General features: G+C 44.5%; 8 non-coding genes across 8 annotated transcripts; all 8 read left to right on the top strand.

The window, feature by feature from the left end:
• The first annotated feature begins 11,633 nt into the window (after positions 1-11,633).
• Positions 11,634-11,705, top strand: trnaq-cug (transfer RNA glutamine (anticodon CUG)). The gene has a single exon. It is a non-coding gene; the product is annotated as a tRNA-Gln (tRNA).
• A 5,815-nt stretch (positions 11,706-17,520) lies between these two features.
• trnaq-cug (transfer RNA glutamine (anticodon CUG)) lies at positions 17,521-17,592 on the top strand. The gene has a single exon. It is a non-coding gene; the product is annotated as a tRNA-Gln (tRNA).
• A 5,802-nt stretch (positions 17,593-23,394) lies between these two features.
• Positions 23,395-23,466, top strand: trnaq-cug (transfer RNA glutamine (anticodon CUG)). Its single transcript has one exon. It is a non-coding gene; the product is annotated as a tRNA-Gln (tRNA).
• A 5,652-nt stretch (positions 23,467-29,118) lies between these two features.
• On the top strand, positions 29,119-29,190 carry trnaq-cug (transfer RNA glutamine (anticodon CUG)). Its single transcript has one exon. It is a non-coding gene; the product is annotated as a tRNA-Gln (tRNA).
• Positions 29,191-44,771: 15,581 nt separating this feature from the next.
• Positions 44,772-44,843, top strand: trnaq-cug (transfer RNA glutamine (anticodon CUG)). Its single transcript has one exon. It is a non-coding gene; the product is annotated as a tRNA-Gln (tRNA).
• A 5,811-nt stretch (positions 44,844-50,654) lies between these two features.
• On the top strand, positions 50,655-50,726 carry trnaq-cug (transfer RNA glutamine (anticodon CUG)). Its single transcript has one exon. It is a non-coding gene; the product is annotated as a tRNA-Gln (tRNA).
• Positions 50,727-56,157: 5,431 nt separating this feature from the next.
• trnaq-cug (transfer RNA glutamine (anticodon CUG)) lies at positions 56,158-56,229 on the top strand. The gene has a single exon. It is a non-coding gene; the product is annotated as a tRNA-Gln (tRNA).
• A 5,815-nt stretch (positions 56,230-62,044) lies between these two features.
• Positions 62,045-62,116, top strand: trnaq-cug (transfer RNA glutamine (anticodon CUG)). The gene has a single exon. It is a non-coding gene; the product is annotated as a tRNA-Gln (tRNA).
• Positions 62,117-71,811: the final 9,695 nt, after the last annotated feature.

Below are 71,811 nucleotides of genomic sequence, written 5' to 3' on the forward strand. Positions count from 1 at the left end.
GTCTGTAAAGTTCTTTATTTAATAAAGTCCTTTAAAAGAATTCTTCGTACGGCTCAATCTCCTTCTCCCAGTTTAACTCTTCTGTTGCCGGCAAAGACTTGGTTGGTTTCTGGTTCCGGTTCTGGCAACAGAGCTACAGGTTGAGCTGTGGCAGCGAGTTACTGGTTCAGGTGAGAGAGAGAGAGAGAAAGACCGTCCGCTGTTCCTTATAGTCTGTCAGATCAATAGGTGATTGGTTCCTGAGTTCTTGAGATTGGATTTCGGTTTCAGCCCCCAGTGTCCTATTGGAGGGGGGCTTGATTTATGACTGATGTCAATCCATGCCATCTTTTGGAAATGCCGGTTGGCCCGGGTTCGTAGCTCTATGTCGGGATTTCGGCTCTCGTCCACTTCAAAGAGTTTTTATCACCTACAGGCCCCTTTCTCCAGACATCTCATAGCAGAATTCCAAACTATTTGGCCTCTTCTTGGTGCCATCCTCCCCAAAACTGTCACTTTGATGCAAACCAGTTCCAAGCTGATGAGCTAAGGAAATCTGATAACTTTGGGGGGGGAGAGGTCTTCTTTAGATCAGTGCTTCAGCTCAGAGCCCAAATGCTCTTATCAGGGACTCTGTTCCCAACATAACGCTACATGAGTAATCGGGCTCTAAATAGCCCCAGGCGTTTCTCCTGCAGTTCTTCCTTCTTTCCACTGCTAGCACTGCCTTTGTGAAGGCGGATGGGGCTTGTGAGAAGTCAACAGCGTGTCTACCGAAAAGGGTGTCTGACTCCTGGTTTTGGATCCGGAAGGGTTGATAACAAACTGAAACGGTTACAATATGATACTGCTTAAATTAACTGTGGATATAGATTGTGATCGTGCTCGGCTAAGGTGTGCTTTCAGTCCGCACACAAAACATTTCAGTCGTCTAATCAAATCGAATAAAACAGCGAGGATAGCATGTTCGATCCGTGTGCTATTGTTTTTCAACAAGTGTAATGCCCTTTGTAACGTTTAACCGATTCGTTGAATAGAGCTTGTTATAGGATATTGTGAACTGAACCTATTTTGCTGTGAATTTATATTGAGTGCGAATAGTTTATTGTGTCTGGTCGCGGTCTGTCTGCACTAAATAAATGATTTGTATCAAGTCATTTTTTAGTTTGTCTGTCTACTTTTTTACCTTGCGACTAAAGGCCACTCCTTGCACTTCACACATTTGCCCTTTTAATTACTCCCTTACTGACATACTTTAACATGCAATGTGCGTGTGATAATAGTTTTAGCAGCCTGTTGCCATTCAGGTGAGATGATACCTAGATACCTAGATACCTATACCACTGGTTTTCTCCGATCTATATAGAAGAGGATGTCTTTTATTGTAACAACCAGACATTTGATTCTGCACTGTCACTCACTCACTCATCTATCTATCTATCTATCTATCTATCGACTATTGACTATCGACATTTGCTGTCTGCCGCTGTGATTGTTGGGAGTGAGTGTGGAGGTGCAGGTGTGCATGTTTGCTGCTGCCAGGTTTGTTTGTGGTTTTTCTCCTCTACTTTTTTCGTTCTTTCTTTCTTTCTTTCTGAATGTGTCTTTGACAGTTTTGTAAGAGGTTTTTCTGAAGAGTTTCCCCATGCTGAGCTGACTCCTGCAGTCAGTGAAGTGATCGGGATGTCTGGGGCTGGGTCGGGGAGGGGGGGAATCAGAGTTTTTTATTCGAGACTTTAACACGTCGGCATGGCGTTAAAGTGACCTCTGATGAGTTTTTGCCCCTGGAGGAGTGTGTTCTGGCGATCGGGCAAGTTGTCGGTTGTGAAAATATAAAGTCGGCAGCTCGTATGAGCGGGTCTGTTGTGCTGTTTCTGAGCAGCATTGAGTTGGTCTCGCGTATCGTTGAGACTGGTATAGTGATCGGTGGTGTTTTGATCAATGTCACCCCACTAGCAGCTCCGGCCAGGAGAGTTACTTTGTCTAATGTCCCTCGTTTTCTGTCAAACGACCTATTAGAGAGGGAACTGGCGAGACATGGGTGGATAATGTCGGGTTTGAAACGTATACCGCTGGGGTGTAAGTCACAGCAGTTGAAACATGTTGTTTCGTTCAGAAGGCAGGTATTCATGATTTTGAATGACATAAATGGGGATCTGAACATTGTGCTTAAGTTCAAGGTTGATGGCAATGATTATGTTGTCTTTGTCACATCTGATTCTATGAAGTGCTTCAACTGCGGTAATGAAGGCCACACTGTTAGGCATTGCCCCGAGAAGGATCAGGATGAGGGTGCTGGTCCCAGTCGACGGGGGGGTCAGCCCAAGCAGGCCAGGTCGGGGAGTGGTGAGCAGCCCGGCCGCCCTACTAGCGGAGCAGCCGAAGTGGCAGAGGAGGCGAGAAGAGGGGCTGCGGGGGAGGCTGTTGAAGAGAGTGAGGGTCTGGAGGTCCAGGTACAGGAGAGTGTGGGCGCTGAGAGGACTTCCGACCGCGGCGGTACCGTGCCGACTGTGGAGGTCCCAGGTGTTAGCGGTGTGTCAGCTAATGTTTGTGGAGCATCAGACAGTACGGATGACAGCCGTTTAACTGGACTGGATGGCAGTATACAGCAGCAGGATGGGGCATCAGGTAGTGGAGTGGGGGTGAGCAGCGAGAGGGCTGGTGACCAGACTGAAAAGATGGAGACTGTGAAGACAACACTGAGCAGTGTGTGGGACACGGGAATGGAAGTGGGGACGGATCCTGGTCAGGACAGCAGGGTTTTTAAAGTGCCTGGGAAGAAACGCATTCGCAAATCTGAGGACGGTGCTTCTGCTAAAAAACGGAGTCCAGCTCCTGAGCCTTGATGAGTCAGTGTGCTCCCAGGAGATGCTCAAAGGAGCCTGCCTAAAACAGTGTGCTACCTAGAGATCCTGAAGTCACCCCCGCAACTCAAATCACCTGTGTTGCTCCCAGAAACAAAAGAGGAAAAACTGGAAAAACCAGTATACCAGTCAAGCAACTTAAGCTCAAGAAGGGAGGCAGCTTGACCAAGCCAGTTTAAGCTGACAAGTTACTGTGACTGCCTATATTGTTTTTCATTTGTTTGTTTTTTATGACATTGGAGTTACAAGGTTCTGCACTGAACACAAATCTACTAAGAAGTGTCTCCTTAAAACTCAACCATAAAAGTAAAATAATAATAAAATAAAAAACTTCAGAAGGAATTATTTTCAACTGAGAGTTTGCTTGTACACTGTTACTTAACAAAAATATATTACACTGCACACAAATTATTTCTGACCAATCCAACATGGCCAAACGATATAAACAATGCACTTTTCTTGAACAACCCTGAACACAACTTTATACAGCAGGTCACACATCCTATGCATCATTATTTTCAGAGAAGATGCGTTTTGGAGGAATAGAAAATAAAATCTAAACAATAACAAAAGGCTTCCAGCAAATGTGTTGCTTGGCCCCATAATAAGTATTTGAACTGTTTCAAAGTGAAAGCTTCAGACCATTTTGATGCGGTTTGCAAGTTAACAAGTTCTGCTGTCCAAACATGACACTATCCGTAAGTTAGCCACTCAAAGTGACTTAATCATACCCTGCAGAACATCCTTCGAAATTAAGCTTTTTCTATGATAGCCTGCAGTGGTTTTCAACCCTGATCCCGAAGGGCCTCCTCTGACTCCAGCAAGTCTGCAACAGCAGCCACACATTCCTCAGCCCAGTTAAAATGAGGCTCATTTTCACAAGTTAAACATTGTAGCGTAAGGTACACTTATAAATTTCAAGTAAAGAAGTGAATTTATAGTGTCACCTTATCACGAATCCTGGAATCTTGTAGAACTCAATTTCTGTAATAATTGGACGCAGACACCAATTCCAAAGATATAAATTGTCAAATTTATTCAAAACAAAGACTAAATGTAGCACTACACTAATTATACAAAAGGGAAGAACTAATTAAAATTCAACTCTAGATCAACAAATCACTTCCGTGACCAAATCAAAGACCATGGGATTTCATATGATAACACAAATCGATTAACAAAAAAGGTTATAAACACATTGACTACAATACCGGTTAGTAAGACGAAGGTGAGTCTCTCGTTAGTATTATTAGTCAGACATTAAATAACTACGCAGGTTAGAATTTATGTCAGGTAACTTCTCGTTATATATATATCAGTCTCATTTACGTTTAGGTGCCGAGAAAGATCCTATCATTACTTGTTACCACACTTTCCCTTAACTGATTATTATTCAATGATTTAGGATAGGCAGGGCCACCAATAATCTAATGTCTATTAACTTGTGTCAATTTCAGACTAAACAGTTAAACAGGAATGAGAAGATATTTCTCGACGTTGACAGATTTTATTTCTAAAATTATCAACAAAACAGTTTAATGCAACACACATTTATATTTAAGAAAACTAAATGATATTACACATTCTAGAGTTATGAATCACAGATTAACATTTCTAATTGATTTCTCAAATGTCATGAATCATGAACTCCAAACTGTTAAACTTATCTGAACTTCGTCGCAGAGAGGCCTCTCTGGCTTCGGGCTCAGATAACAGCACACGGCACGAGGTCCGTGTGGTTTGGAACAAAGGCAGTCCGGTTCGGCTTTGTCCAAGAACTTCCACTCAGTCGATGCACCTGGAAATTGGGGTTTCTCGAAAGTAGTGTCGTTTCCAAACAGATTTTCCACTGGTTTGAAGGCTCCAAGTTTGTGCACAAAATCTTCTTTGAGGAAAGCAGGGCCCTGTTTGTTCCAAGGGTCAAGTTTCTTAAGACTCAAATAGCTATTTAAATGACTGACACTTTCGTATACAGTCGACTTAGTCAATTGTCCAGCTGTATTCACTCCACTGATCAGGTGGGCACAGGCGGGCAGCGCAGTCTGTAAAGTTCTTTATTTAATAAAGTCCTTTAAAAGAATTCTTCGTACGGCTCAATCTCCTTCTCCCAGTTTAACTCTTCTGTTGCCGGCAATGACTTGGTTGGTTTCTGGTTCCGGTTCTGGCAACAGAGCTACAGGTGGAGCTGTGGCAGCGAGTTACTGGTTCAGGTGAGAGAGAGAGAGAGAAAGACCGTCCGCTGTTCCTTATAGTCTGTCAGATCAATAGGTGATTGGTTCCTGAGTTCTTGAGATTGGATTTCGGTTTCAGCCCCCAGTGTCCTATTGGAGGGGGGCTTGATTTATGACTGATGTCAATCCATGCCATCTTTTGGAAATGCCGGTTGGCCCGGGTTCGTAGCTCTATGTCGGGATTTCGGCTCTCGTCCACTTCAAAGAGTTTTTATCACCTACAGGCCCCTTTCTCCAGACATCTCATAGCAGAATTCCAAACTATTTGGCCTCTTCTTGGTGCCATCCTCCCCAAAACTGTCACTTTGATGCAAACCAGTTCCAAGCTGATGAGCTAAGGAAATCTGATAACTTTGGGGGGGGAGAGGTCTTCTTTAGATCAGTGCTTCAGCTCAGAGCCCAAATGCTCTTATCAGGGACTCTGTTCCCAACATAACGCTACATGAGTAATCGGGCTCTAAATAGCCCCAGGCGTTTCTCCTGCAGTTCTTCCTTCTTTCCACTGCTAGCACTGCCTTTGTGAAGGCGGATGGGGCTTGTGAGAAGTCAACAGCGTGTCTACCGAAAAGGGTGTCTGACTCCTGGTTTTGGATCCGGAAGGGTTGATAACAAACTGAAACGGTTACAATATGATACTGCTTAAATTAACTGTGGATATAGATTGTGATCGTGCTCGGCTAAGGTGTGCTTTCAGTCCGCACACAAAACATTTCAGTCGTCTAATCAAATCGAATAAAACAGCGAGGATAGCATGTTCGATCCGTGTGCTATTGTTTTTCAACAAGTGTAATGCCCTTTGTAACGTTTAACCGATTCGTTGAATAGAGCTTGTTATAGGATATTGTGAACTGAACCTATTTTGCTGTGAATTTATATTGAGTGCGAATAGTTTATTGTGTCTGGTCGCGGTCTGTCTGCACTAAATAAATGATTTGTATCAAGTCATTTTTTAGTTTGTCTGTCTACTTTTTTACCTTGCGACTAAAGGCCACTCCTTGCACTTCACACATTTGCCCTTTTAATTACTCCCTTACTGACATACTTTAACATGCAATGTGCGTGTGATAATAGTTTTAGCAGCCTGTTGCCATTCAGGTGAGATGATACCTAGATACCTAGATACCTATACCACTGGTTTTCTCCGATCTATATAGAAGAGGATGTCTTTTATTGTAACAACCAGACATTTGATTCTGCACTGTCACTCACTCACTCATCTATCTATCTATCTATCTATCTATCGACTATTGACTATCGACATTTGCTGTCTGCCGCTGTGATTGTTGGGAGTGAGTGTGGAGGTGCAGGTGTGCATGTTTGCTGCTGCCAGGTTTGTTTGTGGTTTTTCTCCTCTACTTTTTTCGTTCTTTCTTTCTTTCTTTCTGAATGTGTCTTTGACAGTTTTGTAAGAGGTTTTTCTGAAGAGTTTCCCCATGCTGAGCTGACTCCTGCAGTCAGCGAAGTGATCGGGATGTCTGGGGCTGGGTCGGGGAGGGGGGGAATCAGAGTTTTTTATTCGAGACTTTAACACGTCGGCATGGCGTTAAAGTGACCTCTGATGAGTTTTTGCCCCTGGAGGAGTGTGTTCTGGCGATCAGGCAAGTTGTCGGTTGTGAAAATATAAAGTCGGCAGCTCGTATGAGCGGGTCTGTTGTGCTGTTTCTGAGCAGCATTGAGTTGGTCTCGCGTATCGTTGAGACTGGTATAGTGATCGGTGGTGTTTTGATCAATGTCACCCCACTAGCAGCTCCGGCCAGGAGAGTTACTTTGTCTAATGTCCCTCGTTTTCTGTCAAACGACCTATTAGAGAGGGAACTGGCGAGACATGGGTGGATAATGTCGGGTTTGAAACGTATACCGCTGGGGTGTAAGTCACAGCAGTTGAAACATGTTGTTTCGTTCAGAAGGCAGGTATTCATGATTTTGAATGACATAAATGGGGATCTGAACATTGTGCTTAAGTTCAAGGTTGATGGCAATGATTATGTTGTCTTTGTCACATCTGATTCTATGAAGTGCTTCAACTGCGGTAATGAAGGCCACACTGTTAGGCATTGCCCCGAGAAGGATCAGGATGAGGGTGCTGGTCCCAGTCAACGGGGGGGTCAGCCCAAGCAGGCCAGGTCGGGGAGTGGTGAGCAGCCCGGCCGCCCTACTAGCGGAGCAGCCGAAGTGGCAGAGGAGGCGAGAAGAGGGGCTGCGGGGGAGGCTGTTGAAGAGAGTGAGGGTCTGGAGGTCCAGGTACAGGAGAGTGTGGGCGCTGAGAGGACTTCCGACCGCGGCGGTACCGTGCCGACTGTGGAGGTCCCAGGTGTTAGCGGTGTGTCAGCTAATGTTTGTGGAGCATCAGACAGTACGGATGACAGCCGTTTAACTGGACTGGATGGCAGTATACAGCAGCAGGATGGGGCATCAGGTAGTGGAGTGGGGGTGAGCAGCGAGAGGGCTGGTGACCAGACTGAAAAGATGGAGACTGTGAAGACAACACTGAGCAGTGTGTGGGACACGGGAATGGAAGTGGGGACGGATCCTGGTCAGGACAGCAGGGTTTTTAAAGTGCCTGGGAAGAAACGCATTCGCAAATCTGAGGACGGTGCTTCTGCTAAAAAACGGAGTCCAGCTCCTGAGCCTTGATGAGTCAGTGTGCTCCCAGGAGATGCTCAAAGGAGCCTGCCTAAAACAGTGTGCTACCTAGAGATCCTGAAGTCACCCCCGCAACTCAAAAGCACCTGTGTTGCTCCCAGAAACAAAAGAGGAAAAACTGGAAAAACCAGTATACCAGTCAAGCAACTTAAGCTCAAGAAGGGAGGCAGCTTGACCAAGCCAGTTTAAGCTGACAAGTTACTGTGACTGCCTATATTGTTTTTCATTTGTTTGTTTTTTATGACATTGGAGTTACAAGGTTCTGCACTGAACACAAATCTACTAAGAAGTGTCTCCTTAAAACTCAACCATAAAAGTAAAATAATAATAAAATAAAAAACTTCAGAAGGAATTATTTTCAACTGAGAGTTTGCTTGTACACTGTTACTTAACAAAAATATATTACACTGCACACAAATTATTTCTGACCAATCCAACATGGCCAAACGATATAAACAATGCACTTTTCTTGAACAACCCTGAACACAACTTTATACAGCAGGTCACACATCCTATGCATCATTATTTTCAGAGAAGATGCGTTTTGGAGGAATAGAAAATAAAATCTAAACAATAACAAAAGGCTTCCAGCAAATGTGTTGCTTGGCCCCATAATAAGTATTTGAACTGTTTCAAAGTGAAAGCTTCAGACCATTTTGATGTGGTTTGCAAGTTAACAAGTTCTGCTGTCCAAACATGACACTATCCGTAAGTTAGCCACTCAAAGTGACTTAATCATACCCTGAAGAACATCCTTCGAAATTAAGCTTTTTCTATGATAGCCTGCAGTGGTTTTCAACCCTGATCCCGAAGGGCCTCCTCTGACTCCAGCAAGTCTGCAACAGCAGCCACACATTCCTCAGCCCAGTTAAAATGAGGCTCATTTTCACAAGTTAAACATTGTAGCGTAAGGTACACTTATAAATTTCAAGTAAAGAAGTGAATTTATAGTGTCACCTTATCACGAATCCTGGAATCTTGTAGAACTCAATTTCTGTAATAATTGGACGCACACACCAATTCCAAAGATATAAATTGTCAAATTTATTCAAAACAAAGACTAAATGTAGCACTACACTAATTATACAAAAGGGAAGAACTAATTAAAATTCAACTCTAGATCAACAAATCACTTCCGTGACCAAATCAAAGACCATGGGATTTCATATGATAACACAAATCGATTAACAAAAAAGGTTATAAACACATTGACTACAATACCGGTTAGTAAGACGAAGGTGAGTCTCTCGTTAGTATTATTAGTCAGACATTAAATAACTACGCAGGTTAGAATTTATGTCAGGTAACTTCTCGTTATATATATATCAGTCTCATTTACGTTTAGGTGCCGAGAAAGATCCTATCATTACTTGTTACCACACTTTCCCTTAACTGATTATTATTCAATGATTTAGGATAGGCAGGGCCACCAATAATCTAATGTCTATTAACTTGTGTCAATTTCAGACTAAACAGTTAAACAGGAATGAGAAGATATTTCTCGACGTTGACAGATTTTATTTCTAAAATTATCAACAAAACAGTTTAATGCAACACACATTAATATTTAAGAAAACTAAATGATATTACACATTCTAGAGTTATGAATCACAGATTAACATTTCTAATTGATTTCTCAAATGTCATGAATCATGAACTCCAAACTGTTAAACTTATCTGAACTTCATCGCAGAGAGGCCTCTCTGGCTTCGGGCTCAGATAACAGCACACGGCACGAGGTCCGTGTGGTTTGGAACAAAGGCAGTCCGGTTCGGCTTTGTCCAAGAACTTCCACTCAGTCGATGCACCTGGAAATTGGGGTTTCTCGAAAGTAGTGTCGTTTCCAAACAGATTTTCCACTGGTTTGAAGGCTCCAAGGTTGTGCACAAAATCTTCTTTGAGGAAAGCAGGGCCCTGTTTGTTCCAAGGGTCAAGTTTCTTAAGACTCAAATAGCTATTTAAATGACTGACACTTTCGTATACAGTCGACTTAGTCAATTGTCCAGCTGTATTCACTCCACTGATCAGGTGGGCACAGGCGGGCAGCGCAGTCTGTAAAGTTCTTTATTTAATAAAGTCCTTTAAAAGAATTCTTCGTACGGCTCAATCTCCTTCTCCCAGTTTAACTCTTCTGTTGCCGGCAAAGACTTGGTTGGTTTCTGGTTCCGGTTCTGGCAACAGAGCTACAGGTTGAGCTGTGGCAGCGAGTTACTGGTTCAGGTGAGAGAGAGAGAGAGAAAGACCGTCCGCTGTTCCTTATAGTCTGTCAGATCAATAGGTGATTGGTTCCTGAGTTCTTGAGATTGGATTTCGGTTTCAGCCCCCAGTGTCCTATTGGAGGGGGGCTTGATTTATGACTGATGTCAATCCATGCCATCTTTTGGAAATGCCGGTTGGCCCGGGTTCGTAGCTCTATGTCGGGATTTCGGCTCTCGTCCACTTCAAAGAGTTTTTATCACCTACAGGCCCCTTTCTCCAGACATCTCATAGCAGAATTCCAAACTATTTGGCCTCTTCTTGGTGCCATCCTCCCCAAAACTGTCACTTTGATGCAAACCAGTTCCAAGCTGATGAGCTAAGGAAATCTGATAACTTTGGGGGGGGAGAGGTCTTCTTTAGATCAGTGCTTCAGCTCAGAGCCCAAATGCTCTTATCAGGGACTCTGTTCCCAACATAACGCTACATGAGTAATCGGGCTCTAAATAGCCCCAGGCGTTTCTCCTGCAGTTCTTCCTTCTTTCCACTGCTAGCACTGCCTTTGTGAAGGCGGATGGGGCTTGTGAGAAGTCAACAGCGTGTCTACCGAAAAGGGTGTCTGACTCCTGGTTTTGGATCCGGAAGGGTTGATAACAAACTGAAACGGTTACAATATGATACTGCTTAAATTAACTGTGGATATAGATTGTGATCGTGCTCGGCTAAGGTGTGCTTTCAGTCCGCACACAAAACATTTCAGTCGTCTAATCAAATCGAATAAAACAGCGAGGATAGCATGTTCGATCCGTGTGCTATTGTTTTTCAACAAGTGTAATGCCCTTTGTAACGTTTAACCGATTCGTTGAATAGAGCTTGTTATAGGATATTGTGAACTGAACCTATTTTGCTGTGAATTTATATTGAGTGCGAATAGTTTATTGTGTCTGGTCGCGGTCTGTCTGCACTAAATAAATGATTTGTATCAAGTCATTTTTTAGTTTGTCTGTCTACTTTTTTACCTTGCGACTAAAGGCCACTCCTTGCACTTCACACATTTGCCCTTTTAATTACTCCCTTACTGACATACTTTAACATGCAATGTGCGTGTGATAATAGTTTTAGCAGCCTGTTGCCATTCAGGTGAGACGATACCTAGAAAATCCGTTCTCAGGAGAATTGTGTTTCTTTGCTGATCACGTTCTATGTCGCTTTTTACACAGTTCTTACAAGTGGCACATTGGGGATGAGGAGCAGTGCATGCTGACCCGCATAGCTGTGGACTTCTGCATGGCATGGGGTCACAGGTCATTCCAAGTATTTCAAGACACGAGCAAATGTGTGGACACATTGCGTAGGTTGTGTTGGCCCAACCCTCACAGATTGTGCCAAGTCAAGTAGAGATGCATGTTGTCCTTTTCTAAAGTGACACGTCGTCAACAGCAAAAACATCTCTCAGAGTTCCAGGAATTCCTTGATTGCATTGCTTGCCTTTCCTCAGGAAGACAACACTTGCCAGGCTGGATATTTGCCAAAGGAAGCCAAGAGGACAGGACACCACACCTAGATGCAACTGCATATCTCATTGTCACCAGGAAGGCCCGCCGCAAGTGACCCACCACAGACAGCACTCTGGGCGCAACTTGGCTCACTCGGGACCTGGCCGTGCGACAGAGCGAGACGTGTGCGTAGAGCAGAGACCTTTAGCACAAGCATCAAGCTTGGTTCCATGGTGTAATGGTTAGCACTCTGGACTCTGAATCCAGCGATCCGAGTTCAAGTCTCGGTGGGACCTGGGCCCCATGGCTGGGGCAGCGGCGGCAAAGCGGTGGTCTCCCTGGGTGAGGGCCTGTGTCTGCGATCAGGGCCGTTTACGTTCTTCTTGGGAGGCTTGGAGACGAAGTGGCGAGACCTCCGGGTTGGCGTGCTGCGTTCACCTTCCTGAAACACCGAGGCCTGGGGCCCCCTGGTGGCGACTGCGTGGCTTTAACGGAGAAGGTGCCTGTGTTGAACCCTTCTTGGAAATAATGGTTTTCCCCGATCTATATAGAAGAGGATGGCTATTATTGTAACAACCAGACATTTGTGTCTGCACTGTCACTCACTCATCTATCTATCTCTATCTCTACAGTGGTAGAGGTCTCGCCTGCCACTCGGGATTCCTTTGCTTGATTCGCGGCCACTGGTTTTCTCCGATCTATATAGAAGAGGATGTCTTTTATTGTAACAACCAGACATTTGATTCTGCACTGTCACTCACTCACTCATCTATCTATCTATCTATCTATCTATCGACTATTGACTATCGACATTTGCTGTCTGCCGCTGTGATTGTTGGGAGTGAGTGTGGAGGTGCAGGTGTGCATGTTTGCTGCTGCCAGGTTTGTTTGTGGTTTTTCTCCTCTACTTTTTTCGTTCTTTCTTTCTTTCTTTCTGAATGTGTCTTTGACAGTTTTGTAAGAGGTTTTTCTGAAGAGTTTCCCCATGCTGAGCTGACTCCTGCAGTCAGCGAAGCGATCGGGATGTCTGGGGCTGGGTCGGGGAGGGGGGGAATCAGAGTTTTTTATTCGAGACTTTAACACGTCGGCATGGCGTTAAAGTGACCTCTGATGAGTTTTTGCCCCTGGAGGAGTGTGTTCTGGCGATCGGGCAAGTTGTCGGTTGTGAAAATATAAAGTCGGCAGCTCGTATGAGCGGGTCTGTTGTGCTGTTTCTGAGCAGCATTGAGTTGGTCTCGCGTATCGTTGAGACTGGTATAGTGATCGGTGGTGTTTTGATCAATGTCACCCCACTAGCAGCTCCGGCCAGGAGAGTTACTTTGTCTAATGTCCCTCGTTTTCTGTCAAACGACCTATTAGAGAGGGAACTGGCGAGACATGGGTGGATAATGTCGGGTTTGAAACGTATACCGCTGGGGTGTAAGTCACAGCAGTTGAAACATGTTGTTTCGTTCAGAAGGCAGGTATTCATGATTTTGAATGACATAAATGGGGATCTGAACATTGTGCTTAAGTTCAAGGTTGATGGCAATGATTATGTTGTCTTTGTCACATCTGATTCTATGAAGTGCTTCAACTGCGGTAATGAAGGCCACACTGTTAGGCATTGCCCCGAGAAGGATCAGGATGAGGGTGCTGGTCCCAGTCGACGGGGGGGTCAGCCCAAGCAGGCCAGGTCGGGGAGTGGTGAGCAGCCCGGCCGCCCTACTAGCGGAGCAGCCGAAGTGGCAGAGGAGGCGAGAAGAGGGGCTGCGGGGGAGGCTGTTGAAGAGAGTGAGGGTCTGGAGGTCCAGGTACAGGAGAGTGTGGGCGCTGAGAGGACTTCCGACCGCGGCGGTACCGTGCCGACTGTGGAGGTCCCAGGTGTTAGCGGTGTGTCAGCTAATGTTTGTGGAGCATCAGACAGTACGGATGACAGCCGTTTAACTGGACTGGATGGCAGTATACAGCAGCAGGACGGGGCATCAGGTAGTGGAGTGGGGGTGAGCAGCGAGAGGGCTGGTGACCAGACTGAAAAGATGGAGACTGTGAAGACAACACTGAGCAGTGTGTGGGACACGGGAATGGAAGTGGGGACGGATCCTGGTCAGGACAGCAGGGTTTTTAAAGTGCCTGGGAAGAAACGCATTCGCAAATCTGAGGACGGTGCTTCTGCTAAAAAACGGAGTCCAGCTCCTGAGCCTTGATGAGTCAGTGTGCTCCCAGGAGATGCTCAAAGGAGCCTGCCTAAAACAGTGTGCTACCTAGAGATCCTGAAGTCACCCCCGCAACTCAAAAGCACCTGTGTTGCTCCCAGAAACAAAAGAGGAAAAACTGGAAAAACCAGTATACCAGTCAAGCAACTTAAGCTCAAGAAGGGAGGCAGCTTGACCAAGCCAGTTTAAGCTGACAAGTTACTGTGACTGCCTATATTGTTTTTCATTTGTTTGTTTTTTATGACATTGGAGTTACAAGGTTCTGCACTGAACACAAATCTACTAAGAAGTGTCTCCTTAAAACTCAACCATAAAAGTAAAATAATAATAAAATAAAAAACTTCAGAAGGAATTATTTTCAACTGAGAGTTTGCTTGTACACTGTTACTTAACAAAAATATATTACACTGCACACAAATTATTTCTGACCAATCCAACATGGCCAAACGATATAAACAATGCACTTTTCTTGAACAACCCTGAACACAACTTTATACAGCAGGTCACACATCCTATGCATCATTATTTTCAGAGAAGATGCGTTTTGGAGGAATAGAAAATAAAATCTAAACAATAACAAAAGGCTTCCAGCAAATGTGTTGCTTGGCCCCATAATAAGTATTTGAACTGTTTCAAAGTGAAAGCTTCAGACCATTTTGATGCGGTTTGCAAGTTAACAAGTTCTGCTGTCCAAACATGACACTATCCGTAAGTTAGCCACTCAAAGTGACTTAATCATACCCTGCAGAACATCCTTCGAAATTAAGCTTTTTCTATGATAGCCTGCAGTGGTTTTCAACCCTGATCCCGAAGGGCCTCCTCTGACTCCAGCAAGTCTGCAACAGCAGCCACACATTCCTCAGCCCAGTTAAAATGAGGCTCATTTTCACAAGTTAAACATTGTAGCGTAAGGTACACTTATAAATTTCAAGTAAAGAAGTGAATTTATAGTGTCACCATATCACGAATCCTGGAATCTTGTAGAACTCAATTTCTGTAATAATTGGACGCAGACACCAATTCCAAAGATATAAATTGTCAAATTTATTCAAAACAAAGACTAAATGTAGCACTACACTAATTATACAAAAGGGAAGAACTAATTAAAATTCAACTCTAGATCAACAAATCACTTCCGTGACCAAATCAAAGACCATGGGATTTCATATGATAACACAAATCGATTAACAAAAAAGGTTATAAACACATTGACTACAATACCGGTTAGTAAGACGAAGGTGAGTCTCTCGTTAGTATTATTAGTCAGACATTAAATAACTACGCAGGTTAGTATTTATGTCAGGTAACTTCTCGTTATATATATATCAGTCTCATTTACGTTTAGGTGCCGAGAAAGATCCTATCATTACTTGTTACCACACTTTCCCTTAACTGATTATTATTCAATGATTTAGGATAGGCAGGGCCACCAATAATCTAATGTCTATTAACTTGTGTCAATTTCAGACTAAACAGTTAAACAGGAATGAGAAGATATTTCTCGACGTTGACAGATTTTATTTCTAAAATTATCAACAAAACAGTTTAATGCAACACACATTTATATTTAAGAAAACTAAATGATATTACACATTCTAGAGTTATGAATCACAGATTAACATTTCTAATTGATTTCTCAAATGTCATGAATCATGAACTCCAAACTGTTAAACTTATCTGAACTTCGTCGCAGAGAGGCCTCTCTGGCTTCGGGCTCAGATAACAGCACACGGCACGAGGTCCGTGTGGTTTGGAACAAAGGCAGTCCGGTTCGGCTTTGTCCAAGAACTTCCACTCAGTCGATGCACCTGGAAATTGGGGTTTCTCGAAAGTAGTGTCGTTTCCAAACAGATTTTCCACTGGTTTGAAGGCTCCAAGGTTGTGCACAAAATCTTCTTTGAGGAAAGCAGGGCCCTGTTTGTTCCAAGGGTCAAGTTTCTTAAGACTCAAATAGCTATTTAAATGACTGACACTTTCGTATACAGTCGACTTAGTCAATTGTCCAGCTGTATTCACTCCACTGATCAGGTGGGCACAGGCGGGCAGCGCAGTCTGTAAAGTTCTTTATTTAATAAAGTCCTTTAAAAGAATTCTTCGTACGGCTCAATCTCCTTCTCCCAGTTTAACTCTTCTGTTGCCGGCAAAGACTTGGTTGGTTTCTGGTTCCGGTTCTGGCAACAGAGCTACAGGTTGAGCTGTGGCAGCGAGTTACTGGTTCAGGTGAGAGAGAGAGAGAGAAAGACCGTCCGCTGTTCCTTATAGTCTGTCAGATCAATAGGTGATTGGTTCCTGAGTTCTTGAGATTGGATTTCGGTTTCAGCCCCCAGTGTCCTATTGGAGGGGGGCTTGATTTATGACTGATGTCAATCCATGCCATCTTTTGGAAATGCCGGTTGGCCCGGGTTCGTAGCTCTATGTCGGGATTTCGGCTCTCGTCCACTTCAAAGAGTTTTTATCACCTACAGGCCCCTTTCTCCAGACATCTCATAGCAGAATTCCAAACTATTTGGCCTCTTCTTGGTGCCATCCTCCCCAAAACTGTCACTTTGATGCAAACCAGTTCCAAGCTGATGAGCTAAGGAAATCTGATAACTTTGGGGGGGGAGAGGTCTTCTTTAGATCAGTGCTTCAGCTCAGAGCCCAAATGCTCTTATCAGGGACTCTGTTCCCAACATAACGCTACATGAGTAATCGGGCTCTAAATAGCCCCAGGCGTTTCTCCTGCAGTTCTTCCTTCTTTCCACTGCTAGCACTGCCTTTGTGAAGGCGGATGGGGCTTGTGAGAAGTCAACAGCGTGTCTACCGAAAAGGGTGTCTGACTCCTGGTTTTGGATCCGGAAGGGTTGATAACAAACTGAAACGGTTACAATATGATACTGCTTAAATTAACTGTGGATATAGATTGTGATCGTGCTCGGCTAAGGTGTGCTTTCAGTCCGCACACAAAACATTTCAGTCGTCTAATCAAATCGAATAAAACAGCGAGGATAGCATGTTCGATCCGTGTGCTATTGTTTTTCAACAAGTGTAATGCCCTTTGTAACGTTTAACCGATTCGTTGAATAGAGCTTGTTATAGGATATTGTGAACTGAACCTATTTTGCTGTGAATTTATATTGAGTGCGAATAGTTTATTGTGTCTGGTCGCGGTCTGTCTGCACTAAATAAATGATTTGTATCAAGTCATTTTTTAGTTTGTCTGTCTACTTTTTTACCTTGCGACTAAAGGCCACTCCTTGCACTTCACACATTTGCCCTTTTAATTACTCCCTTACTGACATACTTTAACATGCAATGTGCGTGTGATAATAGTTTTAGCAGCCTGTTGCCATTCAGGTGAGACGATACCTAGAAAATCCGTTCTCAGGAGAATTGTGTTTCTTTGCTGATCACGTTCTATGTCGCTTTTTACACAGTTCTTACAAGTGGCACATTGGGGATGAGGAGCAGTGCATGCTGACCCGCATAGCTGTGGACTTCTGCATGGCATGGGGTCACAGGTCATTCCAAGTATTTCAAGACACGAGCAAATGTGTGGACACATTGCGTAGGTTGTGTTGGCCCAACCCTCACAGATTGTGCCAAGTCAAGTAGAGATGCATGTTGTCCTGTTCTAAAGTGACACGTCGTCAACAGCAAAAACATCTCTCAGAGTTCCAGGAATTCCTTGATTGCATTGCTTGCCTTTCCTCAGGAAGACAACACTTGCCAGGCTGGATATTTGCCAAAGGAAGCCAAGAGGACAGGACACCACACCTAGATGCAACTGCATATCTCATTGTCACCAGGAAGGCCCACCGCAAGTGACCCACCACAGACAGCACTCTGGGCGCAACTTGGCTCACTCGGGACCTGGCCGTGCGACAGAGCGAGACGTGTGCGTAGAGCAGAGACCTTTAGCACAAGCATCAAGCTTGGTTCCATGGTGTAATGGTTAGCACTCTGGACTCTGAATCCAGCGATCCGAGTTCAAGTCTCGGTGGGACCTGGGGCAGCGGCGGCAAAGCGGTGGTCTCCCTGGGTGAGGGCCTGTGTCTGCGATCAGGGCCGTTTACGTTCTTCTTGGGAGGCTTGGAGACGAAGTGGCGAGACCTCCGGGTTGGCGTGCTGCGTTCACCTTCCTGAAACACCGAGGCCTGGGGCCCCCTGGTGGCGACTGTGTGGCTTTAACGGAGAAGGTGCCTGTGTTGAACCCTTCTTGGAAATAATGGTTTTCCCCGATCTATATAGAAGAGGATGGCTATTATTGTAACAACCAGACATTTGTGTCTGCACTGTCACTCACTCATCTATCTATCTCTATCTCTACAGTGGTAGAGGTCTCGCCTGCCACTCGGGATTCCTTTGCTTGATTCGCGGCCACTGGTTTTCTCCGATCTATATAGAAGAGGATGTCTTTTATTGTAACAACCAGACATTTGATTCTGCACTGTCACTCACTCACTCATCTATCTATCTATCTATCTATCTATCGACTATTGACTATCGACATTTGCTGTCTGCCGCTGTGATTGTTGGGAGTGAGTGTGGAGGTGCAGGTGTGCATGTTTGCTGCTGCCAGGTTTGTTTGTGGTTTTTCTCCTCTACTTTTTTCGTTCTTTCTTTCTTTCTTTCTGAATGTGTCTTTGACAGTTTTGTAAGAGGTTTTTCTGAAGAGTTTCCCCATGCTGAGCTGACTCCTGCAGTCAGCGAAGTGATCGGGATGTCTGGGGCTGGGTCGGGGAGGGGGGGAATCAGAGTTTTTTATTCGAGACTTTAACACGTCGGCATGGCGTTAAAGTGACCTCTGATGAGTTTTTGCCCCTGGAGGAGTGTGTTCTGGCGATCGGGCAAGTTGTCGGTTGTGAAAATATAAAGTCGGCAGCTCGTATGAGCGGGTCTGTTGTGCTGTTTCTGAGCAGCATTGAGTTGGTCTCGCGTATCGTTGAGACTGGTATAGTGATCGGTGGTGTTTTGATCAATGTCACCCCACTAGCAGCTCCGGCCAGGAGAGTTACTTTGTCTAATGTCACTCGTTTTCTGTCAAACGACCTATTAGAGAGGGAACTGGCGAGACATGGGTGGATAATGTCGGGTTTGAAACGTATACCGCTGGGGTGTAAGTCACAGCAGTTGAAACATGTTGTTTCGTTCAGAAGGCAGGTATTCATGATTTTGAATGACATAAATGGGGATCTGAACATTGTGCTTAAGTTCAAGGTTGATGGCAATGATTATGTTGTCTTTGTCACATCTGATTCTATGAAGTGCTTCAACTGCGGTAATGAAGGCCACACTGTTAGGCATTGCCCCGAGAAGGATCAGGATGAGGGTGCTGGTCCCAGTCGACGGGGGGGTCAGCCCAAGCAGGCCAGGTCGGGGAGTGGTGAGCAGCCCGGCCGCCCTACTAGCGGAGCAGCCGAAGTGGCAGAGGAGGCGAGAAGAGGGGCTGCGGGGGAGGCTGTTGAAGAGAGTGAGGGTCTGGAGGTCCAGGTACAGGAGAGTGTGGGCGCTGAGAGGACTTCCGACCGCGGCGGTACCGTGCCGACTGTGGAGGTCCCAGGTGTTAGCGGTGTGTCAGCTAATGTTTGTGGAGCATCAGACAGTACGGATGACAGCCGTTTAACTGGACTGGATGGCAGTATACAGCAGCAGGACGGGGCATCAGGTAGTGGAGTGGGGGTGAGCAGCGAGAGGGCTGGTGACCAGACTGAAAAGATGGAGACTGTGAAGACAACACTGAGCAGTGTGTGGGACACGGGAATGGAAGTGGGGACGGATCCTGGTCAGGACAGCAGGGTTTTTAAAGTGCCTGGGAAGAAACGCATTCGCAAATCTGAGGACGGTGCTTCTGCTAAAAAACGGAGTCCAGCTCCTGAGCCTTGATGAGTCAGTGTGCTCCCAGGAGATGCTCAAAGGAGCCTGCCTAAAACAGTGTGCTACCTAGAGATCCTGAAGTCACCCCCGCAACTCAAAAGCACCTGTGTTGCTCCCAGAAACAAAAGAGGAAAAACTGGAAAAACCAGTATACCAGTCAAGCAACTTAAGCTCAAGAAGGGAGGCAGCTTGACCAAGCCAGTTTAAGCTGACAAGTTACTGTGACTGCCTATATTGTTTTTCATTTGTTTGTTTTTTATGACATTGGAGTTACAAGGTTCTGCACTGAACACAAATCTACTAAGAAGTGTCTCCTTAAAACTCAACCATAAAAGTAAAATAATAATAAAATAAAAAACTTCAGAAGGAATTATTTTCAACTGAGAGTTTGCTTGTACACTGTTACTTAACAAAAATATATTACACTGCACACAAATTATTTCTGACCAATCCAACATGGCCAAACGATATAAACAATGCACTTTTCTTGAACAACCCTGAACACAACTTTATACAGCAGGTCACACATCCTATGCATCATTATTTTCAGAGAAGATGCGTTTTGGAGGAATAGAAAATAAAATCTAAACAATAACAAAAGGCTTCCAGCAAATGTGTTGCTTGGCCCCATAATAAGTATTTGAACTGTTTCAAAGTGAAAGCTTCAGACCATTTTGATGCGGTTTGCAAGTTAACAAGTTCTGCTGTCCAAACATGACACTATCCGTAAGTTAGCCACTCAAAGTGACTTAATCATACCCTGCAGAACATCCTTCGAAATTAAGCTTTTTCTATGATAGCCTGCAGTGGTTTTCAACCCTGATCCCGAAGGGCCTCCTCTGACTCCAGCAAGTCTGCAACAGCAGCCACACATTCCTCAGCCCAGTTAAAATGAGGCTCATTTTCACAAGTTAAACATTGTAGCGTAAGGTACACTTATAAATTTCAAGTAAAGAAGTGAATTTATAGTGTCACCATATCACGAATCCTGGAATCTTGTAGAACTCAATTTCTGTAATAATTGGACGCAGACACCAATTCCAAAGATATAAATTGTCAAATTTATTCAAAACAAAGACTAAATGTAGCACTACACTAATTATACAAAAGGGAAGAACTAATTAAAATTCAACTCTAGATCAACAAATCACTTCCGTGACCAAATCAAAGACCATGGGATTTCATATGATAACACAAATCGATTAACAAAAAAGGTTATAAACACATTGACTACAATACCGGTTAGTAAGACGAAGGTGAGTCTCTCGTTAGTATTATTAGTCAGACATTAAATAACTACGCAGGTTAGTATTTATGTCAGGTAACTTCTCGTTATATATATATCAGTCTCATTTACGTTTAGGTGCCGAGAAAGATCCTATCATTACTTGTTACCACACTTTCCCTTAACTGATTATTATTCAATGATTTAGGATAGGCAGGGCCACCAATAATCTAATGTCTATTAACTTGTGTCAATTTCAGACTAAACAGTTAAACAGGAATGAGAAGATATTTCTCGACGTTGACAGATTTTATTTCTAAAATTATCAACAAAACAGTTTAATGCAACACACATTTATATTTAAGAAAACTAAATGATATTACACATTCTAGAGTTATGAATCACAGATTAACATTTCTAATTGATTTCTCAAATGTCATGAATCATGAACTCCAAACTGTTAAACTTATCTGAACTTCGTCGCAGAGAGGCCTCTCTGGCTTCGGGCTCAGATAACAGCACACGGCACGAGGTCCGTGTGGTTTGGAACAAAGGCAGTCCGGTTCGGCTTTGTCCAAGAACTTCCACTCAGTCGATGCACCTGGAAATTGGGGTTTCTCGAAAGTAGTGTCGTTTCCAAACAGATTTTCCACTGGTTTGAAGGCTCCAAGGTTGTGCACAAAATCTTCTTTGAGGAAAGCAGGGCCCTGTTTGTTCCAAGGGTCAAGTTTCTTAAGACTCAAATAGCTATTTAAATGACTGACACTTTCGTATACAGTCGACTTAGTCAATTGTCCAGCTGTATTCACTCCACTGATCAGGTGGGCACAGGCGGGCAGCGCAGTCTGTAAAGTTCTTTATTTAATAAAGTCCTTTAAAAGAATTCTTCGTACGGCTCAATCTCCTTCTCCCAGTTTAACTCTTCTGTTGCCGGCAAAGACTTGGTTGGTTTCTGGTTCCGGTTCTGGCAACAGAGCTACAGGTTGAGCTGTGGCAGCGAGTTACTGGTTCAGGTGAGAGAGAGAGAGAGAAAGACCGTCCGCTGTTCCTTATAGTCTGTCAGATCAATAGGTGATTGGTTCCTGAGTTCTTGAGATTGGATTTCGGTTTCAGCCCCCAGTGTCCTATTGGAGGGGGGCTTGATTTATGACTGATGTCAAACCATGCCATCTTTTGGAAATGCCGGTTGGCCCGGGTTCGTAGCTCTATGTCGGGATTTCGGCTCTCGTCCACTTCAAAGAGTTTTTATCACCTACAGGCCCCTTTCTCCAGACATCTCATAGCAGAATTCCAAACTATTTGGCCTCTTCTTGGTGCCATCCTCCCCAAAACTGTCACTTTGATGCAAACCAGTTCCAAGCTGATGAGCTAAGGAAATCTGATAACTTTGGGGGGGGAGAGGTCTTCTTTAGATCAGTGCTTCAGCTCAGAGCCCAAATGCTCTTATCAGGGACTCTGTTCCCAACATAACGCTACATGAGTAATCGGGCTCTAAATAGCCCCAGGCGTTTCTCCTGCAGTTCTTCCTTCTTTCCACTGCTAGCACTGCCTTTGTGAAGGCGGATGGGGCTTGTGAGAAGTCAACAGCGTGTCTACCGAAAAGGGTGTCTGACTCCTGGTTTTGGATCCGGAAGGGTTGATAACAAACTGAAACGGTTACAATATGATACTGCTTAAATTAACTGTGGATATAGATTGTGATCGTGCTCGGCTAAGGTGTGCTTTCAGTCCGCACACAAAACATTTCAGTCGTCTAATCAAATCGAATAAAACAGCGAGGATAGCATGTTCGATCCGTGTGCTATTGTTTTTCAACAAGTGTAATGCCCTTTGTAACGTTTAACCGATTCGTTGAATAGAGCTTGTTATAGGATATTGTGAACTGAACCTATTTTGCTGTGAATTTATATTGAGTGCGAATAGTTTATTGTGTCTGGTCGCGGTCTGTCTGCACTAAATAAATGATTTGTATCAAGTCATTTTTTAGTTTGTCTGTCTACTTTTTTACCTTGCGACTAAAGGCCACTCCTTGCACTTCACACATTTGCCCTTTTAATTACTCCCTTACTGACATACTTTAACATGCAATGTGCGTGTGATAATAGTTTTAGCAGCCTGTTGCCATTCAGGTGAGACGATACCTAGAAAATCCGTTCTCAGGAGAATTGTGTTTCTTTGCTGATCACGTTCTATGTCGCTTTTTACACAGTTCTTACAAGTGGCACATTGGGGATGAGGAGCAGTGCATGCTGACCCGCATAGCTGTGGACTTCTGCATGGCATGGGGTCACAGGTCATTCCAAGTATTTCAAGACACGAGCAAATGTGTGGACACATTGCGTAGGTTGTGTTGGCCCAACCCTCACAGATTGTGCCAAGTCAAGTAGAGATGCATGTTGTCCTGTTCTAAAGTGACACGTCGTCAACAGCAAAAACATCTCTCAGAGTTCCAGGAATTCCTTGATTGCATTGCTTGCCTTTCCTCAGGAAGACAACACTTGCCAGGCTGGATATTTGCCAAAGGAAGCCAAGAGGACAGGACACCACACCTAGATGCAACTGCATATCTCATTGTCACCAGGAAGGCCCGCCGCAAGTGACCCACCACAGACAGCACTCTGGGCGCAACTTGGCTCACTCGGGACCTGGCCGTGCGACAGAGCGAGACGTGTGCGTAGAGCAGAGACCTTTAGCACAAGCATCAAGCTTGGTTCCATGGTGTAATGGTTAGCACTCTGGACTCTGAATCCAGCGATCCGAGTTCAAGTCTCGGTGGGACCTGGGCCCCATGGCTGGGGCAGCGGCGGCAAAGCGGTGGTCTCCCTGGGTGAGGGCCTGTGTCTGCGATCAGGGCCGTTTACGTTCTTCTTGGGAGGCTTGGAGACGAAGTGGCGAGACCTCCGGGTTGGCGTGCTGCGTTCACCTTCCTGAAACACCGAGGCCTGGGGCCCCCTGGTGGCGACTGCGTGGCTTTAACGGAGAAGGTGCCTGTGTTGAACCCTTCTTGGAAATAATGGTTATCCCCGATCTATATAGAAGAGGATGTCTTTTATTGTAACAACCAGACATTTGATTCTGCACTGTCACTCACTCACTCATCTATCTATCTATCTATCTATCGACTATTGACTATCGACATTTGCTGTCTGCCGCTGTGATTGTTGGGAGTGAGTGTGGAGGTGCAGGTGTGCATGTTTGCTGCTGCCAGGTTTGTTTGTGGTTTTTCTCCTCTACTTTTTTCGTTCTTTCTTTCTTTCTTTCTGAATGTGTCTTTGACAGTTTTGTAAGAGGTTTTTCTGAAGAGTTTCCCCATGCTGAGCTGACTCCTGCAGTCAAGTGATCGGGATGTCTGGGGCTGGGTCGGGGAGGGGGGGAATCAGAGTTTTTTATTCGAGACTTTAACACGTCGGCATGGCGTTAAAGTGACCTCTGATGAGTTTTTGCCCCTGGAGGAGTGTGTTCTGGTGATCGGGCAAGTTGTCGGTTGTGAAAATATAAAGTCGGCAGCTCGTATGAGCGGGTCTGTTGTGCTGTTTCTGAGCAGCATTGAGTTGGTCTCGCGTATCGTTGAGACTGGTATAGTGATCGGTGGTGTTTTGATCAATGTCACCCCACTAGCAGCTCCGGCCAGGAGAGTTACTTTGTCTAATGTCCCTCGTTTTCTGTCAAACGACCTATTAGAGAGGGAACTGGCGAGACATGGGTGGATAATGTCGGGTTTGAAACGTATACCGCTGGGGTGTAAGTCACAGCAGTTGAAACATGTTGTTTCGTTCAGAAGGCAGGTATTCATGATTTTGAATGACATAAATGGGGATCTGAACATTGTGCTTAAGTTCAAGGTTGATGGCAATGATTATGTTGTCTTTGTCACATCTGATTCTATGAAGTGCTTCAACTGCGGTAATGAAGGCCACACTGTTAGGCATTGCCCCGAGAAGGATCAGGATGAGGGTGCTGGTCCCAGTCGACGGGGGGGTCAGCCCAAGCAGGCCAGGTCGGGGAGTGGTGAGCAGCCCGGCCGCCCTACTAGCGGAGCAGCCGAAGTGGCAGAGGAGGCGAGAAGAGGGGCTGCGGGGGAGGCTGTTGAAGAGAGTGAGGGTCTGGAGGTCCAGGTACAGGAGAGTGTGGGCGCTGAGAGGACTTCCGACCGCGGCGGTACCGTGCCGACTGTGGAGGTCCCAGGTGTTAGCGGTGTGTCAGCTAATGTTTGTGGAGCATCAGACAGTACGGATGACAGCCGTTTAACTGGACTGGATGGCAGTATACAGCAGCAGGACGGGGCATCAGGTAGTGGAGTGGGGGTGAGCAGCGAGAGGGCTGGTGACCAGACTGAAAAGATGGAGACTGTGAAGACAACACTGAGCAGTGTGTGGGACACGGGAATGGAAGTGGGGACGGATCCTGGTCAGGACAGCAGGGTTTTTAAAGTGCCTGGGAAGAAACGCATTCGCAAATCTGAGGACGGTGCTTCTGCTAAAAAACGGAGTCCAGCTCCTGAGCCTTGATGAGTCAGTGTGCTCCCAGGAGATGCTCAAAGGAGCCTGCCTAAAACAGTGTGCTACCTAGAGATCCTGAAGTCACCCCCGCAACTCAAAAGCACCTGTGTTGCTCCCAGAAACAAAAGAGGAAAAACTGGAAAAACCAGTATACCAGTCAAGCAACTTAAGCTCAAGAAGGGAGGCAGCTTGACCAAGCCAGTTTAAGCTGACAAGTTACTGTGACTGCCTATATTGTTTTTCATTTGTTTGTTTTTTATGACATTGGAGTTACAAGGTTCTGCACTGAACACAAATCTACTAAGAAGTGTCTCCTTAAAACTCAACCATAAAAGTAAAATAATAATAAAATAAAAAACTTCAGAAGGAATTATTTTCAACTGAGAGTTTGCTTGTACACTGTTACTTAACAAAAATATATTACACTGCACACAAATTATTTCTGACCAATCCAACATGGCCAAACGATATAAACAATGCACTTTTCTTGAACAACCCTGAACACAACTTTATACAGCAGGTCACACATCCTATGCATCATTATTTTCAGAGAAGATGCGTTTTGGAGGAATAGAAAATAAAATCTAAACAATAACAAAAGGCTTCCAGCAAATGTGTTGCTTGGCCCCATAATAAGTATTTGAACTGTTTCAAAGTGAAAGCTTCAGACCATTTTGATGCGGTTTGCAAGTTAACAAGTTCTGCTGTCCAAACATGACACTATCCGTAAGTTAGCCACTCAAAGTGACTTAATCATACCCTGCAGAACATCCTTCGAAATTAAGCTTTTTCTATGATAGCCTGCAGTGGTTTTCAACCCTGATCCCGAAGGGCCTCCTCTGACTCCAGCAAGTCTGCAACAGCAGCCACACATTCCTCAGCCCAGTTAAAATGAGGCTCATTTTCACAAGTTAAACATTGTAGCGTAAGGTACACTTATAAATTTCAAGTAAAGAAGTGAATTTATAGTGTCACCATATCACGAATCCTGGAATCTTGTAGAACTCAATTTCTGTAATAATTGGACGCAGACACCAATTCCAAAGATATAAATTGTCAAATTTATTCAAAACAAAGACTAAATGTAGCACTACACTAATTATACAAAAGGGAAGAACTAATTAAAATTCAACTCTAGATCAACAAATCACTTCCGTGACCAAATCAAAGACCATGGGATTTCATATGATAACACAAATCGATTAACAAAAAAGGTTATAAACACATTGACTACAATACCGGTTAGTAAGACGAAGGTGAGTCTCTCGTTAGTATTATTAGTCAGACATTAAATAACTACGCAGGTTAGTATTTATGTCAGGTAACTTCTCGTTATATATATATCAGTCTCATTTACGTTTAGGTGCCGAGAAAGATCCTATCATTACTTGTTACCACACTTTCCCTTAACTGATTATTATTCAATGATTTAGGATAGGCAGGGCCACCAATAATCTAATGTCTATTAACTTGTGTCAATTTCAGACTAAACAGTTAAACAGGAATGAGAAGATATTTCTCGACGTTGACAGATTTTATTTCTAAAATTATCAACAAAACAGTTTAATGCAACACACATTTATATTTAAGAAAACTAAATGATATTACACATTCTAGAGTTATGAATCACAGATTAACATTTCTAATTGATTTCTCAAATGTCATGAATCATGAACTCCAAACTGTTAAACTTATCTGAACTTCGTCGCAGAGAGGCCTCTCTGGCTTCGGGCTCAGATAACAGCACACGGCACGAGGTCCGTGTGGTTTGGAACAAAGGCAGTCCGGTTCGGCTTTGTCCAAGAACTTCCACTCAGTCGATGCACCTGGAAATTGGGGTTTCTCGAAAGTAGTGTCGTTTCCAAACAGATTTTCCACTGGTTTGAAGGCTCCAAGGTTGTGCACAAAATCTTCTTTGAGGAAAGCAGGGCCCTGTTTGTTCCAAGGGTCAAGTTTCTTAAGACTCAAATAGCTATTTAAATGACTGACACTTTCGTATACAGTCGACTTAGTCAATTGTCCAGCTGTATTCACTCCACTGATCAGGTGGGCACAGGCGGGCAGCGCAGTCTGTAAAGTTCTTTATTTAATAAAGTCCTTTAAAAGAATTCTTCGTACGGCTCAATCTCCTTCTCCCAGTTTAACTCTTCTGTTGCCGGCAAAGACTTGGTTGGTTTCTGGTTCCGGTTCTGGCAACAGAGCTACAGGTTGAGCTGTGGCAGCGAGTTACTGGTTCAGGTGAGAGAGAGAGAGAGAAAGACCGTCCGCTGTTCCTTATAGTCTGTCAGATCAATAGGTGATTGGTTCCTGAGTTCTTGAGATTGGATTTCGGTTTCAGCCCCCAGTGTCCTATTGGAGGGGGGCTTGATTTATGACTGATGTCAATCCATGCCATCTTTTGGAAATGCCGGTTGGCCCGGGTTCGTAGCTCTATGTCGGGATTTCGGCTCTCGTCCACTTCAAAGAGTTTTTATCACCTACAGGCCCCTTTCTCCAGACATCTCATAGCAGAATTCCAAACTATTTGGCCTCTTCTTGGTGCCATCCTCCCCAAAACTGTCACTTTGATGCAAACCAGTTCCAAGCTGATGAGCTAAGGAAATCTGATAACTTTGGGGGGGGAGAGGTCTTCTTTAGATCAGTGCTTCAGCTCAGAGCCCAAATGCTCTTATCAGGGACTCTGTTCCCAACATAACGCTACATGAGTAATCGGGCTCTAAATAGCCCCAGGCGTTTCTCCTGCAGTTCTTCCTTCTTTCCACTGCTAGCACTGCCTTTGTGAAGGCGGATGGGGCTTGTGAGAAGTCAACAGCGTGTCTACCGAAAAGGGTGTCTGACTCCTGGTTTTGGATCCGGAAGGGTTGATAACAAACTGAAACGGTTACAATATGATACTGCTTAAATTAACTGTGGATATAGATTGTGATCGTGCTCGGCTAAGGTGTGCTTTCAGTCCGCACACAAAACATTTCAGTCGTCTAATCAAATCGAATAAAACAGCGAGGATAGCATGTTCGATCCGTGTGCTATTGTTTTTCAACAAGTGTAATGCCCTTTGTAACGTTTAACCGATTCGTTGAATAGAGCTTGTTATAGGATATTGTGAACTGAACCTATTTTGCTGTGAATTTATATTGAGTGCGAATAGTTTATTGTGTCTGGTCGCGGTCTGTCTGCACTAAATAAATGATTTGTATCAAGTCATTTTTTAGTTTGTCTGTCTACTTTTTTACCTTGCGACTAAAGGCCACTCCTTGCACTTCACACATTTGCCCTTTTAATTACTCCCTTACTGACATACTTTAACATGCAATGTGCGTGTGATAATAGTTTTAGCAGCCTGTTGCCATTCAGGTGAGACGATACCTAGAAAATCCGTTCTCAGGAGAATTGTGTTTCTTTGCTGATCACGTTCTATGTCGCTTTTTACACAGTTCTTACAAGTGGCACATTGGGGATGAGGAGCAGTGCATGCTGACCCGCATAGCTGTGGACTTCTGCATGGCATGGGGTCACAGGTCATTCCAAGTATTTCAAGACACGAGCAAATGTGTGGACACATTGCGTAGGTTGTGTTGGCCCAACCCTCACAGATTGTGCCAAGTCAAGTAGAGATGCATGTTGTCCTGTTCTAAAGTGACACGTCGTCAACAGCAAAAACATCTCTCAGAGTTCCAGGAATTCCTTGATTGCATTGCTTGCCTTTCCTCAGGAAGACAACACTTGCCAGGCTGGATATTTGCCAAAGGAAGCCAAGAGGACAGGACACCACACCTAGATGCAACTGCATATCTCATTGTCACCAGGAAGGCCCGCCGCAAGTGACCCACCACAGACAGCACTCTGGGCGCAACTTGGCTCACTCGGGACCTGGCCGTGCGACAGAGCGAGACGTGTGCGTAGAGCAGAGACCTTTAGCACAAGCATCAAGCTTGGTTCCATGGTGTAATGGTTAGCACTCTGGACTCTGAATCCAGCGATCCGAGTTCAAGTCTCGGTGGGACCTGGGCCCCATGGCTGGGGCAGCGGCGGCAAAGCGGTGGTCTCCCTGGGTGAGGGCCTGTGTCTGCGATCAGGGCCGTTTACGTTCTTCTTGGGAGGCTTGGAGACGAAGTGGCGAGACCTCCGGGTTGGCGTGCTGCGTTCACCTTCCTGAAACACCGAGGCCTGGGGCCCCCTGGTGGCGACTGCGTGGCTTTAACGGAGAAGGTGCCTGTGTTGAACCCTTCTTGGAAATAATGGTTTTCCCCGATCTATATAGAAGAGGATGGCTATTATTGTAACAACCAGACATTTGTGTCTGCACTGTCACTCACTCATCTATCTATCTCTATCTCTACAGTGGTAGAGGTCTCGCCTGCCACTCGGGATTCCTTTGCTTGATTCGCGGCCACTGGTTTTCTCCGATCTATATAGAAGAGGATGTCTTTTATTGTAACAACCAGACATTTGATTCTGCACTGTCACTCACTCACTCATCTATCTATCTATCTATCTATCTATCGACTATTGACTATCGACATTTGCTGTCTGCCGCTGTGATTGTTGGGAGTGAGTGTGGAGGTGCAGGTGTGCATGTTTGCTGCTGCCAGGTTTGTTTGTGGTTTTTCTCCTCTACTTTTTTCGTTCTTTCTTTCTTTCTTTCTGAATGTGTCTTTGACAGTTTTGTAAGAGGTTTTTCTGAAGAGTTTCCCCATGCTGAGCTGACTCCTGCAGTCAGTGAAGTGATCGGGATGTCTGGGGCTGGGTCGGGGAGGGGGGGAATCAGAGTTTTTTATTCGAGACTTTAACACGTCGGCATGGCGTTAAAGTGACCTCTGATGAGTTTTTGCCCCTGGAGGAGTGTGTTCTGGCGATCGGGCAAGTTGTCGGTTGTGAAAATATAAAGTCGGCAGCTCGTATGAGCGGGTCTGTTGTGCTGTTTCTGAGCAGCATTGAGTTGGTCTCGCGTATCGTTGAGACTGGTATAGTGATCGGTGGTGTTTTGATCAATGTCACCCCACTAGCAGCTCCGGCCAGGAGAGTTACTTTGTCTAATGTCCCTCGTTTTCTGTCAAACGACCTATTAGAGAGGGAACTGGCGAGACATGGGTGGATAATGTCGGGTTTGAAACGTATACCGCTGGGGTGTAAGTCACAGCAGTTGAAACATGTTGTTTCGTTCAGAAGGCAGGTATTCATGATTTTGAATGACATAAATGGGGATCTGAACATTGTGCTTAAGTTCAAGGTTGATGGCAATGATTATGTTGTCTTTGTCACATCTGATTCTATGAAGTGCTTCAACTGCGGTAATGAAGGCCACACTGTTAGGCATTGCCCCGAGAAGGATCAGGATGAGGGTGCTGGTCCCAGTCGACGGGGGGTCAGCCCAAGCAGGCCAGGTCGGGGAGTGGTGAGCAGCCCGGCCGCCCTACTAGCGGAGCAGCCGAAGTGGCAGAGGAGGCGAGAAGAGGGGCTGCGGGGGAGGCTGTTGAAGAGAGTGAGGGTCAGGAGGTCCAGGTACAGGAGAGTGTGGGCGCTGAGAGGACTTCCGACCGCGGCGGTACCGTGCCGACTGTGGAGGTCCCAGGTGTTAGCGGTGTGTCAGCTAATGTTTGTGGAGCATCAGACAGTACGGATGACAGCCGTTTAACTGGACTGGATGGCAGTATACAGCAGCAGGATGGGGCATCAGGTAGTGGAGTGGGGGTGAGCAGCGAGAGGGCTGGTGACCAGACTGAAAAGATGGAGACTGTGAAGACAACACTGAGCAGTGTGTGGGACACGGGAATGGAAGTGGGGACGGATCCTGGTCAGGACAGCAGGGTTTTTAAAGTGCCTGGGAAGAAACGCATTCGCAAATCTGAGGACGGTGCTTCTGCTAAAAAACGGAGTCCAGCTCCTGAGCCTTGATGAGTCAGTGTGCTCCCAGGAGATGCTCAAAGGAGCCTGCCTAAAACAGTGTGCTACCTAGAGATCCTGAAGTCACCCCCGCAACTCAAAAGCACCTGTGTTGCTCCCAGAAACAAAAGAGGAAAAACTGGAAAAACCAGTATACCAGTCAAGCAACTTAAGCTCAAGAAGGGAGGCAGCTTGACCAAGCCAGTTTAAGCTGACAAGTTACTGTGACTGCCTATATTGTTTTTCATTTGTTTGTTTTTTATGACATTGGAGTTACAAGGTTCTGCACTGAACACAAATCTACTAAGAAGTGTCTCCTTAAAACTCAACCATAAAAGTAAAATAATAATAAAATAAAAAACTTCAGAAGGAATTATTTTCAACTGAGAGTTTGCTTGTACACTGTTACTTAACAAAAATATATTACACTGCACACAAATTATTTCTGACCAATCCAACATGGCCAAACGATATAAACAATGCACTTTTCTTGAACAACCCTGAACACAACTTTATACAGCAGGTCACACATCCTATGCATCATTATTTTCAGAGAAGATGCGTTTTGGAGGAATAGAAAATAAAATCTAAACAATAACAAAAGGCTTCCAGCAAATGTGTTGCTTGGCCCCATAATAAGTATTTGAACTGTTTCAAAGTGAAAGCTTCAGACCATTTTGATGCGGTTTGCAAGTTAACAAGTTCTGCTGTCCAAACATGACACTATCCGTAAGTTAGCCACTCAAAGTGACTTAATCATACCCTGCAGAACATCCTTCAAAATTAAGCTTTTTCTATGATAGCCTGCAGTGGTTTTCAACCCTGATCCCGAAGGGCCTCCTCTGACTCCAGCAAGTCTGCAACAGCAGCCACACATTCCTCAACCCAGTTAAAATGAGGCTCATTTTCACAAGTTAAACATTGTAGCGTAAGGTACACTTATAAATTTCAAGTAAAGAAGTGAATTTATAGTGTCACCATATCACGAATCCTGGAATCTTGTAGAACTCAATTTCTGTAATAATTGGACGCAGACACCAATTCCAAAGATATAAATTGTCAAATTTATTCAAAACAAAGACTAAATGTAGCACTACACTAATTATACAAAAGGGAAGAACTAATTAAAATTCAACTCTAGATCAACAAATCACTTCCGTGACCAAATCAAAGACCATGGGATTTCATATGATAACACAAATCGATTAACAAAAAAGGTTATAAACACATTGACTACAATACCGGTTAGTAAGACGAAGGTGAGTCTCTCGTTAGTATTATTAGTCAGACATTAAATAACTACGCAGGTTAGTATTTATGTCAGGTAACTTCTCGTTATATATATATCAGTCTCATTTACGTTTAGGTGCCGAGAAAGATCCTATCATTACTTGTTACCACACTTTCCCTTAACTGATTATTATTCAATGATTTAGGATAGGCAGGGCCACCAATAATCTAATGTCTATTAACTTGTGTCAATTTCAGACTAAACAGTTAAACAGGAATGAGAAGATATTTCTCGACGTTGACAGATTTTATTTCTAAAATTATCAACAAAACAGTTTAATGCAACACACATTTATATTTAAGAAAACTAAATGATATTACACATTCTAGAGTTATGAATCACAGATTAACATTTCTAATTGATTTCTCAAATGTCATGAATCATGAACTCCAAACTGTTAAACTTATCTGAACTTCGTCGCAGAGAGGCCTCTCTGGCTTCGGGCTCAGATAACAGCACACGGCACGAGGTCCGTGTGGTTTGGAACAAAGGCAGTCCGGTTCGGCTTTGTCCAAGAACTTCCACTCAGTCGATGCACCTGGAAATTGGGGTTTCTCGAAAGTAGTGTCGTTTCCAAACAGATTTTCCACTGGTTTGAAGGCTCCAAGGTTGTGCACAAAATCTTCTTTGAGGAAAGCAGGGCCCTGTTTGTTCCAAGGGTCAAGTTTCTTAAGACTCAAATAGCTATTTAAATGACTGACACTTTCGTATACAGTCGACTTAGTCAATTGTCCAGCTGTATTCACTCCACTGATCAGGTGGGCACAGGCGGGCAGCGCAGTCTGTAAAGTTCTTTATTTAATAAAGTCCTTTAAAAGAATTCTTCGTACGGCTCAATCTCCTTCTCCCAGTTTAACTCTTCTGTTGCCGGCAAAGACTTGGTTGGTTTCTGGTTCCGGTTCTGGCAACAGAGCTACAGGTTGAGCTGTGGCAGCGAGTTACTGGTTCAGGTGAGAGAGAGAGAGAGAAAGACCGTCCGCTGTTCCTTATAGTCTGTCAGATCAATAGGTGATTGGTTCCTGAGTTCTTGAGATTGGATTTCGGTTTCAGCCCCCAGTGTCCTATTGGAGGGGGGCTTGATTTATGACTGATGTCAATCCATGCCATCTTTTGGAAATGCCGGTTGGCCCGGGTTCGTAGCTCTATGTCGGGATTTCGGCTCTCGTCCACTTCAAAGAGTTTTTATCACCTACAGGCCCCTTTCTCCAGACATCTCATAGCAGAATTCCAAACTATTTGGCCTCTTCTTGGTGCCATCCTCCCCAAAACTGTCACTTTGATGCAAACCAGTTCCAAGCTGATGAGCTAAGGAAATCTGATAACTTTGGGGGGGGAGAGGTCTTCTTTAGATCAGTGCTTCAGCTCAGAGCCCAAATGCTCTTATCAGGGACTCTGTTCCCAACATAACGCTACATGAGTAATCGGGCTCTAAATAGCCCCAGGCGTTTCTCCTGCAGTTCTTCCTTCTTTCCACTGCTAGCACTGCCTTTGTGAAGGCGGATGGGGCTTGTGAGAAGTCAACAGCGTGTCTACCGAAAAGGGTGTCTGACTCCTGGTTTTGGATCCGGAAGGGTTGATAACAAACTGAAACGGTTACAATATGATACTGCTTAAATTAACTGTGGATATAGATTGTGATCGTGCTCGGCTAAGGTGTGCTTTCAGTCCGCACACAAAACATTTCAGTCGTCTAATCAAATCGAATAAAACAGCGAGGATAGCATGTTCGATCCGTGTGCTATTGTTTTTCAACAAGTGTAATGCCCTTTGTAACGTTTAACCGATTCGTTGAATAGAGCTTGTTATAGGATATTGTGAACTGAACCTATTTTGCTGTGAATTTATATTGAGTGCGAATAGTTTATTGTGTCTGGTCGCGGTCTGTCTGCACTAAATAAATGATTTGTATCAAGTCATTTTTTAGTTTGTCTGTCTACTTTTTTACCTTGCGACTAAAGGCCACTCCTTGCACTTCACACATTTGCCCTTTTAATTACTCCCTTACTGACATACTTTAACATGCAATGTGCGTGTGATAATAGTTTTAGCAGCCTGTTGCCATTCAGGTGAGATGATACCTAGATACCTAGATACCTATACCACTGGTTTTCTCCGATCTATATAGAAGAGGATGTCTTTTATTGTAACAACCAGACATTTGATTCTGCACTGTCACTCACTCACTCATCTATCTATCTATCTATCTATCTATCGACTATTGACTATCGACATTTGCTGTCTGCCGCTGTGATTGTTGGGAGTGAGTGTGGAGGTGCAGGTGTGCATGTTTGCTGCTGCCAGGTTTGTTTGTGGTTTTTCTCCTCTACTTTTTTCGTTCTTTCTTTCTTTCTTTCTGAATGTGTCTTTGACAGTTTTGTAAGAGGTTTTTCTGAAGAGTTTCCCCATGCTGAGCTGACTCCTGCAGTCAGTGAAGTGATCGGGATGTCTGGGGCTGGGTCGGGGAGGGGGGGAATCAGAGTTTTTTATTCGAGACTTTAACACGTCGGCATGGCGTTAAAGTGACCTCTGATGAGTTTTTGCCCCTGGAGGAGTGTGTTCTGGCGATCGGGCAAGTTGTCGGTTGTGAAAATATAAAGTCGGCAGCTCGTATGAGCGGGTCTGTTGTGCTGTTTCTGAGCAGCATTGAGTTGGTCTCGCGTATCGTTGAGACTGGTATAGTGATCGGTGGTGTTTTGATCAATGTCACCCCACTAGCAGCTCCGGCCAGGAGAGTTACTTTGTCTAATGTCCCTCGTTTTCTGTCAAACGACCTATTAGAGAGGGAACTGGCGAGACATGGGTGGATAATGTCGGGTTTGAAACGTATACCGCTGGGGTGTAAGTCACAGCAGTTGAAACATGTTGTTTCGTTCAGAAGGCAGGTATTCATGATTTTGAATGACATAAATGGGGATCTGAACATTGTGCTTAAGTTCAAGGTTGATGGCAATGATTATGTTGTCTTTGTCACATCTGATTCTATGAAGTGCTTCAACTGCGGTAATGAAGGCCACACTGTTAGGCATTGCCCCGAGAAGGATCAGGATGAGGGTGCTGGTCCCAGTCGACGGGGGGGTCAGCCCAAGCAGGCCAGGTCGGGGAGTGGTGAGCAGCCCGGCCGCCCTACTAGCGGAGCAGCCGAAGTGGCAGAGGAGGCGAGAAGAGGGGCTGCGGGGGAGGCTGTTGAAGAGAGTGAGGGTCTGGAGGTCCAGGTACAGGAGAGTGTGGGCGCTGAGAGGACTTCCGACCGCGGCGGTACCGTGCCGACTGTGGAGGTCCCAGGTGTTAGCGGTGTGTCAGCTAATGTTTGTGGAGCATCAGACAGTACGGATGACAGCCGTTTAACTGGACTGGATGGCAGTATACAGCAGCAGGATGGGGCATCAGGTAGTGGAGTGGGGGTGAGCAGCGAGAGGGCTGGTGACCAGACTGAAAAGATGGAGACTGTGAAGACAACACTGAGCAGTGTGTGGGACACGGGAATGGAAGTGGGGACGGATCCTGGTCAGGACAGCAGGGTTTTTAAAGTGCCTGGGAAGAAACGCATTCGCAAATCTGAGGACGGTGCTTCTGCTAAAAAACGGAGTCCAGCTCCTGAGCCTTGATGAGTCAGTGTGCTCCCAGGAGATGCTCAAAGGAGCCTGCCTAAAACAGTGTGCTACCTAGAGATCCTGAAGTCACCCCCGCAACTCAAATCACCTGTGTTGCTCCCAGAAACAAAAGAGGAAAAACTGGAAAAACCAGTATACCAGTCAAGCAACTTAAGCTCAAGAAGGGAGGCAGCTTGACCAAGCCAGTTTAAGCTGACAAGTTACTGTGACTGCCTATATTGTTTTTCATTTGTTTGTTTTTTATGACATTGGAGTTACAAGGTTCTGCACTGAACACAAATCTACTAAGAAGTGTCTCCTTAAAACTCAACCATAAAAGTAAAATAATAATAAAATAAAAAACTTCAGAAGGAATTATTTTCAACTGAGAGTTTGCTTGTACACTGTTACTTAACAAAAATATATTACACTGCACACAAATTATTTCTGACCAATCCAACATGGCCAAACGATATAAACAATGCACTTTTCTTGAACAACCCTGAACACAACTTTATACAGCAGGTCACACATCCTATGCATCATTATTTTCAGAGAAGATGCGTTTTGGAGGAATAGAAAATAAAATCTAAACAATAACAAAAGGCTTCCAGCAAATGTGTTGCTTGGCCCCATAATAAGTATTTGAACTGTTTCAAAGTGAAAGCTTCAGACCATTTTGATGCGGTTTGCAAGTTAACAAGTTCTGCTGTCCAAACATGACACTATCCGTAAGTTAGCCACTCAAAGTGACTTAATCATACCCTGCAGAACATCCTTCGAAATTAAGCTTTTTCTATGATAGCCTGCAGTGGTTTTCAACCCTGATCCCGAAGGGCCTCCTCTGACTCCAGCAAGTCTGCAACAGCAGCCACACATTCCTCAGCCCAGTTAAAATGAGGCTCATTTTCACAAGTTAAACATTGTAGCGTAAGGTACACTTATAAATTTCAAGTAAAGAAGTGAATTTATAGTGTCACCTTATCACGAATCCTGGAATCTTGTAGAACTCAATTTCTGTAATAATTGGACGCAGACACCAATTCCAAAGATATAAATTGTCAAATTTATTCAAAACAAAGACTAAATGTAGCACTACACTAATTATACAAAAGGGAAGAACTAATTAAAATTCAACTCTAGATCAACAAATCACTTCCGTGACCAAATCAAAGACCATGGGATTTCATATGATAACACAAATCGATTAACAAAAAAGGTTATAAACACATTGACTACAATACCGGTTAGTAAGACGAAGGTGAGTCTCTCGTTAGTATTATTAGTCAGACATTAAATAACTACGCAGGTTAGAATTTATGTCAGGTAACTTCTCGTTATATATATATCAGTCTCATTTACGTTTAGGTGCCGAGAAAGATCCTATCATTACTTGTTACCACACTTTCCCTTAACTGATTATTATTCAATGATTTAGGATAGGCAGGGCCACCAATAATCTAATGTCTATTAACTTGTGTCAATTTCAGACTAAACAGTTAAACAGGAATGAGAAGATATTTCTCGACGTTGACAGATTTTATTTCTAAAATTATCAACAAAACAGTTTAATGCAACACACATTTATATTTAAGAAAACTAAATGATATTACACATTCTAGAGTTATGAATCACAGATTAACATTTCTAATTGATTTCTCAAATGTCATGAATCATGAACTCCAAACTGTTAAACTTATCTGAACTTCGTCGCAGAGAGGCCTCTCTGGCTTCGGGCTCAGATAACAGCACACGGCACGAGGTCCGTGTGGTTTGGAACAAAGGCAGTCCGGTTCGGCTTTGTCCAAGAACTTCCACTCAGTCGATGCACCTGGAAATTGGGGTTTCTCGAAAGTAGTGTCGTTTCCAAACAGATTTTCCACTGGTTTGAAGGCTCCAAGTTTGTGCACAAAATCTTCTTTGAGGAAAGCAGGGCCCTGTTTGTTCCAAGGGTCAAGTTTCTTAAGACTCAAATAGCTATTTAAATGACTGACACTTTCGTATACAGTCGACTTAGTCAATTGTCCAGCTGTATTCACTCCACTGATCAGGTGGGCACAGGCGGGCAGCGCAGTCTGTAAAGTTCTTTATTTAATAAAGTCCTTTAAAAGAATTCTTCGTACGGCTCAATCTCCTTCTCCCAGTTTAACTCTTCTGTTGCCGGCAATGACTTGGTTGGTTTCTGGTTCCGGTTCTGGCAACAGAGCTACAGGTGGAGCTGTGGCAGCGAGTTACTGGTTCAGGTGAGAGAGAGAGAGAGAAAGACCGTCCGCTGTTCCTTATAGTCTGTCAGATCAATAGGTGATTGGTTCCTGAGTTCTTGAGATTGGATTTCGGTTTCAGCCCCCAGTGTCCTATTGGAGGGGGGCTTGATTTATGACTGATGTCAATCCATGCCATCTTTTGGAAATGCCGGTTGGCCCGGGTTCGTAGCTCTATGTCGGGATTTCGGCTCTCGTCCACTTCAAAGAGTTTTTATCACCTACAGGCCCCTTTCTCCAGACATCTCATAGCAGAATTCCAAACTATTTGGCCTCTTCTTGGTGCCATCCTCCCCAAAACTGTCACTTTGATGCAAACCAGTTCCAAGCTGATGAGCTAAGGAAATCTGATAACTTTGGGGGGGGAGAGGTCTTCTTTAGATCAGTGCTTCAGCTCAGAGCCCAAATGCTCTTATCAGGGACTCTGTTCCCAACATAACGCTACATGAGTAATCGGGCTCTAAATAGCCCCAGGCGTTTCTCCTGCAGTTCTTCCTTCTTTCCACTGCTAGCACTGCCTTTGTGAAGGCGGATGGGGCTTGTGAGAAGTCAACAGCGTGTCTACCGAAAAGGGTGTCTGACTCCTGGTTTTGGATCCGGAAGGGTTGATAACAAACTGAAACGGTTACAATATGATACTGCTTAAATTAACTGTGGATATAGATTGTGATCGTGCTCGGCTAAGGTGTGCTTTCAGTCCGCACACAAAACATTTCAGTCGTCTAATCAAATCGAATAAAACAGCGAGGATAGCATGTTCGATCCGTGTGCTATTGTTTTTCAACAAGTGTAATGCCCTTTGTAACGTTTAACCGATTCGTTGAATAGAGCTTGTTATAGGATATTGTGAACTGAACCTATTTTGCTGTGAATTTATATTGAGTGCGAATAGTTTATTGTGTCTGGTCGCGGTCTGTCTGCACTAAATAAATGATTTGTATCAAGTCATTTTTTAGTTTGTCTGTCTACTTTTTTACCTTGCGACTAAAGGCCACTCCTTGCACTTCACACATTTGCCCTTTTAATTACTCCCTTACTGACATACTTTAACATGCAATGTGCGTGTGATAATAGTTTTAGCAGCCTGTTGCCATTCAGGTGAGATGATACCTAGATACCTAGATACCTATACCACTGGTTTTCTCCGATCTATATAGAAGAGGATGTCTTTTATTGTAACAACCAGACATTTGATTCTGCACTGTCACTCACTCACTCATCTATCTATCTATCTATCTATCTATCGACTATTGACTATCGACATTTGCTGTCTGCCGCTGTGATTGTTGGGAGTGAGTGTGGAGGTGCAGGTGTGCATGTTTGCTGCTGCCAGGTTTGTTTGTGGTTTTTCTCCTCTACTTTTTTCGTTCTTTCTTTCTTTCTTTCTGAATGTGTCTTTGACAGTTTTGTAAGAGGTTTTTCTGAAGAGTTTCCCCATGCTGAGCTGACTCCTGCAGTCAGCGAAGTGATCGGGATGTCTGGGGCTGGGTCGGGGAGGGGGGGAATCAGAGTTTTTTATTCGAGACTTTAACACGTCGGCATGGCGTTAAAGTGACCTCTGATGAGTTTTTGCCCCTGGAGGAGTGTGTTCTGGCGATCGGGCAAGTTGTCGGTTGTGAAAATATAAAGTCGGCAGCTCGTATGAGCGGGTCTGTTGTGCTGTTTCTGAGCAGCATTGAGTTGGTCTCGCGTATCGTTGAGACTGGTATAGTGATCGGTGGTGTTTTGATCAATGTCACCCCACTAGCAGCTCCGGCCAGGAGAGTTACTTTGTCTAATGTCCCTCGTTTTCTGTCAAACGACCTATTAGAGAGGGAACTGGCGAGACATGGGTGGATAATGTCGGGTTTGAAACGTATACCGCTGGGGTGTAAGTCACAGCAGTTGAAACATGTTGTTTCGTTCAGAAGGCAGGTATTCATGATTTTGAATGACATAAATGGGGATCTGAACATTGTGCTTAAGTTCAAGGTTGATGGCAATGATTATGTTGTCTTTGTCACATCTGATTCTATGAAGTGCTTCAACTGCGGTAATGAAGGCCACACTGTTAGGCATTGCCCCGAGAAGGATCAGGATGAGGGTGCTGGTCCCAGTCAACGGGGGGGTCAGCCCAAGCAGGCCAGGTCGGGGAGTGGTGAGCAGCCCGGCCGCCCTACTAGCGGAGCAGCCGAAGTGGCAGAGGAGGCGAGAAGAGGGGCTGCGGGGGAGGCTGTTGAAGAGAGTGAGGGTCTGGAGGTCCAGGTACAGGAGAGTGTGGGCGCTGAGAGGACTTCCGACCGCGGCGGTACCGTGCCGACTGTGGAGGTCCCAGGTGTTAGCGGTGTGTCAGCTAATGTTTGTGGAGCATCAGACAGTACGGATGACAGCCGTTTAACTGGACTGGATGGCAGTATACAGCAGCAGGATGGGGCATCAGGTAGTGGAGTGGGGGTGAGCAGCGAGAGGGCTGGTGACCAGACTGAAAAGATGGAGACTGTGAAGACAACACTGAGCAGTGTGTGGGACACGGGAATGGAAGTGGGGACGGATCCTGGTCAGGACAGCAGGGTTTTTAAAGTGCCTGGGAAGAAACGCATTCGCAAATCTGAGGACGGTGCTTCTGCTAAAAAACGGAGTCCAGCTCCTGAGCCTTGATGAGTCAGTGTGCTCCCAGGAGATGCTCAAAGGAGCCTGCCTAAAACAGTGTGCTACCTAGAGATCCTGAAGTCACCCCCGCAACTCAAAAGCACCTGTGTTGCTCCCAGAAACAAAAGAGGAAAAACTGGAAAAACCAGTATACCAGTCAAGCAACTTAAGCTCAAGAAGGGAGGCAGCTTGACCAAGCCAGTTTAAGCTGACAAGTTACTGTGACTGCCTATATTGTTTTTCATTTGTTTGTTTTTTATGACATTGGAGTTACAAGGTTCTGCACTGAACACAAATCTACTAAGAAGTGTCTCCTTAAAACTCAACCATAAAAGTAAAATAATAATAAAATAAAAAACTTCAGAAGGAATTATTTTCAACTGAGAGTTTGCTTGTACACTGTTACTTAACAAAAATATATTACACTGCACACAAATTATTTCTGACCAATCCAACATGGCCAAACGATATAAACAATGCACTTTTCTTGAACAACCCTGAACACAACTTTATACAGCAGGTCACACATCCTATGCATCATTATTTTCAGAGAAGATGCGTTTTGGAGGAATAGAAAATAAAATCTAAACAATAACAAAAGGCTTCCAGCAAATGTGTTGCTTGGCCCCATAATAAGTATTTGAACTGTTTCAAAGTGAAAGCTTCAGACCATTTTGATGTGGTTTGCAAGTTAACAAGTTCTGCTGTCCAAACATGACACTATCCGTAAGTTAGCCACTCAAAGTGACTTAATCATACCCTGAAGAACATCCTTCGAAATTAAGCTTTTTCTATGATAGCCTGCAGTGGTTTTCAACCCTGATCCCGAAGGGCCTCCTCTGACTCCAGCAAGTCTGCAACAGCAGCCACACATTCCTCAGCCCAGTTAAAATGAGGCTCATTTTCACAAGTTAAACATTGTAGCGTAAGGTACACTTATAAATTTCAAGTAAAGAAGTGAATTTATAGTGTCACCTTATCACGAATCCTGGAATCTTGTAGAACTCAATTTCTGTAATAATTGGACGCACACACCAATTCCAAAGATATAAATTGTCAAATTTATTCAAAACAAAGACTAAATGTAGCACTACACTAATTATACAAAAGGGAAGAACTAATTAAAATTCAACTCTAGATCAACAAATCACTTCCGTGACCAAATCAAAGACCATGGGATTTCATATGATAACACAAATCGATTAACAAAAAAGGTTATAAACACATTGACTACAATACCGGTTAGTAAGACGAAGGTGAGTCTCTCGTTAGTATTATTAGTCAGACATTAAATAACTACGCAGGTTAGAATTTATGTCAGGTAACTTCTCGTTATATATATATCAGTCTCATTTACGTTTAGGTGCCGAGAAAGATCCTATCATTACTTGTTACCACACTTTCCCTTAACTGATTATTATTCAATGATTTAGGATAGGCAGGGCCACCAATAATCTAATGTCTATTAACTTGTGTCAATTTCAGACTAAACAGTTAAACAGGAATGAGAAGATATTTCTCGACGTTGACAGATTTTATTTCTAAAATTATCAACAAAACAGTTTAATGCAACACACATTAATATTTAAGAAAACTAAATGATATTACACATTCTAGAGTTATGAATCACAGATTAACATTTCTAATTGATTTCTCAAATGTCATGAATCATGAACTCCAAACTGTTAAACTTATCTGAACTTCATCGCAGAGAGGCCTCTCTGGCTTCGGGCTCAGATAACAGCACACGGCACGAGGTCCGTGTGGTTTGGAACAAAGGCAGTCCGGTTCGGCTTTGTCCAAGAACTTCCACTCAGTCGATGCACCTGGAAATTGGGGTTTCTCGAAAGTAGTGTCGTTTCCAAACAGATTTTCCACTGGTTTGAAGGCTCCAAGGTTGTGCACAAAATCTTCTTTGAGGAAAGCAGGGCCCTGTTTGTTCCAAGGGTCAAGTTTCTTAAGACTCAAATAGCTATTTAAATGACTGACACTTTCGTATACAGTCGACTTAGTCAATTGTCCAGCTGTATTCACTCCACTGATCAGGTGGGCACAGGCGGGCAGCGCAGTCTGTAAAGTTCTTTATTTAATAAAGTCCTTTAAAAGAATTCTTCGTACGGCTCAATCTCCTTCTCCCAGTTTAACTCTTCTGTTGCCGGCAAAGACTTGGTTGGTTTCTGGTTCCGGTTCTGGCAACAGAGCTACAGGTTGAGCTGTGGCAGCGAGTTACTGGTTCAGGTGAGAGAGAGAGAGAGAAAGACCGTCCGCTGTTCCTTATAGTCTGTCAGATCAATAGGTGATTGGTTCCTGAGTTCTTGAGATTGGATTTCGGTTTCAGCCCCCAGTGTCCTATTGGAGGGGGGCTTGATTTATGACTGATGTCAATCCATGCCATCTTTTGGAAATGCCGGTTGGCCCGGGTTCGTAGCTCTATGTCGGGATTTCGGCTCTCGTCCACTTCAAAGAGTTTTTATCACCTACAGGCCCCTTTCTCCAGACATCTCATAGCAGAATTCCAAACTATTTGGCCTCTTCTTGGTGCCATCCTCCCCAAAACTGTCACTTTGATGCAAACCAGTTCCAAGCTGATGAGCTAAGGAAATCTGATAACTTTGGGGGGGGAGAGGTCTTCTTTAGATCAGTGCTTCAGCTCAGAGCCCAAATGCTCTTATCAGGGACTCTGTTCCCAACATAACGCTACATGAGTAATCGGGCTCTAAATAGCCCCAGGCGTTTCTCCTGCAGTTCTTCCTTCTTTCCACTGCTAGCACTGCCTTTGTGAAGGCGGATGGGGCTTGTGAGAAGTCAACAGCGTGTCTACCGAAAAGGGTGTCTGACTCCTGGTTTTGGATCCGGAAGGGTTGATAACAAACTGAAACGGTTACAATATGATACTGCTTAAATTAACTGTGGATATAGATTGTGATCGTGCTCGGCTAAGGTGTGCTTTCAGTCCGCACACAAAACATTTCAGTCGTCTAATCAAATCGAATAAAACAGCGAGGATAGCATGTTCGATCCGTGTGCTATTGTTTTTCAACAAGTGTAATGCCCTTTGTAACGTTTAACCGATTCGTTGAATAGAGCTTGTTATAGGATATTGTGAACTGAACCTATTTTGCTGTGAATTTATATTGAGTGCGAATAGTTTATTGTGTCTGGTCGCGGTCTGTCTGCACTAAATAAATGATTTGTATCAAGTCATTTTTTAGTTTGTCTGTCTACTTTTTTACCTTGCGACTAAAGGCCACTCCTTGCACTTCACACATTTGCCCTTTTAATTACTCCCTTACTGACATACTTTAACATGCAATGTGCGTGTGATAATAGTTTTAGCAGCCTGTTGCCATTCAGGTGAGACGATACCTAGAAAATCCGTTCTCAGGAGAATTGTGTTTCTTTGCTGATCACGTTCTATGTCGCTTTTTACACAGTTCTTACAAGTGGCACATTGGGGATGAGGAGCAGTGCATGCTGACCCGCATAGCTGTGGACTTCTGCATGGCATGGGGTCACAGGTCATTCCAAGTATTTCAAGACACGAGCAAATGTGTGGACACATTGCGTAGGTTGTGTTGGCCCAACCCTCACAGATTGTGCCAAGTCAAGTAGAGATGCATGTTGTCCTTTTCTAAAGTGACACGTCGTCAACAGCAAAAACATCTCTCAGAGTTCCAGGAATTCCTTGATTGCATTGCTTGCCTTTCCTCAGGAAGACAACACTTGCCAGGCTGGATATTTGCCAAAGGAAGCCAAGAGGACAGGACACCACACCTAGATGCAACTGCATATCTCATTGTCACCAGGAAGGCCCGCCGCAAGTGACCCACCACAGACAGCACTCTGGGCGCAACTTGGCTCACTCGGGACCTGGCCGTGCGACAGAGCGAGACGTGTGCGTAGAGCAGAGACCTTTAGCACAAGCATCAAGCTTGGTTCCATGGTGTAATGGTTAGCACTCTGGACTCTGAATCCAGCGATCCGAGTTCAAGTCTCGGTGGGACCTGGGCCCCATGGCTGGGGCAGCGGCGGCAAAGCGGTGGTCTCCCTGGGTGAGGGCCTGTGTCTGCGATCAGGGCCGTTTACGTTCTTCTTGGGAGGCTTGGAGACGAAGTGGCGAGACCTCCGGGTTGGCGTGCTGCGTTCACCTTCCTGAAACACCGAGGCCTGGGGCCCCCTGGTGGCGACTGCGTGGCTTTAACGGAGAAGGTGCCTGTGTTGAACCCTTCTTGGAAATAATGGTTTTCCCCGATCTATATAGAAGAGGATGGCTATTATTGTAACAACCAGACATTTGTGTCTGCACTGTCACTCACTCATCTATCTATCTCTATCTCTACAGTGGTAGAGGTCTCGCCTGCCACTCGGGATTCCTTTGCTTGATTCGCGGCCACTGGTTTTCTCCGATCTATATAGAAGAGGATGTCTTTTATTGTAACAACCAGACATTTGATTCTGCACTGTCACTCACTCACTCATCTATCTATCTATCTATCTATCTATCGACTATTGACTATCGACATTTGCTGTCTGCCGCTGTGATTGTTGGGAGTGAGTGTGGAGGTGCAGGTGTGCATGTTTGCTGCTGCCAGGTTTGTTTGTGGTTTTTCTCCTCTACTTTTTTCGTTCTTTCTTTCTTTCTTTCTGAATGTGTCTTTGACAGTTTTGTAAGAGGTTTTTCTGAAGAGTTTCCCCATGCTGAGCTGACTCCTGCAGTCAGCGAAGCGATCGGGATGTCTGGGGCTGGGTCGGGGAGGGGGGGAATCAGAGTTTTTTATTCGAGACTTTAACACGTCGGCATGGCGTTAAAGTGACCTCTGATGAGTTTTTGCCCCTGGAGGAGTGTGTTCTGGCGATCGGGCAAGTTGTCGGTTGTGAAAATATAAAGTCGGCAGCTCGTATGAGCGGGTCTGTTGTGCTGTTTCTGAGCAGCATTGAGTTGGTCTCGCGTATCGTTGAGACTGGTATAGTGATCGGTGGTGTTTTGATCAATGTCACCCCACTAGCAGCTCCGGCCAGGAGAGTTACTTTGTCTAATGTCCCTCGTTTTCTGTCAAACGACCTATTAGAGAGGGAACTGGCGAGACATGGGTGGATAATGTCGGGTTTGAAACGTATACCGCTGGGGTGTAAGTCACAGCAGTTGAAACATGTTGTTTCGTTCAGAAGGCAGGTATTCATGATTTTGAATGACATAAATGGGGATCTGAACATTGTGCTTAAGTTCAAGGTTGATGGCAATGATTATGTTGTCTTTGTCACATCTGATTCTATGAAGTGCTTCAACTGCGGTAATGAAGGCCACACTGTTAGGCATTGCCCCGAGAAGGATCAGGATGAGGGTGCTGGTCCCAGTCGACGGGGGGGTCAGCCCAAGCAGGCCAGGTCGGGGAGTGGTGAGCAGCCCGGCCGCCCTACTAGCGGAGCAGCCGAAGTGGCAGAGGAGGCGAGAAGAGGGGCTGCGGGGGAGGCTGTTGAAGAGAGTGAGGGTCTGGAGGTCCAGGTACAGGAGAGTGTGGGCGCTGAGAGGACTTCCGACCGCGGCGGTACCGTGCCGACTGTGGAGGTCCCAGGTGTTAGCGGTGTGTCAGCTAATGTTTGTGGAGCATCAGACAGTACGGATGACAGCCGTTTAACTGGACTGGATGGCAGTATACAGCAGCAGGACGGGGCATCAGGTAGTGGAGTGGGGGTGAGCAGCGAGAGGGCTGGTGACCAGACTGAAAAGATGGAGACTGTGAAGACAACACTGAGCAGTGTGTGGGACACGGGAATGGAAGTGGGGACGGATCCTGGTCAGGACAGCAGGGTTTTTAAAGTGCCTGGGAAGAAACGCATTCGCAAATCTGAGGACGGTGCTTCTGCTAAAAAACGGAGTCCAGCTCCTGAGCCTTGATGAGTCAGTGTGCTCCCAGGAGATGCTCAAAGGAGCCTGCCTAAAACAGTGTGCTACCTAGAGATCCTGAAGTCACCCCCGCAACTCAAAAGCACCTGTGTTGCTCCCAGAAACAAAAGAGGAAAAACTGGAAAAACCAGTATACCAGTCAAGCAACTTAAGCTCAAGAAGGGAGGCAGCTTGACCAAGCCAGTTTAAGCTGACAAGTTACTGTGACTGCCTATATTGTTTTTCATTTGTTTGTTTTTTATGACATTGGAGTTACAAGGTTCTGCACTGAACACAAATCTACTAAGAAGTGTCTCCTTAAAACTCAACCATAAAAGTAAAATAATAATAAAATAAAAAACTTCAGAAGGAATTATTTTCAACTGAGAGTTTGCTTGTACACTGTTACTTAACAAAAATATATTACACTGCACACAAATTATTTCTGACCAATCCAACATGGCCAAACGATATAAACAATGCACTTTTCTTGAACAACCCTGAACACAACTTTATACAGCAGGTCACACATCCTATGCATCATTATTTTCAGAGAAGATGCGTTTTGGAGGAATAGAAAATAAAATCTAAACAATAACAAAAGGCTTCCAGCAAATGTGTTGCTTGGCCCCATAATAAGTATTTGAACTGTTTCAAAGTGAAAGCTTCAGACCATTTTGATGCGGTTTGCAAGTTAACAAGTTCTGCTGTCCAAACATGACACTATCCGTAAGTTAGCCACTCAAAGTGACTTAATCATACCCTGCAGAACATCCTTCGAAATTAAGCTTTTTCTATGATAGCCTGCAGTGGTTTTCAACCCTGATCCCGAAGGGCCTCCTCTGACTCCAGCAAGTCTGCAACAGCAGCCACACATTCCTCAGCCCAGTTAAAATGAGGCTCATTTTCACAAGTTAAACATTGTAGCGTAAGGTACACTTATAAATTTCAAGTAAAGAAGTGAATTTATAGTGTCACCATATCACGAATCCTGGAATCTTGTAGAACTCAATTTCTGTAATAATTGGACGCAGACACCAATTCCAAAGATATAAATTGTCAAATTTATTCAAAACAAAGACTAAATGTAGCACTACACTAATTATACAAAAGGGAAGAACTAATTAAAATTCAACTCTAGATCAACAAATCACTTCCGTGACCAAATCAAAGACCATGGGATTTCATATGATAACACAAATCGATTAACAAAAAAGGTTATAAACACATTGACTACAATACCGGTTAGTAAGACGAAGGTGAGTCTCTCGTTAGTATTATTAGTCAGACATTAAATAACTACGCAGGTTAGTATTTATGTCAGGTAACTTCTCGTTATATATATATCAGTCTCATTTACGTTTAGGTGCCGAGAAAGATCCTATCATTACTTGTTACCACACTTTCCCTTAACTGATTATTATTCAATGATTTAGGATAGGCAGGGCCACCAATAATCTAATGTCTATTAACTTGTGTCAATTTCAGACTAAACAGTTAAACAGGAATGAGAAGATATTTCTCGACGTTGACAGATTTTATTTCTAAAATTATCAACAAAACAGTTTAATGCAACACACATTTATATTTAAGAAAACTAAATGATATTACACATTCTAGAGTTATGAATCACAGATTAACATTTCTAATTGATTTCTCAAATGTCATGAATCATGAACTCCAAACTGTTAAACTTATCTGAACTTCGTCGCAGAGAGGCCTCTCTGGCTTCGGGCTCAGATAACAGCACACGGCACGAGGTCCGTGTGGTTTGGAACAAAGGCAGTCCGGTTCGGCTTTGTCCAAGAACTTCCACTCAGTCGATGCACCTGGAAATTGGGGTTTCTCGAAAGTAGTGTCGTTTCCAAACAGATTTTCCACTGGTTTGAAGGCTCCAAGGTTGTGCACAAAATCTTCTTTGAGGAAAGCAGGGCCCTGTTTGTTCCAAGGGTCAAGTTTCTTAAGACTCAAATAGCTATTTAAATGACTGACACTTTCGTATACAGTCGACTTAGTCAATTGTCCAGCTGTATTCACTCCACTGATCAGGTGGGCACAGGCGGGCAGCGCAGTCTGTAAAGTTCTTTATTTAATAAAGTCCTTTAAAAGAATTCTTCGTACGGCTCAATCTCCTTCTCCCAGTTTAACTCTTCTGTTGCCGGCAAAGACTTGGTTGGTTTCTGGTTCCGGTTCTGGCAACAGAGCTACAGGTTGAGCTGTGGCAGCGAGTTACTGGTTCAGGTGAGAGAGAGAGAGAGAAAGACCGTCCGCTGTTCCTTATAGTCTGTCAGATCAATAGGTGATTGGTTCCTGAGTTCTTGAGATTGGATTTCGGTTTCAGCCCCCAGTGTCCTATTGGAGGGGGGCTTGATTTATGACTGATGTCAATCCATGCCATCTTTTGGAAATGCCGGTTGGCCCGGGTTCGTAGCTCTATGTCGGGATTTCGGCTCTCGTCCACTTCAAAGAGTTTTTATCACCTACAGGCCCCTTTCTCCAGACATCTCATAGCAGAATTCCAAACTATTTGGCCTCTTCTTGGTGCCATCCTCCCCAAAACTGTCACTTTGATGCAAACCAGTTCCAAGCTGATGAGCTAAGGAAATCTGATAACTTTGGGGGGGGAGAGGTCTTCTTTAGATCAGTGCTTCAGCTCAGAGCCCAAATGCTCTTATCAGGGACTCTGTTCCCAACATAACGCTACATGAGTAATCGGGCTCTAAATAGCCCCAGGCGTTTCTCCTGCAGTTCTTCCTTCTTTCCACTGCTAGCACTGCCTTTGTGAAGGCGGATGGGGCTTGTGAGAAGTCAACAGCGTGTCTACCGAAAAGGGTGTCTGACTCCTGGTTTTGGATCCGGAAGGGTTGATAACAAACTGAAACGGTTACAATATGATACTGCTTAAATTAACTGTGGATATAGATTGTGATCGTGCTCGGCTAAGGTGTGCTTTCAGTCCGCACACAAAACATTTCAGTCGTCTAATCAAATCGAATAAAACAGCGAGGATAGCATGTTCGATCCGTGTGCTATTGTTTTTCAACAAGTGTAATGCCCTTTGTAACGTTTAACCGATTCGTTGAATAGAGCTTGTTATAGGATATTGTGAACTGAACCTATTTTGCTGTGAATTTATATTGAGTGCGAATAGTTTATTGTGTCTGGTCGCGGTCTGTCTGCACTAAATAAATGATTTGTATCAAGTCATTTTTTAGTTTGTCTGTCTACTTTTTTACCTTGCGACTAAAGGCCACTCCTTGCACTTCACACATTTGCCCTTTTAATTACTCCCTTACTGACATACTTTAACATGCAATGTGCGTGTGATAATAGTTTTAGCAGCCTGTTGCCATTCAGGTGAGACGATACCTAGAAAATCCGTTCTCAGGAGAATTGTGTTTCTTTGCTGATCACGTTCTATGTCGCTTTTTACACAGTTCTTACAAGTGGCACATTGGGGATGAGGAGCAGTGCATGCTGACCCGCATAGCTGTGGACTTCTGCATGGCATGGGGTCACAGGTCATTCCAAGTATTTCAAGACACGAGCAAATGTGTGGACACATTGCGTAGGTTGTGTTGGCCCAACCCTCACAGATTGTGCCAAGTCAAGTAGAGATGCATGTTGTCCTGTTCTAAAGTGACACGTCGTCAACAGCAAAAACATCTCTCAGAGTTCCAGGAATTCCTTGATTGCATTGCTTGCCTTTCCTCAGGAAGACAACACTTGCCAGGCTGGATATTTGCCAAAGGAAGCCAAGAGGACAGGACACCACACCTAGATGCAACTGCATATCTCATTGTCACCAGGAAGGCCCGCCGCAAGTGACCCACCACAGCACTCTGGGCGCAACTTGGCTCACTCGGGACTTGGCCGTGCGACAGAGCGAGACGTGTGCGTAGAGCAGAGACCTTTAGCACAAGCATCAAGCTTGGTTCCATGGTGTAATGGTTAGCACTCTGGACTCTGAATCCAGCGATCCGAGTTCAAGTCTCGGTGGGACCTGGGCCCCATGGCTAGGGCAGCGGCGGCAAAGCGGTGGTCTCCCTGGGTGAGGGCCTGTGTCTGCGATCAGGGCCGTTTACGTTCTTCTTGGGAGGCTTGGAGACGAAGTGGCGAGACCTCCGGGTTGGCGTGCTGCGTTCACCTTCCTGAAACACCGAGGCCTGGGGCCCCCTGGTGGCGACTGTGTGGCTTTAACGGAGAAGGTGCCTGTGTTGAACCCTTCTTGGAAATAATGGTTTTCCCCGATCTATATAGAAGAGGATGGCTATTATTGTAACAACCAGACATTTGTGTCTGCACTGTCACTCACTCATCTATCTATCTCTATCTCTACAGTGGTAGAGGTCTCGCCTGCCACTCGGGATTCCTTTGCTTGATTCGCGGCCACTGGTTTTCTCCGATCTATATAGAAGAGGATGTCTTTTATTGTAACAACCAGACATTTGATTCTGCACTGTCACTCACTCACTCATCTATCTATCTATCTATCTATCTATCGACTATTGACTATCGACATTTGCTGTCTGCCGCTGTGATTGTTGGGAGTGAGTGTGGAGGTGCAGGTGTGCATGTTTGCTGCTGCCAGGTTTGTTTGTGGTTTTTCTCCTCTACTTTTTTCGTTCTTTCTTTCTTTCTTTCTGAATGTGTCTTTGACAGTTTTGTAAGAGGTTTTTCTGAAGAGTTTCCCCATGCTGAGCTGACTCCTGCAGTCAGCGAAGTGATCGGGATGTCTGGGGCTGGGTCGGGGAGGGGGGGAATCAGAGTTTTTTATTCGAGACTTTAACACGTCGGCATGGCGTTAAAGTGACCTCTGATGAGTTTTTGCCCCTGGAGGAGTGTGTTCTGGCGATCGGGCAAGTTGTCGGTTGTGAAAATATAAAGTCGGCAGCTCGTATGAGCGGGTCTGTTGTGCTGTTTCTGAGCAGCATTGAGTTGGTCTCGCGTATCGTTGAGACTGGTATAGTGATCGGTGGTGTTTTGATCAATGTCACCCCACTAGCAGCTCCGGCCAGGAGAGTTACTTTGTCTAATGTCACTCGTTTTCTGTCAAACGACCTATTAGAGAGGGAACTGGCGAGACATGGGTGGATAATGTCGGGTTTGAAACGTATACCGCTGGGGTGTAAGTCACAGCAGTTGAAACATGTTGTTTCGTTCAGAAGGCAGGTATTCATGATTTTGAATGACATAAATGGGGATCTGAACATTGTGCTTAAGTTCAAGGTTGATGGCAATGATTATGTTGTCTTTGTCACATCTGATTCTATGAAGTGCTTCAACTGCGGTAATGAAGGCCACACTGTTAGGCATTGCCCCGAGAAGGATCAGGATGAGGGTGCTGGTCCCAGTCGACGGGGGGGTCAGCCCAAGCAGGCCAGGTCGGGGAGTGGTGAGCAGCCCGGCCGCCCTACTAGCGGAGCAGCCGAAGTGGCAGAGGAGGCGAGAAGAGGGGCTGCGGGGGAGGCTGTTGAAGAGAGTGAGGGTCTGGAGGTCCAGGTACAGGAGAGTGTGGGCGCTGAGAGGACTTCCGACCGCGGCGGTACCGTGCCGACTGTGGAGGTCCCAGGTGTTAGCGGTGTGTCAGCTAATGTTTGTGGAGCATCAGACAGTATGGATGACAGCCGTTTAACTGGACTGGATGGCAGTATACAGCAGCAGGACGGGGCATCAGGTAGTGGAGTGGGGGTGAGCAGCGAGAGGGCTGGTGACCAGACTGAAAAGATGGAGACTGTGAAGACAACACTGAGCAGTGTGTGGGACACGGGAATGGAAGTGGGGACGGATCCTGGTCAGGACAGCAGGGTTTTTAAAGTGCCTGGGAAGAAACGCATTCGCAAATCTGAGGACGGTGCTTCTGCTAAAAAACGGAGTCCAGCTCCTGAGCCTTGATGAGTCAGTGTGCTCCCAGGAGATGCTCAAAGGAGCCTGCCTAAAACAGTGTGCTACCTAGAGATCCTGAAGTCACCCCCGCAACTCAAAAGCACCTGTGTTGCTCCCAGAAACAAAAGAGGAAAAACTGGAAAAACCAGTATACCAGTCAAGCAACTTAAGCTCAAGAAGGGAGGCAGCTTGACCAAGCCAGTTTAAGCTGACAAGTTACTGTGACTGCCTATATTGTTTTTCATTTGTTTGTTTTTTATGACATTGGAGTTACAAGGTTCTGCACTGAACACAAATCTACTAAGAAGTGTCTCCTTAAAACTCAACCATAAAAGTAAAATAATAATAAAATAAAAAACTTCAGAAGGAATTATTTTCAACTGAGAGTTTGCTTGTACACTGTTACTTAACAAAAATATATTACACTGCACACAAATTATTTCTGACCAATCCAACATGGCCAAACGATATAAACAATGCACTTTTCTTGAACAACCCTGAACACAACTTTATACAGCAGGTCACACATCCTATGCATCATTATTTTCAGAGAAGATGCGTTTTGGAGGAATAGAAAATAAAATCTAAACAATAACAAAAGGCTTCCAGCAAATGTGTTGCTTGGCCCCATAATAAGTATTTGAACTGTTTCAAAGTGAAAGCTTCAGACCATTTTGATGCGGTTTGCAAGTTAACAAGTTCTGCTGTCCAAACATGACACTATCCGTAAGTTAGCCACTCAAAGTGACTTAATCATACCCTGCAGAACATCCTTCGAAATTAAGCTTTTTCTATGATAGCCTGCAGTGGTTTTCAACCCTGATCCCGAAGGGCCTCCTCTGACTCCAGCAAGTCTGCAACAGCAGCCACACATTCCTCAGCCCAGTTAAAATGAGGCTCATTTTCACAAGTTAAACATTGTAGCGTAAGGTACACTTATAAATTTCAAGTAAAGAAGTGAATTTATAGTGTCACCATATCACGAATCCTGGAATCTTGTAGAACTCAATTTCTGTAATAATTGGACGCAGACACCAATTCCAAAGATATAAATTGTCAAATTTATTCAAAACAAAGACTAAATGTAGCACTACACTAATTATACAAAAGGGAAGAACTAATTAAAATTCAACTCTAGATCAACAAATCACTTCCGTGACCAAATCAAAGACCATGGGATTTCATATGATAACACAAATCGATTAACAAAAAAGGTTATAAACACATTGACTACAATACCGGTTAGTAAGACGAAGGTGAGTCTCTCGTTAGTATTATTAGTCAGACATTAAATAACTACGCAGGTTAGTATTTATGTCAGGTAACTTCTCGTTATATATATATCAGTCTCATTTACGTTTAGGTGCCGAGAAAGATCCTATCATTACTTGTTACCACACTTTCCCTTAACTGATTATTATTCAATGATTTAGGATAGGCAGGGCCACCAATAATCTAATGTCTATTAACTTGTGTCAATTTCAGACTAAACAGTTAAACAGGAATGAGAAGATATTTCTCGACGTTGACAGATTTTATTTCTAAAATTATCAACAAAACAGTTTAATGCAACACACATTTATATTTAAGAAAACTAAATGATATTACACATTCTAGAGTTATGAATCACAGATTAACATTTCTAATTGATTTCTCAAATGTCATGAATCATGAACTCCAAACTGTTAAACTTATCTGAACTTCGTCGCAGAGAGGCCTCTCTGGCTTCGGGCTCAGATAACAGCACACGGCACGAGGTCCGTGTGGTTTGGAACAAAGGCAGTCCGGTTCGGCTTTGTCCAAGAACTTCCACTCAGTCGATGCACCTGGAAATTGGGGTTTCTCGAAAGTAGTGTCGTTTCCAAACAGATTTTCCACTGGTTTGAAGGCTCCAAGGTTGTGCACAAAATCTTCTTTGAGGAAAGCAGGGCCCTGTTTGTTCCAAGGGTCAAGTTTCTTAAGACTCAAATAGCTATTTAAATGACTGACACTTTCGTATACAGTCGACTTAGTCAATTGTCCAGCTGTATTCACTCCACTGATCAGGTGGGCACAGGCGGGCAGCGCAGTCTGTAAAGTTCTTTATTTAATAAAGTCCTTTAAAAGAATTCTTCGTACGGCTCAATCTCCTTCTCCCAGTTTAACTCTTCTGTTGCCGGCAAAGACTTGGTTGGTTTCTGGTTCCGGTTCTGGCAACAGAGCTACAGGTTGAGCTGTGGCAGCGAGTTACTGGTTCAGGTGAGAGAGAGAGAGAGAAAGACCGTCCGCTGTTCCTTATAGTCTGTCAGATCAATAGGTGATTGGTTCCTGAGTTCTTGAGATTGGATTTCGGTTTCAGCCCCCAGTGTCCTATTGGAGGGGGGCTTGATTTATGACTGATGTCAATCCATGCCATCTTTTGGAAATGCCGGTTGGCCCGGGTTCGTAGCTCTATGTCGGGATTTCGGCTCTCGTCCACTTCAAAGAGTTTTTATCACCTACAGGCCCCTTTCTCCAGACATCTCATAGCAGAATTCCAAACTATTTGGCCTCTTCTTGGTGCCATCCTCCCCAAAACTGTCACTTTGATGCAAACCAGTTCCAAGCTGATGAGCTAAGGAAATCTGATAACTTTGGGGGGGGAGAGGTCTTCTTTAGATCAGTGCTTCAGCTCAGAGCCCAAATGCTCTTATCAGGGACTCTGTTCCCAACATAACGCTACATGAGTAATCGGGCTCTAAATAGCCCCAGGCGTTTCTCCTGCAGTTCTTCCTTCTTTCCACTGCTTATTGTGTCTGGTCGCGGTCTGTCTGCACTAAATAAATGATTTGTATCAAGTCATTTTTTAGTTTGTCTGTCTACTTTTTTACCTTGCGACTAAAGGCCACTCCTTGCACTTCACACATTTGCCCTTTTAATTACTCCCTTACTGACATACTTTAACATGCAATGTGCGTGTGATAATAGTTTTAGCAGCCTGTTGCCATTCAGGTGAGACGATACCTAGAAAATCCGTTCTCAGGAGAATTGTGTTTCTTTGCTGATCACGTTCTATGTCGCTTTTTACACAGTTCTTACAAGTGGCACATTGGGGATGAGGAGCAGTGCATGCTGACCCGCATAGCTGTGGACTTCTGCATGGCATGGGGTCACAGGTCATTCCAAGTATTTCAAGACACGAGCAAATGTGTGGACACATTGCGTAGGTTGTGTTGGCCCAACCCTCACAGATTGTGCCAAGTCAAGTAGAGATGCATGTTGTCCTGTTCTAAAGTGACACGTCGTCAACAGCAAAAACATCTCTCAGAGTTCCAGGAATTCCTTGATTGCATTGCTTGCCTTTCCTCAGGAAGACAACACTTGCCAGGCTGGATATTTGCCAAAGGAAGCCAAGAGGACAGGACACCACACCTAGATGCAACTGCATATCTCATTGTCACCAGGAAGGCCCGCCGCAAGTGACCCACCACAGACAGCACTCTGGGCGCAACTTGGCTCACTCGGGACCTGGCCGTGCGACAGAGCGAGACGTGTGCGTAGAGCAGAGACCTTTAGCACAAGCATCAAGCTTGGTTCCATGGTGTAATGGTTAGCACTCTGGACTCTGAATCCAGCGATCCGAGTTCAAGTCTCGGTGGGACCTGGGCCCCATGGCTGGGGCAGCGGCGGCAAAGCGGTGGTCTCCCTGGGTGAGGGCCTGTGTCTGCGATCAGGGCCGTTTACGTTCTTCTTGGGAGGCTTGGAGACGAAGTGGCGAGACCTCCGGGTTGGCGTGCTGTGTTCACCTTCCTGAAACACCGAGGCCTGGGGCCCCCTGGTGGCGACTGCGTGGCTTTAACGGAGAAGGTGCCTGTGTTGAACCCTTCTTGGAAATAATGGTTTTCCCCGATCTATATAGAAGAGGATGGCTATTATTGTAACAACCAGACATTTGTGTCTGCACTGTCACTCACTCATCTATCTATCTCTATCTCTACAGTGGTAGAGGTCTCGCCTGCCACTCGGGATTCCTTTGCTTGATTCGCGGCCACTGGTTTTCTCCGATCTATATAGAAGAGGATGTCTTTTATTGTAACAACCAGACATTTGATTCTGCACTGTCACTCACTCACTCATCTATCTATCTATCTATCTATCTATCGACTATTGACTATCGACATTTGCTGTCTGCCGCTGTGATTGTTGGGAGTGAGTGTGGAGGTGCAGGTGTGCATGTTTGCTGCTGCCAGGTTTGTTTGTGGTTTTTCTCCTCTACTTTTTTCGTTCTTTCTTTCTTTCTTTCTGAATGTGTCTTTGACAGTTTTGTAAGAGGTTTTTCTGAAGAGTTTCCCCATGCTGAGCTGACTCCTGCAGTCAGCGAAGTGATCGGGATGTCTGGGGCTGGGTCGGGGAGGGGGGGAATCAGAGTTTTTTATTCGAGACTTTAACACGTCGGCATGGCGTTAAAGTGACCTCTGATGAGTTTTTGCCCCTGGAGGAGTGTGTTCTGGCGATCGGGCAAGTTGTCGGTTGTGAAAATATAAAGTCGGCAGCTCGTATGAGCGGGTCTGTTGTGCTGTTTCTGAGCAGCATTGAGTTGGTCTCGCGTATCGTTGAGACTGGTATAGTGATCGGTGGTGTTTTGATCAATGTCACCCCACTAGCAGCTCCGGCCAGGAGAGTTACTTTGTCTAATGTCCCTCGTTTTCTGTCAAACGACCTATTAGAGAGGGAACTGGCGAGACATGGGTGGATAATGTCGGGTTTGAAACGTATACCGCTGGGGTGTAAGTCACAGCAGTTGAAACATGTTGTTTCGTTCAGAAGGCAGGTATTCATGATTTTGAATGACATAAATGGGGATCTGAACATTGTGCTTAAGTTCAAGGTTGATGGCAATGATTATGTTGTCTTTGTCACATCTGATTCTATGAAGTGCTTCAACTGCGGTAATGAAGGCCACACTGTTAGGCATTGCCCCGAGAAGGATCAGGATGAGGGTGCTGGTCCCAGTCGACGGGGGGGTCAGCCCAAGCAGGCCAGGTCGGGGAGTGGTGAGCAGCCCGGCCGCCCTACTAGCGGAGCAGCCGAAGTGGCAGAGGAGGCGAGAAGAGGGGCTGCGGGGGAGGCTGTTGAAGAGAGTGAGGGTCTGAAGGTCCAGGTACAGGAGAGTGTGGGCGCTGAGAGGACTTCCGACCGCGGCGGTACCGTGCCGACTGTGGAGGTCCCAGGTGTTAGCGGTGTGTCAGCTAATGTTTGTGGAGCATCAGACAGTACGGATGACAGCCGTTTAACTGGACTGGATGGCAGTATACAGCAGCAGGATGGGGCATCAGGTAGTGGAGTGGGGGTGAGCAGCGAGAGGGCTGGTGACCAGACTGAAAAGATGGAGACTGTGAAGACAACACTGAGCAGTGTGTGGGACACGGGAATGGAAGTGGGGACGGATCCTGGTCAGGACAGCAGGATTTTTAAAGTGCCTGGGAAGAAACGCATTCGCAAATCTGAGGACGGTGCTTCTGCTAAAAAACGGAGTCCAGCTCCTGAGCCTTGATGAGTCAGTGTGCTCCCGGGAGATGCTCAAAGGAGCCTGCCTAAAACAGTGTGCTACCTAGAGATCCTGAAGTCACCCCCGCATCTCAAAAGCACCTGTGTTGCTCCCAGAAACAAAAGAGGAAAAACTGGAAAAACCAGTATACCAGTCAAGCAACTTAAGCTCAAGAAGGGAGGTAGCTTGACCAAGCCAGTTTAAGCTGACAAGTTACTGTGACTGCCTATATTGTTTTTCATTTGTTTGTTTTTTATGACATTGGAGTTACAAGGTTCTGCAATGAACACAAATCTACTAAGAAGTGTCTCCTTAAAACTCAACCATAAAAGTAAAATAATAATAAAATAAAAAACTTCAGAAGGAATTATTTTCAACTGAGAGTTTGCTTGTACACTGTTACTTAACAAAAATATATTACACTGCACACAAATTATTTCTGACCAATCCAACATGGCCAAACGATATAAACAATGCACTTTTCTTGAACAACCCTGAACACAACTTTATACAGCAGGTCACACATCCTATGCATCATTATTTTCAGAGAAGATGCGTTTTGGAGGAATAGAAAATAAAATCTAAACAATAACAAAAGGCTTCCAGCAAATGTGTTGCTTGGCCCCATAATAAGTATTTGAACTGTTTCAAAGTGAAAGCTTCAGACCATTTTGATGCGGTTTGCAAGTTAACAAGTTCTGCTGTCCAAACATGACACTATCCGTAAGTTAGCCACTCAAAGTGACTTAATCATACCCTGCAGAACATCCTTCGAAATTAAGCTTTTTCTATGATAGCCTGCAGTGGTTTTCAACCCTGATCCCGAAGGGCCTCCTCTGACTCCAGCAAGTCTGCAACAGCAGCCACACATTCCTCAGCCCAGTTAAAATGAGGCTCATTTTCACAAGTTAAACATTGTAGCGTAAGGTACACTTATAAATTTCAAGTAAAGAAGTGAATTTATAGTGTCACCTTATCACGAATCCTGGAATCTTGTAGAACTCAATTTCTGTAATAATTGGACGCAGACACCAATTCCAAAGATATAAATTGTCAAATTTATTCAAAACAAAGACTAAATGTAGCACTACACTAATTATACAAAAGGGAAGAACTAATTAAAATTCAACTCTAGATCAACAAATCACTTCCGTGACCAAATCAAAGACCATGGGATTTCATATGATAACACAATTCGATTAACAAAAAAGGTTATAAACACATTGACTACAATACCGGTTAGTAAGACGAAGGTGAGTCTCTCGTTAGTATTATTAGTCAGACATTAAATAACTACGCAGGTTAGTATTTATGTCAGGTAACTTCTCGTTATATATATATCAGTCTCATTTACGTTTAGGTGCCGAGAAAGATCCTATCATTACTTGTTACCACACTTTCCCTTAACTGATTATTATTCAATGATTTAGGATAGGCAGGGCCACCAATAATCTAATGTCTATTAACTTGTGTCAATTTCAGACTAAACAGTTAAACAGGAATGAGAAGATATTTCTCGACGTTGACAGATTTTATTTCTAAAATTATCAACAAAACAGTTTAATGCAACACACATTTATATTTAAGAAAACTAAATGATATTACACATTCTAGAGTTATGAATCACAGATTAACATTTCTAATTGATTTCTCAAATGTCATGAATCATGAACTCCAAACTGTTAAACTTATCTGAACTTCGTCGCAGAGAGGCCTCTCTGGCTTCGGGCTCAGATAACAGCACACGGCACGAGGTCCGTGTGGTTTGGAACAAAGGCAGTCCGGTTCGGCTTTGTCCAAGAACTTCCACTCAGTCGATGCACCTGGAAATTGGGGTTTCTCGAAAGTAGTGTCGTTTCCAAACAGATTTTCCACTGGTTTGAAGGCTCCAAGTTTGTGCACAAAATCTTCTTTGAGGAAAGCAGGGCCCTGTTTGTTCCAAGGGTCAAGTTTCTTAAGACTCAAATAGCTATTTAAATGACTGACACTTTCGTATACAGTCGACTTAGTCAATTGTCCAGCTGTATTCACTCCACTGATCAGGTGGGCACAGGCGGGCAGCGCAGTCTGTAAAGTTCTTTATTTAATAAAGTCCTTTAAAAGAATTCTTCGTACGGCTCAATCTCCTTCTCCCAGTTTAACTCTTCTGTTGCTGGCAATGACTTGGTTGGTTTCTGGTTCCGGTTCTGGCAACAGAGCTACAGGTGGAGCTGTGGCAGCGAGTTACTGGTTCAGGTGAGAGAGAGAGAGAGAAAGACCGTCCGCTGTTCCTTATAGTCTGTCAGATCAATAGGTGATTGGTTCCTGAGTTCTTGAGATTGGATTTCGGTTTCAGCCCCCAGTGTCCTATTGGAGGGGGGCTTGATTTATGACTGATGTCAATCCATGCCATCTTTTGGAAATGCCGGTTGGCCCGGGTTCGTAGCTCTATGTCGGGATTTCGGCTCTCGTCCACTTCAAAGAGTTTTTATCACCTACAGGCCCCTTTCTCCAGACATCTCATAGCAGAATTCCAAACTATTTGGCCTCTTCTTGGTGCCATCCTCCCCAAAACTGTCACTTTGATGCAAACCAGTTCCAAGCTGATGAGCTAAGGAAATCTGATAACTTTGGGGGGGGAGAGGTCTTCTTTAGATCAGTGCTTCAGCTCAGAGCCCAAATGCTCTTATCAGGGACTCTGTTCCCAACATAACGCTACATGAGTAATCGGGCTCTAAATAGCCCCAGGCGTTTCTCCTGCAGTTCTTCCTTCTTTCCACTGCTAGCACTGCCTTTGTGAAGGCGGATGGGGCTTGTGAGAAGTCAACAGCGTGTCTACCGAAAAGGGTGTCTGACTCCTGGTTTTGGATCCGGAAGGGTTGATAACAAACTGAAACGGTTACAATATGATACTGCTTAAATTAACTGTGGATATAGATTGTGATCGTGCTCGGCTAAGGTGTGCTTTCAGTCCGCACACAAAACATTTCAGTCGTCTAATCAAATCGAATAAAACAGCGAGGATAGCATGTTCGATCCGTGTGCTATTGTTTTTCAACAAGTGTAATGCCCTTTGTAACGTTTAACCGATTCGTTGAATAGAGCTTGTTATAGGATATTGTGAACTGAACCTATTTTGCTGTGAATTTATATTGACTGCGAATAGTTTATTGTGTCTGGTCTCGGTCTGTCTGCACTAAATAAATGATTTGTATCAAGTCATTTTTTAGTATGTCTGTCTACTTTTTTACCTTGCGACTAAAGGCCACTTCATGCACTTCACACATTTGCCCTTTTAATTACTCCCTTACTGACATACTTTAACATGCAATGTGCGTGTGATAATAGTTTTAGCAGCCTGTTGCCATTCAGGTGAGACGATACCTAGAAAATCCGTTCTCAGGAGAATTGTGTTTCTTTGCTGATCACGTTCTATGTCGCTTTTTACACAGTTCTTACAAGTGGCACATTGGGGATGAGGAGCAGTGCATGCTGACCCGCATAGCTGTGGACTTCTGCATGGCATGGGGTCACAGGTCATTCCAAGTATTTCAAGACACGAGCAAATGTGTGGACACATTGCGTAGGTTGTGTTGGCCCAACCCTCACAGATTGTGCCAAGTCAAGTAGAGATGCATGTTGTCCTGTTCTAAAGTGACACGTCGTCAACAGCAAAAACATCTCTCAGAGTTCCAGGAATTCCTTGATTGCATTGCTTGCCTTTCCTCAGGAAGACAACACTTGCCAGGCTGGATATTTGCCAAAGGAAGCCAAGAGGACAGGACACCACACCTAGATGCAACTGCATATCTCATTGTCACCAGGAAGGCCCGCCGCAAGTGACCCACCACAGACAGCACTCTGGGCGCAACTTGGCTCACTCGGGACCTGGCCGTGCGACAGAGCGAGACGTGTGCGTAGAGCAGAGACCTTTAGCACAAGCATCAAGCTTGGTTCCATGGTGTAATGGTTAGCACTCTGGACTCTGAATCCAGCGATCCGAGTTCAAGTCTCGGTGGGACCTGGGCCCCATGGCTGGGGCAGCGGCGGCAAAGCGGTGGTCTCCCTGGGTGAGGGCCTGTGTCTGCGATCAGGGCCGTTTACGTTCTTCTTGGGAGGCTTGGAGACGAAGTGGCGAGACCTCCGGGTTGGCGTGCTGCGTTCACCTTCCTGAAACACCGAGGCCTGGGGCCCCCTGGTGGCGACTGCGTGGCTTTAACGGAGAAGGTGCCTGTGTTGAACCCTTCTTGGAAATAATGGTTTTCCCCGATCTATATAGAAGAGGATGGCTATTATTGTAACAACCAGACATTTGTGTCTGCACTGTCACTCACTCATCTATCTATCTCTATCTCTACAGTGGTAGAGGTCTCGCCTGCCACTCGGGATTCCTTTGCTTGATTCGCGGCCACTGGTTTTCTCCGATCTATATAGAAGAGGATGTCTTTTATTGTAACAACAATTTGATTCTGCACTGTCACTCACTCACTCATCTATCTATCTATCTATCGACTATTGACTATCGACATTTGCTGTCTGCCGCTGTGATTGTTGGGAGTGAGTGTGGAGGTGCAGGTGTGCATGATTGCTGCTGCCAGGTTTGTTTGTGGTTTTTCTCCTCTACTTTTTTCGTTCTTTCTTTCTTTCTTTCTGAATGTGTCTTTGACAGTTTTGTAAGAGGTTTTTCTGAAGAGTTTCCCCATGCTGAGCTGACTCCTGCAGTCAGCGAAGTGATCGGGATGTCTGGGGCTGGGTCGGGGAGGGGGGGAATCAGAGTTTTTTATTCGAGACTTTAACACGTCGGCATGGCGTTAAAGTGACCTCTGATGAGTTTTTGCCCCTGGAGGAGTGTGTTCTGGTGATCGGGCAAGTTGTCGGTTGTGAAAATATAAAGTCGGCAGCTCGTATGAGCAGGTCTGTTGTGCTGTTTCTGAGCAGCATTGAGTTGGTCTCGCGTATCGTTGAGACTGGTATAGTGATCGGTGGTGTTTTGATCAATGTCACCCCACTAGCAGCTCCGGCCAGGAGAGTTACTTTGTCTAATGTCACTCGTTTTCTGTCTAACGACCTATTAGAGAGGGAACTGGCGAGACATGGGTGGATAATGTCGGGTTTGAAACGTATACCGCTGGGGTGTAAGTCACAGCAGTTGAAACATGTTGTTTCGTTCAGAAGGCAGGTATTCATGATTTTGAATGACATAAATGGGGATCTGAACATTGTGCTTAAGTTCAAGGTTGATGGCAATGATTATGTTGTCTTTGTCACATCTGATTCTATGAAGTGCTTCAACTGCGGTAATGAAGGCCACACTGTTAGGCATTGCCCCGAGAAGGATCAGGATGAGGGTGCTGGTCCCAGTCGACGGGGGGGTCAGCCCAAGCAGGCCAGGTCGGGGAGTGGTGAGCAGCCCGGCCGCCCTACTAGCGGAGCAGCCGAAGTGGCAGAGGAGGCGAGAAGAGGGGCTGCGGGGGAGGCTGTTGAAGAGAGTGAGGGTCTGGAGGTCCAGGTACAGGAGAGTGTGGGCGCTGAGAGGACTTCCGACCGCGGCGGTACCGTGCCGACTGTGGAGGTCCCAGGTGTTAGCGGTGTGTCAGCTAATGTTTGTGGAGCATCAGACAGTACGGATGACAGCCGTTTAACTGGACTGGATGGCAGTATACAGCAGCAGGACGGGGCATCAGGTAGTGGAGTGGGGGTGAGCAGCGAGAGGGCTGGTGACCAGACTGAAAAGATGGAGACTGTGAAGACAACACTGAGCAGTGTGTGGGACACGGGAATGGAAGTGGGGACGGATCCTGGTCAGGACAGCAGGGTTTTTAAAGTGCCTGGGAAGAAACGCATTCGCAAATCTGAGGACGGTGCTTCTGCTAAAAAACGGAGTCCAGCTCCTGAGCCTTGATGAGTCAGTGTGCTCCCAGGAGATGCTCAAAGGAGCCTGCCTAAAACAGTGTGCTACCTAGAGATCCTGAAGTCACCCCCGCAGGCTGTAGAGCAATACTCAAAAGCACCTGTGTTGCTCCCAGAAACAAAAGAGGAAAAACTGGAAAAACCAGTATACCAGTCAAGCAACTTAAGCTCAAGAAGGGAGGCAGCTTGACCAAGCCAGTTTAAGCTGACAAGTTACTGTGACTGCCTATATTGTTTTTCATTTGTTTGTTTTTTATGACATTGGAGTTACAAGGTTCTGCACTGAACACAAATCTACTAAGAAGTGTCTCCTTAAAACTCAACCATAAAAGTAAAATAATAATAAAATAAAAAACTTCAGAAGGAATTATTTTCAACTGAGAATTTGCTTGTACACTGTTACTTAACAAAAATATATTACACTGCACACAAATTATTTCTGACCAATCCAACATGGCCAAACGATATAAACAATGCACTTTTCTTGAACAACCCTGAACACAACTTTATACAGCAGGTCACACATCCTATGCATCATTATTTTCAGAGAAGATGCGTTTTGGAGGAATAGAAAATAAAATCTAAACAATAACAAAAGGCTTCCAGCAAATGTGTTGCTTGGCCCCATAATAAGTATTTGAACTGTTTCAAAGTGAAAGCTTCAGACCATTTTGATGCGGTTTGCAAGTTAACAAGTTCTGCTGTCCAAACATGACACTATCCGTAAGTTAGCCACTCAAAGTGACTTAATCATACCCTGAAGAACATCCTTCGAAATTAAGCTTTTTCTATGATAGCCTGCAGTGGTTTTCAACCCTGATCCCGAAGGGCCTCCTCTGACTCCAGCAAGTCTGCAACAGCAGCCACACATTCCTCAGCCCAGTTAAAATGAGGCTCATTTTCACAAGTTAAACATTGTAGCGTAAGGTACACTTATAAATTTCAAGTAAAGAAGTGAATTTATAGTGTCACCTTATCACGAATCCTGGAATCTTGTAGAACTCAATTTCTGTAATAATTGGACGCAGACACCAATTCCAAAGATATAAATTGTCAAATTTATTCAAAACAAAGACTAAATGTAGCACTACACTAATTATACAAAAGGGAAGAACTAATTAAAATTCAACTCTAGATCAACAAATCACTTCCGTGACCAAATCAAAGACCATGGGATTTCATATGATAACACAAATCGATTAACAAAAAAGGTTATAAACACATTGACTACAATACCGGTTAGTAAGACGAAGGTGAGTCTCTCGTTAGTATTATTAGTCAGACATTAAATAACTACGCAGGTTAGAATTTATGTCAGGTAACTTCTCGTTATATATATATCAGTCTCATTTACGTTTAGGTGCCGAGAAAGATCCTATCATTACTTGTTACCACACTTTCCCTTAACTGATTATTATTCAATGATTTAGGATAGGCAGGGCCACCAATAATCTAATGTCTATTAACTTGTGTCAATTTCAGACTAAACAGTTAAACAGGAATGAGAAGATATTTCTTGTCGTTGACAGATTTTATTTCTAAAATTATCAACAAAACAGTTTAATGCAACACACATTTATATTTAAGAAAACTAAATGATATTACACATTCTAGAGTTATGAATCACAGATTAACATTTCTAATTGATTTCTCAAATGTCATGAATCATGAACTCCAAACTGTTAAACTTATCTGAACTTCGTCGCAGAGAGGCCTCTCTGGCTTCGGGCTCAGATAACAGCACACGGCACGAGGTCCGTGTGGTTTGGAACAAAGGCAGTCCGGTTCGGCTTTGTCCAAGAACTTCCACTCAGTCGATGCACCTGGAAATTGGGGTTTCTCGAAAGTAGTGTCGTTTCCAAACAGAATTTCCACTGGTTTGAAGGCTCCAAGGTTGTGCACAAAATCTTCTTTGAGGAAAGTAGGGCCCTGTTTGTTCCAAGGGTCAAGTTTCTTAAGACTCAAATAACTATTTAAATGACTGACACTTTCGTATACAGTCGACTTAGTCAATTGTCCAGCTGTATTCACTCCACTGATCAGGTGGGCACAGGCGGGCAGCGCAGTCTGTAAAGTTCTTTATTTAATAAAGTCCTTTAAAAGAATTCTTCGTACGGCTCAATCTCCTTCTCCCAGTTTAACTCTTCTGTTGCCGGCAAAGACTTGGTTGGTTTCTGGTTCCGGTTCTGGCAACAGAGCTACAGGTTGAGCTGTGGCAGCGAGTTACTGGTTCAGGTGAGAGAGAGAGAGAGAAAGACCGTCCGCTGTTCCTTATAGTCTGTCAGATCAATAGGTGATTGGTTCCTGAGTTCTTGAGATTGGATTTCGGTTTCAGCCCCCAGTGTCCTATTGGAGGGGGGCTTGATTTATGACTGATGTCAATCCATGCCATCTTTTGGAAATGCCGGTTGGCCCGGGTTCGTAGCTCTATGTCGGGATTTCGGCTCTCGTCCACTTCAAAGAGTTTTTATCACCTACAGGCCCCTTTCTCCAGACATCTCATAGCAGAATTCCAAACTATTTGGCCTCTTCTTGGTGCCATCCTCCCCAAAACTGTCACTTTGATGCAAACCAGTTCCAAGCTGATGAGCTAAGGAAATCTGATAACTTTGGGGGGGGAGAGGTCTTCTTTAGATCAGTGCTTCAGCTCAGAGCCCAAATGCTCTTATCAGGGACTCTGTTCCCAACATAACGCTACATGAGTAATCGGGCTCTAAATAGCCCCAGGCGTTTCTCCTGCAGTTCTTCCTTCTTTCCACTGCTAGCACTGCCTTTGTGAAGGCGGATGGGGCTTGTGAGAAGTCAACAGCGTGTCTACCGAAAAGGGTGTCTGACTCCTGGTTTTGGATCCGGAAGGGTTGATAACAAACTGAAACGGTTACAATATGATACTGCTTAAATTAACTGTGGATATAGATTGTGATCGTGCTCGGCTAAGGTGTGCTTTCAGTCCGCACACAAAACATTTCAGTCGTCTAATCAAATCGAATAAAACAGCGAGGATAGCATGTTCGATCCGTGTGCTATTGTTTTTCAACAAGTGTAATGCCCTTTGTAACGTTTAACCGATTCGTTGAATAGAGCTTGTTATAGGATATTGTGAACTGAACCTATTTTGCTGTGAATTTATATTGAGTGCGAATAGTTTATTGTGTCTGGTCGCGGTCTGTCTGCACTAAATAAATGATTTGTATCAAGTCATTTTTTAGTTTGTCTGTCTACTTTTTTACCTTGCGACTAAAGGCCACTCCTTGCACTTCACACATTTGCCCTTTTAATTACTCCCTTACTGACATACTTTAACATGCAATGTGCGTGTGATAATAGTTTTAGCAGCCTGTTGCCATTCAGGTGAGATGATACCTAGATACCTAGATACCTATACCACTGGTTTTCTCCGATCTATATAGAAGAGGATGTCTTTTATTGTAACAACCAGACATTTGATTCTGCACTGTCACTCACTCACTCATCTATCTATCTATCTATCTATCTATCGACTATTGACTATCGACATTTGCTGTCTGCCGCTGTGATTGTTGGGAGTGAGTGTGGAGGTGCAGGTGTGCATGTTTGCTGCTGCCAGGTTTGTTTGTGGTTTTTCTCCTCTACTTTTTTCGTTCTTTCTTTCTTTCTTTCTGAATGTGTCTTTGACAGTTTTGTAAGAGGTTTTTCTGAAGAGTTTCCCCATGCTGAGCTGACTCCTGCAGTCAGCGAAGCGATCGGGATGTCTGGGGCTGGGTCGGGGAGGGGGGGAATCAGAGTTTTTTATTCGAGACTTTAACACGTCGGCATGGCGTTAAAGTGACCTCTGATGAGTTTTTGCCCCTGGAGGAGTGTGTTCTGGCGATCGGGCAAGTTGTCGGTTGTGAAAATATAAAGTCGGCAGCTCGTATGAGCGGGTCTGTTGTGCTGTTTCTGAGCAGCATTGAGTTGGTCTCGCGTATCGTTGAGACTGGTATAGTGATCGGTGGTGTTTTGATCAATGTCACCCCACTAGCAGCTCCGGCCAGGAGAGTTACTTTGTCTAATGTCCCTCGTTTTCTGTCAAACGACCTATTAGAGAGGGAACTGGCGAGACATGGGTGGATAATGTCGGGTTTGAAACGTATACCGCTGGGGTGTAAGTCACAGCAGTTGAAACATGTTGTTTCGTTCAGAAGGCAGGTATTCATGATTTTGAATGACATAAATGGGGATCTGAACATTGTGCTTAAGTTCAAGGTTGATGGCAATGATTATGTTGTCTTTGTCACATCTGATTCTATGAAGTGCTTCAACTGCGGTAATGAAGGCCACACTGTTAGGCATTGCCCCGAGAAGGATCAGGATGAGGGTGCTGGTCCCAGTCGACGGGGGGGTCAGCCCAAGCAGGCCAGGTCGGGGAGTGGTGAGCAGCCCGGCCGCCCTACTAGCGGAGCAGCCGAAGTGGCAGAGGAGGCGAGAAGAGGGGCTGCGGGGGAGGCTGTTGAAGAGAGTGAGGGTCTGGAGGTCCAGGTACAGGAGAGTGTGGGCGCTGAGAGGACTTCCGACCGCGGCGGTACCGTGCCGACTGTGGAGGTCCCAGGTGTTAGCGGTGTGTCAGCTAATGTTTGTGGAGCATCAGACAGTACGGATGACAGCCGTTTAACTGGACTGGATGGCAGTATACAGCAGCAGGACGGGGCATCAGGTAGTGGAGTGGGGGTGAGCAGCGAGAGGGCTGGTGACCAGACTGAAAAGATGGAGACTGTGAAGACAACACTGAGCAGTGTGTGGGACACGGGAATGGAAGTGGGGACGGATCCTGGTCAGGACAGCAGGGTTTTTAAAGTGCCTGGGAAGAAACGCATTCGCAAATCTGAGGACGGTGCTTCTGCTAAAAAACGGAGTCCAGCTCCTGAGCCTTGATGAGTCAGTGTGCTCCCAGGAGATGCTCAAAGGAGCCTGCCTAAAACAGTGTGCTACCTAGAGATCCTGAAGTCACCCCCGCAACTCAAAAGCACCTGTGTTGCTCCCAGAAACAAAAGAGGAAAAACTGGAAAAACCAGTATACCAGTCAAGCAACTTAAGCTCAAGAAGGGAGGCAGCTTGACCAAGCCAGTTTAAGCTGACAAGTTACTGTGACTGCCTATATTGTTTTTCATTTGTTTGTTTTTTATGACATTGGAGTTACAAGGTTCTGCACTGAACACAAATCTACTAAGAAGTGTCTCCTTAAAACTCAACCATAAAAGTAAAATAATAATAAAATAAAAAACTTCAGAAGGAATTATTTTCAACTGAGAGTTTGCTTGTACACTGTTACTTAACAAAAATATATTACACTGCACACAAATTATTTCTGACCAATCCAACATGGCCAAACGATATAAACAATGCACTTTTCTTGAACAACCCTGAACACAACTTTATACAGCAGGTCACACATCCTATGCATCATTATTTTCAGAGAAGATGCGTTTTGGAGGAATAGAAAATAAAATCTAAACAATAACAAAAGGCTTCCAGCAAATGTGTTGCTTGGCCCCATAATAAGTATTTGAACTGTTTCAAAGTGAAAGCTTCAGACCATTTTGATGCGGTTTGCAAGTTAACAAGTTCTGCTGTCCAAACATGACACTATCCGTAAGTTAGCCACTCAAAGTGACTTAATCATACCCTGCAGAACATCCTTCGAAATTAAGCTTTTTCTATGATAGCCTGCAGTGGTTTTCAACCCTGATCCCGAAGGGCCTCCTCTGACTCCAGCAAGTCTGCAACAGCAGCCACACATTCCTCAGCCCAGTTAAAATGAGGCTCATTTTCACAAGTTAAACATTGTAGCGTAAGGTACACTTATAAATTTCAAGTAAAGAAGTGAATTTATAGTGTCACCATATCACGAATCCTGGAATCTTGTAGAACTCAATTTCTGTAATAATTGGACGCAGACACCAATTCCAAAGATATAAATTGTCAAATTTATTCAAAACAAAGACTAAATGTAGCACTACACTAATTATACAAAAGGGAAGAACTAATTAAAATTCAACTCTAGATCAACAAATCACTTCCGTGACCAAATCAAAGACCATGGGATTTCATATGATAACACAAATCGATTAACAAAAAAGGTTATAAACACATTGACTACAATACCGGTTAGTAAGACGAAGGTGAGTCTCTCGTTAGTATTATTAGTCAGACATTAAATAACTACGCAGGTTAGTATTTATGTCAGGTAACTTCTCGTTATATATATATCAGTCTCATTTACGTTTAGGTGCCGAGAAAGATCCTATCATTACTTGTTACCACACTTTCCCTTAACTGATTATTATTCAATGATTTAGGATAGGCAGGGCCACCAATAATCTAATGTCTATTAACTTGTGTCAATTTCAGACTAAACAGTTAAACAGGAATGAGAAGATATTTCTCGACGTTGACAGATTTTATTTCTAAAATTATCAACAAAACAGTTTAATGCAACACACATTTATATTTAAGAAAACTAAATGATATTACACATTCTAGAGTTATGAATCACAGATTAACATTTCTAATTGATTTCTCAAATGTCATGAATCATGAACTCCAAACTGTTAAACTTATCTGAACTTCGTCGCAGAGAGGCCTCTCTGGCTTCGGGCTCAGATAACAGCACACGGCACGAGGTCCGTGTGGTTTGGAACAAAGGCAGTCCGGTTCGGCTTTGTCCAAGAACTTCCACTCAGTCGATGCACCTGGAAATTGGGGTTTCTCGAAAGTAGTGTCGTTTCCAAACAGATTTTCCACTGGTTTGAAGGCTCCAAGGTTGTGCACAAAATCTTCTTTGAGGAAAGCAGGGCCCTGTTTGTTCCAAGGGTCAAGTTTCTTAAGACTCAAATAGCTATTTAAATGACTGACACTTTCGTATACAGTCGACTTAGTCAATTGTCCAGCTGTATTCACTCCACTGATCAGGTGGGCACAGGCGGGCAGCGCAGTCTGTAAAGTTCTTTATTTAATAAAGTCCTTTAAAAGAATTCTTCGTACGGCTCAATCTCCTTCTCCCAGTTTAACTCTTCTGTTGCCGGCAAAGACTTGGTTGGTTTCTGGTTCCGGTTCTGGCAACAGAGCTACAGGTTGAGCTGTGGCAGCGAGTTACTGGTTCAGGTGAGAGAGAGAGAGAGAAAGACCGTCCGCTGTTCCTTATAGTCTGTCAGATCAATAGGTGATTGGTTCCTGAGTTCTTGAGATTGGATTTCGGTTTCAGCCCCCAGTGTCCTATTGGAGGGGGGCTTGATTTATGACTGATGTCAATCCATGCCATCTTTTGGAAATGCCGGTTGGCCCGGGTTCGTAGCTCTATGTCGGGATTTCGGCTCTCGTCCACTTCAAAGAGTTTTTATCACCTACAGGCCCCTTTCTCCAGACATCTCATAGCAGAATTCCAAACTATTTGGCCTCTTCTTGGTGCCATCCTCCCCAAAACTGTCACTTTGATGCAAACCAGTTCCAAGCTGATGAGCTAAGGAAATCTGATAACTTTGGGGGGGGAGAGGTCTTCTTTAGATCAGTGCTTCAGCTCAGAGCCCAAATGCTCTTATCAGGGACTCTGTTCCCAACATAACGCTACATGAGTAATCGGGCTCTAAATAGCCCCAGGCGTTTCTCCTGCAGTTCTTCCTTCTTTCCACTGCTAGCACTGCCTTTGTGAAGGCGGATGGGGCTTGTGAGAAGTCAACAGCGTGTCTACCGAAAAGGGTGTCTGACTCCTGGTTTTGGATCCGGAAGGGTTGATAACAAACTGAAACGGTTACAATATGATACTGCTTAAATTAACTGTGGATATAGATTGTGATC

This window comes from Amia ocellicauda, unplaced genomic scaffold (assembly GCF_036373705.1).
Source record: "Amia ocellicauda isolate fAmiCal2 unplaced genomic scaffold, fAmiCal2.hap1 HAP1_SCAFFOLD_201, whole genome shotgun sequence".
NCBI lineage: Eukaryota > Metazoa > Chordata > Actinopteri > Amiiformes > Amiidae > Amia > Amia ocellicauda.